The following is a 72,089-nucleotide window of genomic DNA, read 5'->3' on the forward strand; positions in this document are numbered from 1 at the left end:
GCGACCTATTTGCTTGGACGCCAGTTGACATGCCGGGGATAGACCCTCAGCTCATGTTGCATCACTTGGCTGTCAAGGCGGAGGCCAAACCGGTGGCTCAGAGGAGAAGAAAAATGTCATAAGAAAAAGTAGAGGAGGTGGCCAGGCAGACGGCCAGCCTCCTCAAAGCGAGATTTATCCGGGAACTCGACTACCCAACCTGGCTGTCGAACGTAGTTCTAGTAAGAAAGCACAATGGAAAATGGAAGATGTGCGTGGATTACTCCGATCTTAACAAAGCATGTCCCAAGGACTGCTACCCCCTACCCAACATTGATGCGCTCGTCGACGCGGCGGCGGGATATCGGTATCTGAGCTTTATGGATGCTTATTCTGGCTACAATCAGATACCGATGCACCGGCCAGACGAAGAGAAAATAGCATTCATAACACCGAGGGGAATATACTGCTACAAGGTAATGCCGTTCGGCCTGAAGAACGCCGGGGCCACATACCAAAGGTTAATGAACAAGATATTCAACGACCTCATAGGCAAAACGGTGGAAGTATACGTGGATGATATCCTTGCAAAGACTACCCGACCTGAGGACCTCTTAAGCGACCTAAGAAATATGTTCGCTTCCCTTCGATAACACGGCATGAGGCTCTGATGGGCGGATAATTTATACGCTTTTTGGCATTATTTTTAGTATGTTTTTAGTATATTTTAGTTAGTTTTTATTATATTTTTATTAGTTTTTAAATAAAAATCACATTTCTGGAGTTTACTATGAGTTTGTGTGTTTTTCTATGATTTCAGGTATTTTCTGGCTGAAATTGAGGGACCTGAGCAAAAATCTGATTCAAAGGCTGAAAAAGGACTGTAGATGCTGTTGGATTCTGACCTCCCTGAACTCAAAGTAGATTTTCTGGAGCTACAAAAGCTCAATTGGCGTGCTCTCAATTGCGTTGGAAATTAGACATCCTGGGCTTTCCAGCAATATATAATAGTTTATACTTTTCTCGAGATTTGATGGCCCAAACTAGCGTTCCATGTCAGCATAGAAATTCTGGTGTCAAAACGCCCATTCTGGCATAAAAGCTGGAGTTAAATGCCCAAATTGGCACAAAAGCTGGCGTTTAACTCCAAGAAAAGTCTCTACACGTGAAAGCTTCAATGCTCAGCCCAAGCACACACCAAGTGGGCCCGGAAGTGGATTTATGCATCATTTACTCATTTCTGTAAACCCTAGGTTACTAGTTTTCTATAAATAGGACCTTTTGCTATTGTATTTTCATACTTGGAGACTTTGAACACACTTTTCATCTTTGAACTTGTATGTTCACGCTTTGGGAGGCTGTCCATTCAGCCATGCCTAGACCTTTTGTTCTTATGTATTTTCAACGGTAGAGTTTCTACACACCATAGATTAAGGTGTGGAGCTCTGCTGTTCTTCATGAATTAATACAAAGTACTACTATTTTTGTATTCAATTCACGCCTACTTCTTCTCTAAGATATACACTCGTTCTTCAACTTGATGAATGTGATGATCCCTGACACTCATCATCATTCTCACCGATGAATGCGTGCCTAACAACCACTTCCGTTCTACATGCAATCAAGCTTGAATGTGTATCTCTTGGGTTTCTAATCTAAGATTAAAACCTTCGTGGTATAGGCTAGAATTATTGGCGGCCATTCCTAAGATCCGGAAAGTCTAAACCTTGTCTGTGGTATTCCGAGTAGGATCTGGAAAGGGATGACTGTGACGAGCTTCAAACTCGCGAGTGTTGGGCATGTGACAGACGCAAAAGGATCAATGGATCTTATTCCAACATGATCGGAAACCGACAGATGATTAGCCGTGCGGTGACAGCGCATTTGGACTATTTTCACTGAGAGGACGGGAAGTAGCCATTGACAACAGTGATGCTCAACATACAGCTTGCCATGGAAAGGAGTATGAATGATTGGATGAAGGCAATAGGAAAGCAGAAGTTCAGGAGGAACAAAGCATCTTCATACGCTTATCTGAAATTCTCAACAATGAATTACATAAGTATCTCTATCCTATTTTATGTTTTATTCATCTTTTAATTATCAATCCTCCATAACCATTTGAATCCGCCTGACTGAGATTTACAAGATGACCATAGCTTGCTTCAAACCGACAGTCTCCGTGGGATCGACCCTTACTCACGTAAGGTTTATTACTTAGACGACCCAGTGCACTTGCTGGTTAGTTGTGCGGAGTTGTGATAAAGAGTTGAGATTACAATTGTGCGTACCAAGTTGTTGGTGCCATTGATGATCACAATTTCGTACACCAGGTTTTTGGCGCCGTTGCCGGGAATTGTTCGAGTTTGGACAACTGACGGTTCATCTTGTTGCTTAGATTAGGTAATTTTATTTCATGTTTAAGCTTTTTACTTTTTATTTTTGAAAAAAATTTCAAAAATACAAAAAAATTTCTATTCTGTTCTTCAAAGTTTTTAAGAATGAATTCTAGAGTTTCATGATGATTTGTTGAAGTCTGGCTGGCTGTGAAGTCATGTCTAATCTTTTGGACCGAGGTTTCAACTTATCATCACAAGAGCTTGTTGGTTTCTATCAATTTTTCTGTTGAGAGTAATGATCTGCTAAAGCTTGGCTGGCCATTAGCCATGTCTAGTGTTTTGGACCGAAGCTTTCATTGAAGGCTTGGCTGGCTAGTAAGCCATGTCTAATTCCTGGACCGGAGTTTTAGACTAACATTGCAATGATTCCTGGAATTCTCATTAAAAATTGTGAATCTCTTTATTTTCTTTTCCATATACTTTTCGAAAAAATCACCAAAAAAATTTATAAAATCATAAAAATCAAAAATATTTTATGTTTCTTGTTTGAGTCTAGTGTCAATTTTTAAGTTTGGTGTCAATTGCATGTCTTTATTCTTCTTGCATTTTTCGAATATATGCATTATGTTCTTCATTGATCTTCAAGTTATTCTTGATGATTTTATTGTTCTGATCTTTAATTTCTCTTATTTTGTGTCTTTTGTTGTTTCTTACATGCATTTCCAAATTGTTATAGTCCTTAGTATACAAACTTCTAAGTTTGGTATCTTGCATGCATTGTCTATTTGATCTTAGTTGCATTTTTTATTGTTTCTCATCATTAAAAATTCAAAATTTTTTTTAAAAGTGTGTCTTTTCAAGTCAATAACACAGAGAATTTAAGATTCAGAACATTCAGCAGAGGAATTACTCAGAAAAAGTTGGGCGTTCAAAACGCCCAGTGAAGAAGGAAAACTGACGTTTAAACGCCAGCCAAGGTGCCTGGCTGGGCATTAAACGCCCAAAAAGGTAGCATTTTGAGCGTTAAACGCCAGAATGGATGCCATTCTGGGCGTTTAACGCCAGGAGGACACTAGAGGGAAGATTTTATTTTTAATTCAAATCTTTTCCAAATTTTCATAATTTTTCAAAATCAAATCTTTTTCAAATCATATCTTTTCAATCATATCCTTTCAAAATCAATTCCTTTTCAATTTTTTTATTTATTACTATTTTCGAAAATTCTTGCTACAATTAGTGATTTAATTCAAAATTTTCAAGTTGTTACTTGCCTATTAAGAAAGGATCAAAAGTTTTAATTCTAGAATCATATATTTTAATTTCTTGATTGGTCAAGTAATCAACTTTAATTTTAAAAACTTTCTCTTTTTAATTTGATTCTCAATCATATCTTCTTAATCATGTCTTTTCAATCACATCTTTTTCAAAATTTAGTTTCAATCATATCTTTTTGATTTCTAATTCCAAAATCTTTTTCAAAAATCACTTAATTTCTTTTCCAATCTTAATTTTCGAAAATCATTTACCAAAATTTCAAAATTTCTTTTAATTATTTCAAAATCTTTTTACTTTATTTTCGGAAATTCTTTCCCTCTTCTCACATCCTTCTATTTATGGACTAACACTCCTCCTCAAGGTACAATTCGAACTCTATCCCTCTTGATAAGTTCGAATTCTCTCTTCTCTACCTCATCCTTCTATTTTTATTTTCCTCTGACACCTCAAGGAATCTCTATATTGTGACATAGAGGATTCCATATTTTCTTCTCCTCTCTTTTCATATGAGCAGGAGCAAGGACAAGGGCATTCTTGTTGAAGCTGATCCTGAACCTGAAAGGACCTTGAAGAGAAAGCTAAGAGAAGCTAAAGTACAACTCTCTGTAGAGGACCTAACAAAGCTTTTCAAACAAGAAGAAGCCATGGCAGCCGAAAACAACAACAATGCCAACAATGCAAGGAAGGTGCTTGGTGACTTTACTGCACCTACTCCTGACTTCTATGGGAGAAGCATCTCAATCCTTGCCATTGGAGCAAACAACTTTGAGCTTAAGCTTCAATTAGTTTCTCTGATGCAACAGAATTGCAAGTTTCATGGACTTCCATTGGAAGATCCTCATCAGTTCTTAGCTGAATTCTTGCAAATCTGTGACACTGTCAAGACCAATGGGGTTGATCCCGAGGTCTACAAGCTTATGCTTTTTCCTTTTGCTGTAAGAGACAGAGCTAGAACATGGTTGGATTCACAACCTAAAGAAAGCCTGAACTCTTGGGAAAAGCTAGTCAATGCCTTCTTGGCAAAGTTCTTTCCACCTCAAAAATTGAGCAAGCTTAGAGTGGAAGTCCAAACCTTCAGACAGAAGGAAGGTGAATCCCTCTATGAAGCTTGGGAAAGATACAAGCAATTGATCAGAAGGTGTCCTTCTGACATGCTTTCAGAATGGAGCATCATAGGTATCTTCTATGATGGTCTGTCTAAACTGTCCAAGATGTCATTGGATAGCTCTGCTGGAGGATCTCTTCATCTGAAGAAGACGCCTGCAGAAGCTCAGGAACTCATTGAAATGGTTGCAAATAACCAATTCATGTACACTTCTGAAAGGAATCCTGTGAATAATGGGATGAATCAGAAGAAATGAGTTCTTGACATTGATACTCTAAATGCCATATTAGCTCAGAACAAAATATTGACTCAGCAAGTCAATATGATTTCTCAAAGTCTGTCTGACATGCAAGCAGCAACAGGCAGTACCAAAGAAGCTTCATCTGAAGAAGAAGCTTATGATCCTGAGAATCTAGCAATGGAAGAGGTGAATTACATGGGAGAACCCTATGGAAACACCTATAATCTTTCATGGAGAAATCATCCAAACCTCTCATGGAAGGATCAATAGAGGCCCCAACAAAGCTTCAACAACAGTAATGGTGGAAGAAATAGGTTTAGCAATGGCAAGCCTTTTCCATCATCTTCTCAGCAACAAACAGAGAATTCTAAGCAGAGCCACTCTGACTTAGCAACCATAGTCTCTGATCTAATCAAAACCACTCAAAGTTTCATGACTGAAACAAGGTCCTCCATTAGAAATTTGGAGGCACAAGTGGGTCAGCTGAGCAAGAAAGTTACTGAACTCCCTCCTAGTACTCTTCCAAGCAATACAGAAGAAAATCCAAAAGGAGAGTGCAAGGCCATCAACATGACCCACACAGCCGAACTTGGAGAGGAGGAAGAGGCAGTGATCTCCACTGAGGAAGACCTCAATGGATGTCCACTGGTCTCCAAGGAGTTCCCTAATGAGGAACCATGGGAATCTGAGGCTCACACTGAGACCATAGAGATTTCATTGAATTTACTTTTGCCATTCATGAGCTCTGATGAGTATTCTTCCTCTGAAGAGGATGAAGATGTTACTAAAGAACAAATTGCTAAGTACCTTGGATCAATCATGAAGTTAAATGCCAAGTTATTTGGTAATGAGACTTGGGTGGATTAACCCCCTTGCTCACCAAAGAACTGGATGACTTGACTAGACAGAAATTACCTCTAAAGAGACAAGATCCTGGAAAGTTCTCAATACCTTGTACCATACGCACCATGACCTTTGAGAAGGCTCTGTGTGACCTAGGGTCAAGCATAAACCTCATGTCTCTCTCTGTAATGAAGAAGCTAGGGATCATTGAGGTACAAGCTGCAAGAATCTCACTAGAGATGGCAGACAATTCAAGGAAACAAGCTTATGGACTTGTAGAGGATGTCTTGGTAAAGGTTGAAGACCACTACATCCCTGCTAATTTCATAGTCCTAGACACTGGGAAGTGTATGGATGAATCCATCATCCTTGGCAGACCCTTCCTAGCCACAGCAAAAGCTGTGATTGATGTTGACAGAGGAGAATTGGTCCTTCAAGTGAATGAGGACTCCCTTGTGTTTAAAGCTCAAGGATCTCCCTCTGTAACCATGGAGAAGAAGCATGAAAAGCTTCTCTCAATGCAGAGTCAAACAAAATCCCCACATTCAAACTCTAAGTTTGGTGTTGGGAGGCCACAACCAAAATCTAAGTTTGGTGTTAAGAAGCCATCATCATGCTCTGAGTATCTGTAAGGCTCCATGAGAGCCCACTGTCAAGCTACTGACATTAAAGAAGCGCTTGTTGGGAGGCAACCCAATTTTACTTATTTATGTTAAATTTCTATTTTCCATTGTTATTTCATGTTTTCTGTAGGTTGATGATCATGTAAAGTCACAAAAACAATTGAAAAATAAAAAACAAACTAAAAAACAGAATGAAAAATAGCACACCCTGGAGGAGAAGCCTACTAGCGTTTAAACGCCAGTAAGGGCAGCAGAATGGGCGTTAAATGCCCAGTCTAGCACCATTCTGGGCGTTTAACGCCAGAAATGGGCACCAGACTGGCGTTTAACACCAGAAAAGGGCAAGAAGCTGGCGTTAAATGCCAGAAATGGGCAGCAACCTGGCGTTTAACGCCAGGATTGGCAGCAAAGGGCGTTTTGCAAGCCTAATTGGTGCAGGGATGAGAAATCTTTGACACCTCAGGATTTGTGGACCCTACAGGATCTCCACCAACCTCAACTCACTCTCTCTCTTCTTCACACCTTTTCATAAAACTCTTCCCCAAATACCCTTCACCAATCACCTCAATATCTCTTCCCCAAAATCCCTCACCTATCAAATCCTAATCTCTTCTCCATAAACCCTTCACCAATCCACATCCATCCATCATAAACCCCACCTACCTCACCATTCAAATTCAAACCACTTTCCCTCCCAATCCCACCCATACATGGCCGAACCCAAACCCTCTCCCCACTCCTATATAAACCACTCTTCACCCTTTCATTTTCACACATCTTAAACACTACTTCTCTCCCTTGGACGAAACACTAACCCCCCATCCATCTCCTCTATTTCATCTTCCTCTACTCTCTTCCTTTTTCTTTTGCTCGAGGACGAGCAATCCTTCTAAGTTTGGTGTGGTAAAAGTGTTGCTTTTCATTTTTCCATAACCATTTATGGCACCTAAGGCCGGAGAAACCTCTAGAAAGAGAAAAGGGAAGGCAAAAGCTTCCGCCTCTAAGTCATGAGAGATGGAGAGATTCATCTCAAAGGTGCATCAAGACCACTTCTATGAAGTTGTGGCCAAGAAGAAAGTGATCCCCGAGGTCCCTTTCAAGCTCAAAAAGGGTGAATATCCAGAGATCCGACATGAGATTCGAAGAAGAGGTTAGGAAGTTCTCACCAACCCCATTCAACAAGTCAGGATCTTAATGGTTCAAGAGTTCTATGCCAATACATGGATCACCAAGAACCATGATCAAAGTGTGAACCCGGACCCAAAAAATTGGCTTACAATGGTTCGGGGGAAATACTTAGATTTCAGTCCGGAAAATGTAAGGTTGGCATTCAACTTGCCAATGATGCAAGGAGATGCACACCCCTACACTAGAAAGGTCAACTTTGATCAAAGGTTGGACCAAGTCCTCATAGACATTTGTGAAGAGGGCGCTCAATGGAAGAGAGATTCAAGAGGGAAGCCAGTTCAACTAAGAAGACATGACCTCAAGCCTGTGGCTAGGGGATGGTTGGAGTTCACCCAACGCTCAATCATTCCCACTAGCAACCGGTCTGAAGTTACTATAGACCGGGCTATCATGATCCACAGCATCATGATTGGAGAGGAAGTAGAAGTTCATGAGGTTATATCCCTAAAACTCTACAAGGTGGCAGACAAGTCCTCTACTTTGTCAAGGTTAGCCTTCCCTCATCTTATTTGTCACCTTTGTAATTCAGCTGGAATTGACATAGAGGAAGACATCCTCATTAATGAGGACAAGCCCATCACTAAGAAAAGGATGGAGCAAACAAGAGATCCTACTCATGGACAAGAGCATGAGGAAATCCCTCATCATGAAATCTCTGAGATGCCTCAAGGGATGCATTTTTCTCCACAAAATTATTGGAAGCAAATCAACACCTCCCTAGGAGAATTAAGCTCCAATATGGGACAACTAAGGGTGGAGCACCAAGAGCATTCCATCCTCCTTCATGAAATTAGAGAAGACCAAAGAGTTATGAGAGAGGAGCAACAAAGGCAAGAAAGAGATATTGAGGAGCTCAAGCACTCCATAAGATCTTCAAGAGGAAGAACAAGCCGCCATCACTAAGGTGGACCCGTTCTTTAATTTCCTTGTTCTTTATTTTCTGTTTTTCGAATTTTTATGCTTTATGTTTATTTATGTTTGTGTCTTATTACATGATCACTAGTGTCTAAGTGTCTATGCCTTAAAGCTATGAAAATGAATCCATCACCTTTCTTAAATGAAAAATATTTTTAATTGAAAAAGAAAAAGAAGTGCATGAATTTCAAATTTTAAAACAGTTTAATTATTTTGATGTGGTGGCAATACTTTTGTTTTTCTGAATGAATGCTTGAACAGTGCATATTTTTGAATTTGTTGTTTAAGAATGTTAAAATTGTTGGCTCTTGAAAGAATGATAGAAAAAAAGGAGAAATATTATTGACAATCTGAAAAATCATAAAAATGATTCTTGAAGCAAGAAAAAGCAGTAAAAAGCTTGCATAAAAAAATATATGCGAAAAAAAAGGGAAGAAAAGAAAAAAAGAATTAAAAGAAAAAGCAAGCAGAAAAAGCCAATAGCCTTTTAAACCAAAAGGCAATGGTAAAATAAAAAGGATCCAAGGCTTTGAGCATCAGTGGATAGGAGGGCCCACAGGAATAAAATCCTGGCCTAAGCGGCTAAACCAAGCTATCCCTAACCATGTGCTTGTGGCATGAAGGTGTCAAGTGAAAGCTTGAGACTGAGCGGTTAAAGTCGTGGTCCAAAGCAAAAAGAGTGTGCTTAAGAGCTCTGGACACCTCTAATTGGGTACTCTAGCAAAGCTAAGTCACAATCTGAAAAGGTTCACCCAATTATGTGTCTGTGGCATTTATGTATCCGGGGGTAATACTGGAAAACAAAATGCTTAGGGTCACGGCCAAGACTCATAAAGTAACTGTGTTCAAGAATCAACATAATGAACTAGAAGAATCAATTACACTATCTGAATTCTGAGTTCCTATAGATGCCAATCATTCTGAAATTCAAGGGATAAAGTGAGATGCCAAAACAGTTCAGAAGCAAAAAGCTAATAGCCCCGCTCATCTAATTAAGACTGATCTTCATAGATGTTTTTGGAATTCATTGCATATTCTATTCTTTTTATCCTATTTAATTTTCAGTTGCTTGGGGACAAGCAACAATTTAAGTTTGGTGTTGTGATAGGCGGATAATTTATACGCTTTTTGGCATTGTTTTTAGTATATTTTTAGTATATTTTAGTTAGTTTTTATTATGTTTTTATTCGTTTTTAAATAAAAATCACATTTCTGGACTTTACTATGAGTTTGTGTATTTTTCTGTGATTTCAGGTATTTTCTGGCTGAAATTGAGGGACCTGAGCAAAAATCTGATTCAGAGGCTGAAAAAGGACTGCATATGCTGTTGGATTCTGACCTCCCTGCACTCAAAGTAGATTTTATGGAGCTACAGAAGCCCAATTGGCGCGCTCTCAATTGCGTTGGAAAGTAGACATCCTGAGCTTTCCAGCAATATATAATAGTCCATACTTTTCTCGAGATTTGATGGCCCAAACCAGCGTTCCAAGTCAGCATGGAAATTCTGGCGTCAAAACGCCCATTCTGGCATAAAAGCTGGAGTTAAACGCCCAAACTGGCACAAAAGCTGGCGTTTAACTCCAAGAAAAGTCTCTACACGTGAAAGCTTCAATGCTCAGTCCAAGCACACACCAAGTGGGCCCGGAAGTGGATTTATGCATCATTTACTCATTTTTGTAAACTCTAGGTTACTAGTTTTCTATAAATAGGGCCTTTTGCTATTGTATTTTCATACTTGGAAACTTTGAACACACTTTTCATCTTTGAACTTGTATGTTCACGCTTTGGGAGGCTGGCCATTCGGCCATGCCTAGACCTTTTGTTCTTATGTATTTTCAACGGTAGAGTTTCTACACACCATAGATTAAGGTGTGGAGCTCTGCTGTTCTTCATGAATTAATGCAAAGTACTACTGTTTTTCTATTCAATTCACGCCTACTTCTTCTCTAAGATATACACTCGTTCTTCAACTTGATGAATGTGATGATCCGTGACACTCATCATCATTCTCACCGATGAACGCGTGCCTGACAACCACTTCCGTTCTATATGCAATCAAGCTTGAATGTGTATCTCTTGGGTTTCTAATCTAAGATTAAAACCTTCGTGGTATAGGCTAGAATTATTGGCGGCCATTCCTAAGATCCGAAAAGTCTAAACCTTGTATGTGGTATTCCGAGTAGGATCTGGGAAGGGATGACTGTGACGAGCTTCAAACTCGTGAGTGTTGGGCGTGTGATAGATGCAAAAGGATCAATGGATCCTATTCCAACATGATCGGGAACCGACAGATGATTAGCCATGCAGTGACAGCGCATTTGGACCATTTTCACTAAGAGGACGGGAAGTAGCTATTGACAACGGTGATGCCCAACATATAGCTTGCCATGGAAAGGAGTATGAATGATTTGATGAAGGCAATAGGAAAGCAGAAGTTCAGGAGGAACAAAGCATCTTCATACGCTTATCTAAAATTCTCACCAATGAATTACATAAGTATCTCTATCCTATTTTATGTTTTATTCATCTTTTAATTATCAATCCTCCATAACCATTTGAATCCGCCTGACTGAGATTTACAAGATGACCATAGCTTGCTTCAAACTAACAGTCTCCGTGGGATCGACCCTTACTCACGTAAGGTTTATTACTTGGACGACCTAGTGCACTTGCTGGTTAGTTGTGCGGAGTTGTGATAAAGAGTTGAGATTATAATTGTGCGTACCAAGTTGTTGCCGCCATTGATGATCACAATTTCGTGCACCAGGCTCAACCTGTTTAAGTGTGCCTTTGCCATGGAAGCAGAAAAGTTCTTGGGGTTTATGTTAACCCAGAGAGGGGTGGAGGCCAACCCTGAAAAGTGTCAAGCAATACTCCAAATGAAGAGCCCGGGCTGCGTCAAGGACGTTCAGAGGTTGTCCGGAAGGCTCACCGCACTATCCCACTTCCTCGGGGTGTCGGCTGCGAAAGCCTTGCCATTTTTCAACTTGATGAGAAAGGGGATAGCATTTGAATGGACCCCGGCATGTGAAGAAGCGTTCAAGCATTTCAAAGAGATTCTTGCAACACCACCTGTTCTCGGGAAGCCCAAGGTCGGAGAACCACTATACCTATACTTGGCCATAACGGATGAAGCGATGGTGACAGTTTTAGTGCGAAAAGAAGGGAAGATCCAACAACCAATTTACTTTGTGAGTAAAGCACTGCAAGGAGCATAATTGAGATACAGCAAATTAGAGAAGTTGGCACTTGCGCTGACCTCTTCCCGTAGATTACGACAATACTTCCAAGGTCATCAAGTGGTCGTGAGGACAGACCAGGGAATCCGCCAGGTACTCCAGAAACCCGACTTAGCAGGAAGAATTATGACTTGGGCTATCGAGCTATCCCATTATGACTTGCAGTATGAACCCAGGCATGCGATTAAGGCGCAGGCCATGGCCGATTTCTTGGTAGAAGTAACGGGGGACCCAACCGTAACAACGAGCATACGGTGGAAGCTCCACGTAGACGGGGCCTCCAACCAAACGTTCGGAGGTGCCGGGATCATCCTGGAAAGCCCAGCCAGAGTCATATATGAACAGTCGAACAAGTTCGAGTTCCCGGTGTCAAACAATCAAGCAGAGTACGTGGCCCTTCTAGGCGGCTTAATCCTGGCTAGGGAAGTCGGAGCCACAAGGCTAGAAGTGTGTAGTGACTCGCAGGTTGTTACTTCTCATGTCAATGGGACCTACCAAGCTAGAGACTCACTGTTACAGAAGTATCTGGAGAAGGTCAAAGAGTTGAGCAAATAATTCGAGGAGGTCACGATCCAACATGTTCCGAGAGAAAGGAACACACGGGCAGACCTCCTGTCCAAGCTAGCAAGCACAAAACCAGGGGCCGGCAACTCTCATTCAGGGTTTGATAAAGGAACCAGCTGTGGTCTTGCAACTGACTCAATCAGAACCTTCTTGGATGGACCCGATCATTGATTTTCTGGAGAAGGCAAGGCTCCCCAGTGACGACAAGCTGGCCAAAACGATAAGGCGGGAAGCGGCCAAGTATGCAATCATACAGGGCCAGTTGTTTAAAAAAAGAATCAGCCAACCCTTGTTGAAATGCCTGCATCCCAACCAAACGGACTATGTGCTCAGAGAGGTCCATGAGGGGTGCTGCGGTCACCACATCGGGGGCAAAGCCCTAGCAAGAAAGCTCATCAGAGCCGGTTATTACTGGCCATTGATGATGAAGGGCTCCAAAGAATTCGTAAGGAAATACGTCAAGTGCCAGGAGAACGCCAATTTTCATAGGGCGCCGGCAACCGAGCTAAGTCTATTGACGTCTTCCCGACCTTTCTCACATTGGGGAGTCGACCTCCTAGGATGCTTCCCGGTCGGTCCAGGGCAAGTCAAGTACCTTATAGTTGCTATCGACTACTATACCAAGTGGATAGAGGCTGAGCCACTGGCCAGCATATCCTCATCCAACTGTCGGAAGTTTATGTGGAGACAAGTGGTAACTCGATTTGGCATCCCTGAGGTCGTTATCTCTGATAATGGGACGCAGTTTACTGATAAGAAGTTCGTAGAGTTCCTCACCAGTTTGGGCATAAATCAAAAGTTCTCATCCGTGGAACACCCCCAGACGAATGGCCAAGTTGAGGCCGCGAATAAGGTCATCTTGCTAGGCCTCAAAAAGCAGCTAGATAAGAAAAAGGGAACATGGGCTGACAAACTCACCTCAGTCCTCTGGTCCTACCGCACAACCCAGCAATCGTCCACGGGAGAAACCCCATTCCGCCTAACATACAGGGTGGATGCTATGATACCTGTAGAGGTCGGCGAGCCGAGCCCACGGTTACTTTTGGGAGGAGTAGAGGAGGCTGTAGAAAAAGACCTAGTAGACGAGGCTAGAGAAATTGCCCATTTGTCGGAAGCAGCGTTGAAGCAAAGAATGGCCTTGCGCTACAACGCCAAAGTACTCAGGAGAGAATTCGAACAAAATGACCTGGTCCTGCGGTGCAACGACATCGGGCTACCGACTCATGGGGAAGGTAAGCTTACGTCAAACTGGGAAGGCCCGTATAGGATAAAGGAAGTAATCGGCAAAGGCGCCTACAAGTTGGAAAGACTCGACGGCAAGGAAATCCCGAGAACATGGAATGCAAGTAACCTAAAAAGATTTTATTCTTAGACCAAATGCGCCGAAAAGGCAACCTGACCAGCTTAGTAAGACCCGGGTTTCGCTTTATCATTAAATAATTTACTTCTGTTAAATACTTATCATTGCCATAGATTCGTTCAACTGCCGATTAATGTTCACTTGTGTTTAAATTTACCTTTACCCTTTTATACATCCCATGACAACGAATTTCTTATGACACGTGTTAAACGAGGCGACGATACGGTATCCCGGGACTAATCACCCCAGAAACCAACCAAATAAAACCATAACAAACGGCTATAGCAATAATAAAGCCACGACTTGGCTTTGTCAAATTACCAACGCAACGGTAAACAAACGCAAGCAACAAGCCAATACCAACAAAATGGTGATAAAATAGAACGAAAATGCACTGCCGAGTAAGCGGGGAAGAACAGTAATCGTAAGCCGACCAATCGACTACTAAAGTAGTTTAAAGTTGCAAAATCCAACAGGCACAACAACAAAGTTCATCAAACTACGCGATAGGGTCCACAAAAACAAAAAACAAAAATTACAAGATTCATATAAGAGTACAGAGATCACTTCTTCGGCATATCGACAATCTTACCATCCTTGATTGTTTTAAGGACCCCGATTGCCGACGTGTCGAAGTCAGGAGCCACGAGCTTCACTTGGGCTTTAAGGGCCTCTTCAGTCATCAGGATGGCACTCTTGCCCTGTTTCACGGTCTCTTTGTACTTCTTCTTAAATTCTTCAGCTTCGGTTTGAGCAGTCTTAGCCGACGAAGTGGCCTCGTCGCGTTCCTTCTCCAAAGCAGCCACCCGACCCTGAGCAACATTGAGCTGGCTCTCCAAAGTCAGCTCCCGCTTGGTTAGCCGGGAGATGGCTGCATCAAAAGTCTTCAATTTTTCCTCAGCGGCTGTGGCCTTCTCCTCGGCAGCTTTGAGTTTCTTATCTGCATTGGACAACTGCTCCCGAAGTGTTTCGACCTCCACCTTAAATTTATTGTTAGCTTGGACAGAAGCCTCGAGTTTCCTCTGCACTGACTGCATCCCTGATAGGGCAAACTCGGCCTTCCTTGCTATGGCAGCACCGCGAAGAAGACTGCGATACATCCACCTCGCCTGCCTGGGAAGGTCGGAGCTATGGAAAAATTCTTCCGTGCCAGGAAGCAGCTGAGAATCTATGAAGTTCTCGGCATCAAAATTCCTTTCCATGACGGTAAGAACCCCCTCAGGGCTAGAACACGACCTCTTCCTCTTTGGGCTGCTTACAACCACCACATCATCCTCAAACTGTGGGTTGGAGGTCGAGCCCTCGCCAGTACCGACCACCTCACCGTGGACGGGAGAGACATGCGCTTCATCAGCATTTTGGGCCGACACCTCGGCATCATGGGGAGGAGGCACCACCTAGTTTTCGTTATTTTCGGGTGGGGCCTCCTGCTTCCCGTCAGCCGTTTCCTCATCGCTGTTGCCAGCCAGAAAGGTGTTATATAAATTCTCAAGGCCTGTTACTTCGGCAAACATTCCCACTGCAACAAAATAGTGAAACTCGTTAGTCATGAAATTGGCGTAGCAAATCAAAGCAACAGTAGCGCAAGAAACGCAAGTTAAAGCTACTCACAAATATAATTTCTAGCGACTTCCCAGTCACCCATAAGGAGATGGGGGTTCACATGGTTTTTTCCAAAAACAGCCAACAAGACGTCGGCAATCCTTTTGTCTATAGAGGACATCCTTTTGTCGCTTCATAGATGCACTGACTGCATCCCTGACAGGGCAAACTCGGCCTTCCTTGCTATGGCAGCACCGCGAAGAAGACTGCGATACATCCACCTCGCCTGCCCGAGAAGGTCGGAGCTATGGAAAAATTCTTCCGTGCCAGGAAGCAGCTGAGAATCTATGAAGTTCTCGGCATCAAAATTCCTTTCCATGACGGTACGAACCCCCTCAGGGCTAGAACACGACCTCTTCCTCTTTGGGCTGCTTACGACCACCAAATCATCCTCAAACTGTGGGTTGGAGGTCAAGCCCTCGCCAGTACTGACCACCTCACCGTGGACGGGAGAGACATGCGCTTCATCAGCATTTTAGGCCGACACCTCAGCATCATGGGGAGGAGGCACCACCTGGTTTTCGTTATTTTCGGGTGGGGCCTCCTGCTTCCCTTCAGCCGTTTCCTCATCGCTGTTGCCAGCCAGAAAGGTGTTATATAAATTCTCAAGGCCTGTCACTTCGGCAAACATTCCCACTTCAACAAAATAGTGAAACTCATTAGTCATGAAATTGGCATAGCAAATCAAAGCAACAGTAGCGCAAGAAACGCAAGTTAAAGCTACTCACAAATATAATTTCTAGCGACTTCCCGGTCACCCATAAGGAGATGGGGGTTCACATGGTTTTTTCCAGAAATAGCCAACAAGACGTCGGCAATCCTTTTGTCCATAGAGGACATCCCTTTGTATGTTACCTTAATAAAGGCATTAGACCCCGCCTTGAAACTCCAATATGTCGGGATGAGGCGCTGCCCTTCCAACGACAACCAGAAGGGATGGCGACCTTTGGTGGGGCGCACCTTAAAGTACTTGTCCTTGAACCCGTGGTAGGAGTCCTCAAACAAGCCAAAAATCATCCGACCCTGGGCAGACCGAAAGGACATAAACCATTTTCTTGCTTTCCCTTCTTTGGAAGGATTCATAAGAGTAAAGAGGTAAAGAAACACGTCGACGGATACCGGCAGCTCTAAATATTCACACACCATCTCGAAACAGCGGATGGAAGCCCAACTGTTCGGATGCAACTGCGACGGCGCCATGGAACACCGGTTAAGGAGCGCCATTTGGAAAGAAGAGAAAGGAAGGCGAACCCCCAATTGGGTAAACATTGCCTTGTAGAACCAGATCGAGTCGACAATTCAGGGGGAGTGGAAGTTGAGTTCGTATATCCGTTCATGAGGGGCGGGGACGAAAACACCATAGTTAGATTCCTCGTTAGTCCCGCCGCACAAGTACTCGTCTTGACGAAACTCGGTCAGCTCCTCCTCACCTATTTGGTTTGGGGAATCCTTCACGTCGGAAGTCACCCAGGCATACCGGTCGTAAGCGGCGCTTGAGGAGGAAGCTCGTGTAACGTGACGTGGGGCCATACCTACAGTGGGGGTACCACCTAGGTTAGTCTATAAGGTCGGGAGTTCGGGAAAGTCCAGAAACTATATTTTGCCTATTTCAAATAATGGCGACCAAGCATGGCCGGAGCAAATCATAAGTAAAGCCTGAAAACTAGTGCACTAGAATGGTAACCCCCCTAATACACCTACCTAACACTAATGTCATCTAGCATGCAAGTTAAATCAGAGGAACGGCATGTGTACAGGGGGATAGGCAATGAAATTAAAACAAGCATGGAGCAAAAGAAAAAACAGAAAATAAGGAACGAATGCTTACCAGGATAATTGCAGCTATTTGAAAGGAAGCACAAGGACGCAGCAAATGCACAAAGACGCAGAAATTGCAGTGGGAAAATTCCAGAGGGAAGAAATGGAAGCAGAAGGAACCAGACACTGAAGAGGAAATGGAACGTGAGGCTGGGGAGGGAGTTAGGAAACTAACTCAAAAAGCACGAAAGGCTAGGGCAGAACAGTCTTTGCTTGTAGAGTTTTGAAATAACCCATTATGAGCATTAAATACTTGACGCGAAGAACGAGGCGACAAAAGGTTATTCCCGGCAACGAACAGACATGCGCGCAAGAGGCACGTCCTCTCCACAAGCGGCCGACCAAGCGACAACGCACAAGAGAGAACATAATGCGTCACCAACGGCACTCACGGCCATTGCTGGCGCGTTGGGGGCACTGTTACGGCCCAGCCCAAATGTCATGCTGGCCAACCCGACCCCTAGGCCACCCGACGCGAACGGGCGGGCACAATACGCTCCACAACCGACCCGGACACGCGTCCTTTACAGCTCACTGCTACAGCTGTATTGGAAAGCTTCGAGGAAGGTGGGTCTGCCCTCATAGGACCCACTCCTGACAGGGTATATATAGGGAGGGTCCTACCCCTCCCCCAAGGTATGTCACATACATCACCTTACTCACTTTTTGCCTGCACACCTGACTGACTAGAGCGTCAGAGTGTCTTTGCAGGTGGCAACCCTTCTCCACACAAAGAGCTCGGGAAGTCGATTGCTCCAGCTCCACCCCCACAACCCTGAACTAGGAAAAATCCCACCTTACCAACCGAGGGACCTCCCCGAACCGTTCGGTACCCGAGTTACCGCACACTAATTATTCTTCAAATGCATCAAAAGGTTGATAAATCATAATTCTTTTCAATGAATTTTTTGCAGCAAAGTAAATTCTTACTTTAAATGTTTTGACATGATATAGATGCCTCATTCTCTTTGTGCCACTCGCATTTGGACTTCATGACCTTTAGGATTGGAGTTCCATTATTTTGTTTGACTTTGATGTAACATCTTTTAGAACAACAGTAAATTCAAATTTGAATTCATTTCGAGTAAGAAAGCCAACAATGAACAAAACATCATTGTAGGCAAAAGTTAAGAACTTTTTTTGTCCTTAAGGTTTGAGGCTAAAATCAAAATCGTCTCCGACCTTTTTTGTTTTTAAAATCATCCTCAACGTTACAAAACGTTATAAAATCATCCTTTTCTACTTCAATTATATTTTTTTGACTAAATGACCCTTAATTATTAATAAAAATAATATTAAAAAAATAAAACCCCACCCCACCGCACTCCCTAGCATCTCTTCCTCCCCTCCCCCCTCCCCACACCCCCAATTTCCTTCCTTCCACTCACCTCAAATCCCATCCCACCATCATCATCAGCTTCCAAAAAAAAGTAAACCCCATTCCACCATCATCATCAGTTCTCAATAACCCTCCCTCATTAACATCCTCTCATCTCTCTCACTCACGTAGCTGCGCCGTCGTCTCCCAACCGGTGCCAAAGAGCTTTCATCCGCGGCAAGCCGCTGCCTATCAACTCGCCGGCAAACTGTCTCTGTGTGATGGTGGATCATGAAGACAGTGGCTTTGATTTCGTTAGGTTGAAGTTGGTGAGACTCTGGACTATGGAGAGTTTATCAAGAAGGCACATGCTCATGGGGATAAGGTTGTTATGGCCACAGATCTCTTGGCACCTACTGTATTGAAGCATCCTGGTGAGTTGGGGCAGATATTGTTGTTGGCTTGGCTCAGAGGTTTGGTGTTCCGATGGGCTATAGAGGGCTTGTTCATTGTGTTCTTTTTTTTTTTTAACTATTAATTGGAATGAATAATAAATAAATTAATTATTGTGATTGTTGTTGTTCACAGAAGAAAATTATTGTTGAATAAATTTAGTATTATTTTTTCTATTTTTTTTTCTATTGTTGCTGTTGGTATTGTTGGTGGATTATGAGAAAGAGACTGTGGGTTACATCTGGTGGTAAAAGAGTGACAGTAGAATGAAGATAGAGGTGTAGATGACTGAGTGCATGTGGTGGTGGGTGGGTGAGGTTCATTGATTCACTGGTGAATGAATGAGGTTGAATGGTAGTGAATAATGAAGATGATGAAGGAATGAAGATGAAATGGAGATAAAGGAAAATAATGGTGGGAATTGAAAACTAATTATGGTGGTGGAGATAGCGTTTGGAGTGGGGAGTGGGGGAGTTCGAAGAGACTCAAAGAGTAGAAAGAAGGGGATTAGGGGTGGGGGGATGGGGGGAAGAGACGAAGAGATGCTGGGGAGTGGGATAGGGTGGGGTTTTATTTTTTTTTTTAAATATTATTTTTATTAATTATTAAGGGTAATTTGGTCAAAAAAAATATAATTGAAGTAGAAAAGGACGATTTTATAACGTTTTGTAACGTTGAGGATGATTTTAATAACAAAAAAAGGTCGAAAACGATTTTGATTTTGGCCTCAGATCTTAAGGACGAAAAAAGTACTTAACCCTTGTAGGCAAAGTCTTTCTCATTCAACTCTGATCTCTGTCAGGGTCTTTATCCATTGTTCACCTCAACCTTAATCCTCTAACGATAACACTATTAATCATAACAACACCAAAAAAGAATTATAGCAATCTATACACAGACAAATTTAGTCCAAAAAATAGAATGAATTTAATTTTTTTGACACATTTTTTCTCATTCTATTACATTCAAAGCTTATTCACATTTTTTAAAAAAAAATAAAATTAGATATTGACTCATTTTTTATGACTAATAGAATCACCTAAAAAAGTTATTGGTTTAGCCATTTTATATTCAATCACTTTAAATATCTAAGTGGCATTATTTTTTGTATTCAGCATGAAAAATATACATAATTGAATTATGAGCAATGTTTTGAAAACCTATTCGAACTGACCGGTTAAATCGGTTGAATCACAAACCAATAAAAATTACAGTTTAATTATATGTTAAAATTGGAAAAAATAAAAACCGTTACTGAATCACTAAACCGGCCAATAACCGGTCAGTCGAATTGAACTGGGCCGCGGCCAGTTTTTTTGCTTTGCCCAAAAATGCTCAAAGCGCGCCGTTTAGCATTCAGTAACCCCCCCAACCCTTACCAGTTACCAACCCTAACTCACTCCAACTCTCCAACAGCGCAGCAGCACACCCTCCCTCGTCCCTCCCATCACTCTCGAGCTAGCCGTTCCTCTCAACGTCAGCGAGCTCAGTCCTTTCCTTTCGTTCAGCCGCCGGACTACTCCTGATGTCGTCACCGGTTGGAGCTACGAAGTTCACTCGGTCCCTCACTTAGCTAAAGTCTCAGACTCTCAGCAGTGAAAGCATAATCGCCAAACTCACCTCCTGCCTCCTTTGCGAAGCTCTGTTCCACCATCGCTGGCGCTATCTCTGTTTCTGCCTCCGTCGCCAGCTCTCCGTTTCCAGTGCCGTCATTCTTCCTTGCATTTGAAATTGTAATGGAGCCTTTGTTTAATTTTTATTCTGATTTTTTTTATTTTGAACTTTTTTATTCTGATTGTTAGTTTGATTCTGATTTATTTTTACTCTTCCATCATCCTCCCCATTGTTGATTCTGATTTGTTCTTTGATTGGGTTGTTCTTGATTCTTTGGTTGGATTGTTAATTCTATTTTTTTTTACTTTGAATTTTTTGTTCAATTTTTTTATTAATTCTAGTTTAGGATTGATTCCTTTTGACTCATTCAATGAATTTTTCTAATTTATTTGTTTTGTTGATAATTTATTTCTTTAATTTTGTTTTTTTCAGATTTTATTTCTCTGTTATATTTTATTAGTTGCCAAATCAAAAGGTACAATTTAGTATTATGACTGATTTGGATATTCTTAGGAAGATTCAAGATTTATTATCCCTCTCTTGGGTTGAATGAAATTTTTGATAAAGTTAAAAGAATGTATTTGAGCAATTGCAACATGCATTGTTATTATTACACACAGTAATTTGATAATTTGTTTGATCTTTGTTGCCTGTGTTGGTGTTTGTTGATGGCCTGAAGTTTTGAGCTGTTTGTTAGATATACGTTTAGATTGTGATAAATTTTTATAATTGTTATGTTTTGAGAATGTTTGGCTCAATGATTAGGTCGAGCTTAATTGCAGAAGAGGTCTTATTATTTTGTTGAATGCTGCAGTTTAATCACCAAATTAGACTCTTTTATTCTATTCTCTATATCTCTTTCTACCTACTCTATGTGTGTATCTGCACATTTTAATTTCTTGCAAGCAACTCATCGTGAATAAATATGGTTCTCATTGTTTACATGAGGGATTTTTTGAGGTATATATACTTGTTTCTTTTGTATTTCTTTCATTGAGGTAATGACCAAATTAGTACTCGAAAGATTCAAACGCTGACATTTTGGTACTTGACTATTGTTATTGACAAAATGGTACCTGAATGATTTAAAAAATTGCCAAGCGTGTCCTCGTACTTGCCGGACCACAGCTCCGGCGAGGACGATGCTGAGTTGGACACTGATTTTTGCTGACAAGATAGGGTTTATTTGAGTTAGAATTTGTAATTAAATAAGTTATTAGCCCTATCTTGTCAGCAAAAATCGGTGTCCAGCTCAACATCATCCTCATCGGAGCTGTGGTTCGGTAAGCACGAGGACACACTTGGCAATTTTTTAAATTATTCAGGTACCATTTTATTAATAACAATAGTTAGGTACCAAAATGTCAGCGTTTGAATCTTTCGGTACAGATTTGGTCATTACCTCTTCTTTCATTTATTTATTCTTTTGATTTGCTGCTTGTTTGGTCTTACATATGATGGATTATTATTGCCTTCTTACTGTAAAACACATGCATAAATGAAATTGTGTAGATCAAATAGAATGTGATTATTAGCATATTTATTTTTTGTATTCTTGTTGTTATTTAATTTTTGAGTTTGTATTTTTGATAAGATTATAATACTCTGGTTGATGATATTTTAAATAATACTTTTAATTTGAAAGATATTTTAAGGTTTATATATATAGACTATATTTATGTTTTATGGTGGTTATTTATAATTTATTTATTATTTTATTATAAAACAGTTTTTCGGTTGAACTCTAGTCAAATCAGTTGGACCAATAAACTAATAAACCAATAACTAAAGCGGTTCAATAATCGGTTCAGTTTTTAAAACCTTGATTATGAGTAATTATCCAAATCATTCTCCAAGGATTTTAAAAGTGAACATTTTTGTTTCCAAGAAAAATTAATACACAGATCAATCTCTAAGGTTTTACTCCGGTAGACAAATCAGTTCCCAGTTTATTTTTTGGCTGAGTAATTACTTAGATCAATCTCCAAGAATTTTAAAAGCGAACATTTTAGTCCTAAAAAAATTAATACACAAATCAATTCTCAATATTTCTCTCAGACATAACAGTAATTATTATTATTATTATTATTATTATTATTAATTGCATAATAATACTGTACCGTAATTTTTTTGTAATTTTTGAACAAAAATAATGATAAATTTATTTATTAAATTTTTATGTATGTATTTATAATATAAAAAGTATATATATATATATATATATATATATATATATATATATATACTCTCAATAATAATAATAATAATAATAATAATAATAATAATAATAATAATAATATTCAATAAAATTACTAAAAATTATTTTACAAGAAATTTAAGGTTAAAACCATTTGATATTTTTGTGTTTAATATAATCAAAAGATGTCATATTTTAAAAAATATGTTTGTATTAAAAGAAAATGTTTTAATTTAGATTTCAAAACATTATTATTCATCTTATTTGTTTATAACAAAAAGAGTGTATTAATATGCTAGTGTCATGGTCCACATACACAAAGCTAAGTTAATAATAATAATAGAGGTCGACATATAGTAAAAGTAAAATATTTGGGACCTGCTATGTCTGACAGAGAAAAATTGGAAATTGATCTGTGTATTAATTTTTTTTTAGTCTAAAATATATTCTTTTAAAATTTTTAAAAATTGATCTGAGTAATGATTTTACCAAAAATAAACTAGAGACTGATTTATTTAACGAAATAAAATCTTAAAAATTAATATGTGTATTAATTTTTTTTAAAAAAACTAAAATATTTATTTTTAAAATATTTGAGTACCGGATCTAGACAATTACTCTTAAATTATTCTTTGTCGTCGGCTTCTTGTTTATTTCAAGTTTTATTAAAGACTAAACTATACATTCTTGGAACCACGAATGCGAACACACCAATCACCATATAAAAATCCCCAACATGTTTTGCAAGCCAAACAAATTAAACGTAATTAACGGTCATACTTTCCATTTTGCAAGTCTCCATTCGCGTAATGAAAATGACCCATTAAGAAATTAAAACGGATGGCGTATTGGCGTGCATGTATATATGCATTTTATTTATTTATTTATTTGTTGTTTTAACTTAATCATAAAGAAAATATTAAAAAATAAAATTCAATGGTCATAATTTCCGATGAACTGTTTCTGGTTGATGACAAAAAATTATATAAACATAATTTCTCAACTTTTTTTCCCTAGCTACCAAATTGGTGCGAAGATGTCAAAATAATATAAAAGCATCATCTAGCAAATTAGTGTGAAAATGTCAAAAGTCCAAGATTAAATTTGATGTGTGAAGTTTGTGAACAGCCGAGAAGTTTCTATGAAACTATCATGAAATCTAGGAGTTAGCAATCGAACAGTTGGTGATTGTTCACACCGGAAATTACACAGCATATTAAAGACGAATGAACTCTGGAAGGTAAGACAATATATATTTCAGTAACCATATTAGCTATACACCAAAAATAAGACTATCTTTCTTTTATTAAAATATGAACTCCGTTAAAAAAGACAATAAAAAATTTAAATAACATAAACAATGAGTTACGAATTTAACTCGATATATGTAAAAAATAAAAAATACTCCATAAATTATCTAAATAAAAAACTCACTTAGTTATTTAAAAAAAATGACTATTTAAAACCTTAATTTATTAAAATATTTTACTCCAATACCCTTTTTTTTTTTCAACTGGCTGCCACTCCTCCTTTCTACTTCACCGTTACTACTTGATTTGCCACACGTCGTCACCGGCGTCGCTTACCCCTAGTAAAAATAACTATCCACTTAAGAATAAAAATAATCATCCACATATCTAATGAATTGAACATCTAACATATTTTAATTATATATAACTAAACTCAATCCAATCAAAATAAAAACTATCGCATACCTACTAAAATGACCATCCTAAACTAACCATTGAAATAGAAGAAGAAGAAGATGAATGAACAGAAGAAGCAACCATGATCAAGCTCCCTTAGCCGCGTATGTCCCTATATGTTGATCGGATTCGTCGCGGATAGTGACACTGGGATGGTGAACGCGTGGGCTGCGGGGAGGTTGCACGGCCGGCAGCGGGTGGACAGCGCGAAGGAGGCTGTCTGGGCTGGTGCGGTGCGATTGGACATTTGTGGAGAGATTGGGCGGTGTCCGCTGAAGGCTGGGCAGCAGCAGGTAACAATGTTGACGTCCGTACCATATATATCATGAGTGGCACATGAAAATGGTGCAAAAGATCCTCCTTCTCCATATGAACATTCCATATCGGCTTTCCAACAATTTCTTTGGCTCAATCAATTTCCTATTCACTAGCTTTAGTAGCGGCACCCTCCCCCTAACGGATCGCGAACAGCAGCAGTTTGAGACTTGTGAAAAGCAGTGGGAGAACGTAGTCGCAAAACAAAAATGGCTGCAGCGGCGGTAGTACTGTGGTCATGAACAGAAGCGACGGCGGGAGAACATGGTCACGATGACGGCGAGGATGTGAATTGAAAATTATGGTGAGATTAGAAATAATTGTAGATAGTGTGAATGTGTTTACATGCTTATCCTAATTTTTTAAATTTTAAAATTTAAAATTAAATAATTAATTAATGATCTAATTTTTAATTTTAATTTTATCTTCTTTTTTAATTCATTATTCACATTGTTTATAATTGTCATTATTTCTCTATATTTTCTAATAAAATATAGGATTAAGTACGATTTTGGTCCCTAAGGTAGGGATTGAAAATTTTTTTCGTCCCCAACTTTTTTTTTACTTACAAAATTGTCCCTAAAGTTTAACTTATTTTTAAAACCGTCTTTCGAATCAAAATACCCCTCTCCTTCCTCACCAAAATCCCCCACTTCTATTTTTTTTTTTTTCGTTCTTCTCCATGAACAGCAACAACAACAATAAGATCACCAGCAACAACAACAATAAATCAAAAGAAAAAACAATGAAGTACAAGAACAATGAATCCAAATCCGAATCAAGAGCACAAGAACAATAAATAAAAGTAAAAATAATGAAGCCATCTCTTCTTTTTTTTTCTTCTTCTTCAGCAACAACAATGAAATAACAGAAACATCAAAATTAAAAGAACAAAGAATCAGATGCAGAATTAAAAACAGAAGCAAAATAAAAAAACATCAAAAGTAATCTAACCTAATAGTTTGTAAATTTAAAAGGAAAAAAATTAAACATTCATTTCAGAACTTAAACAAAAAAAAAAAGAAGCAAAAGCTAGACGAAGAAGAAGTAGCCGAAGCAAAAGCCAAAAGAAACAACCGAAACATAAGCAAAATCTAAAAGAACAAGAACAAAAGAAAACTGAAACAGAAGAAGCATCAGAAGCAGAATTTAGAATCCAAAATAGTGACAATGAATATAGGTAAGGAGGAGATTGGCAAACAATAGGAAGTGAGGAGCGCAACCGAGGAATGTCAACAGCGAGAAATTTAGCCTACGGCATGGTGGCGCAGAGCATGGACAAGGATGATAGTGCTGTTTAGTGACGGTGAGTTAGAGCGGAAGTGAGATGACATTGGGACTGAGGCAGTGAGGCGTCAAAATGAGGTTGACCCGGACTGGGCAAATGAAGCGACACTTGCGAGAAAGAGGAGTGGCGAAATCTGGCGGCGAGAACCGAATGACGAGAAGCAGCAATGACGACGAGGACCGAATGACGAGTAGCAACGGCGACAACGAACCCTTCCCCTTCTCTTCCCCACCTTCCTCCCTCTTCTTCCCTGGAAAAAGCCCCGCGTGATTCACTAATTTCCTTCCCCTCCTTTCCTTTCAGTCGTTTTCTTTTTTTTTATTTTTTTAAATTAGAAGTAATTTGGTAATAAAAATTAATTTTTTGATAAAAAGGATGATTTTAAAATTAAGTAAAACTATAGGGACAATTTTATAAACAGAAAAAGGTTGAGGACAAAAAAAATTTTTAATCTCTTACTTAAAGACCAAAATCGTACTTAACCCTAAAATATACGTTCTCTTTACCTATAATGTTAAGATAACTTATTGTTTAATTCTCTTAACCAAAACACCATTTAATATATCATTTTTATTATAATACAAATTAATAATTATTATTATTTTTTAATTCAAATAATAATATAAAATATATATTTATTACTTATATCATTAAATTTATTTATTTATAATATTTTATTATTAATCATAAAATGTATAAAAAATAAATTAAATATTCTGTAATAAATTAAAATATTTTATATAATAATAATATTTAATTCGATCAAATTATTATTATTAATATATATATATTGAAAGGTGGTTTTTTTTTTCCGTCTACTATTAAAAGGTGTTTTGTTTTTGTATCACATCAAACATCAAAGAAGTGAATGCTATTTTTATTCTCTATTTTATTGGATGAATCCCATTGGTTCAATTATTAAATCTATTATATATCCCAGCAAGTTAGATTGATCTGTTTAAACCTGTAAGTGTCTCAAAAGGGCATTCATTTTCAAAGCTCGAACTTTGAGAGCATTATGTACCACGTGCAAGTACCCATCGACGGGGACAATGAAGAAACTAACTGGAGATTGAACTGTAATCAAAAGTTAACAAAATTGATGGAACACCGCCACTTCTCAGCCACCGAAGATAACCCTTCTAATTGCCATCATCCACCTGCTGGTCAACAACTACATTTGAGCGCAGAAACCTTTGTTTCTTTGGAATTGTACGAGGCTGTCAGAAACGGAAACCCAAACTCATTTGTACAAATTCTAGAGAAGGTCTCTACGGAGAAGAAGTTGCCATTACCTGCAATTCTTGACGAAGTAACTCGTGCGGGTAGTTCGTTGCTTCACGTGGCAGCGCATTTCGGGAGAGAAAGAATAGCGGAATTGATTTGTCAACACTTCCCAGAGATTCTCACAAAGCAAGACATCAAAGGCGATACCGCACTTCATGTTGCAATCAGAGCTAAGAATAATAATCTCGAGGTAATTAAGATCATTGTTGATACATATCTCATTGATGAGGAGCTGCAACAACAGCTAGTACGGATAAAGAATGAACATGGGAACACAGCGCTGCATGAGGCTGTGATTTGCAATCACTTTGATGCAGTTGAATGCATTTTCGGTGCAGATCAAATAGTTGCTCATTGTTTAAACAAGTTAGGATTATCTCCTTTGTATTTGACTGTTCTCACGGCTTCCGATAAGAAAATACTCACACTGCTATTAAAAGCTCCGTTCGAGAAGGATAAGCTACTGCCAGCATTTCGTGGCAACTCTCCTCTTCATGCTGCCATTTTGAAAAGAAATTCAGGTTCGGAAATTCATTATTTAATTAACTATCTATCAATACTTGGTATTATCATTCTTCATTTTCACATGAATTACTGTAACTATCAATTTAAATTTGGTTTGATAAAATTCTTTAAAAAAAAACTTTTTAAAGTTGATATTATTAAACTTAAAATGTCTAATATAATATAAAAGAGCACCACTCGGGACCAGCAATTTTCTAATTTTTGAGCCAGCAAACAACCAGCGTTAATATTTTTTTACACCAAACAAAAAAAAAGTCCAGATTCATATGGAGAGGGTGAGTACATGCTGGCTGAATGATGGTTAGGATTTGTTATATTTGCTGGCTCTGAGACTTTTTCTTAAAAATAATTTAAATTAATTTTTATATTTATAAATTATTATAATATTTTTAAATTTTAAAAATTATTTTTATCAAATTTATAGTTACTGAAAGTTATTTTTAATTAAATTTATTATGTCATAGATATTATAACTTTAAAAATTATATTTTAAAAATTACTTTTGATAAATTATTTTTGAAACAAAAACATTTTATCAAACTAAACGTTAGTATTTAGAATCTGAAATATTATATTTGAGTAAAAATACTTAATCTTGTTGCCTTTTCAACATATAGCCTGGAAATTAACTAATTATTTCTTGATTTTTGAATTAGAATTATCTAATTGAATCAATAAGAGGCGACTAGCTAGCTAGACCAGCAGTTTATTACAATGGTGGTGTCGACTGTGGATTAATATTACATCAACAGGCTTCTTTTAAAAATTTTTTTCAAAGGTACAAAGTCTGAACAAATTCACAATATAGATAAAAATAGTCCAACACATTACATGAACCAAAGTTAAAAGACACAACGAGAAAACCAAACTTACACGGAATACACATTTTGCTTGTTAATTATCTAATCCATGTTAATAATTATAACATAAAAAAAATTCAATAATAAAGCATAGACAAAATAAATGTGTCTTTTCTCTCCAATTTTATAATCAATGTTTTTTTTTTTGAAAAAAAATATTTTATATATCTAAATATGTTAAATTACTATCAAATGAAAATTTTCCAATTTTAACTCCTCGTTCTTTAATTTCCCTATCTTCCTTCCTCTTTACAACAATAACCTCAACATAGGATAATAAAATGAACTCAATTTGTTAGGTTGATCTGCCGTCTTACTCATAAAAAATGGTAAATGATGAGTTCTAATTTGAGCTCCCTTGAAATCTTCCACCATAGGAAAAAGTGGGAGCGGAACAACTTGAGCCCTTGTCCAAACTAGAGTTATATGTATCATGTAATAAGTAATCATGTTTTCAAAGACATTACTAACAAATGATTTTAGGGTGACAAACTATTAAGAACATTAAAGAAAATATATTTAAAAAATAAATTATCTATGATTTCAATTTATTAAATATATAAAAATTATTATTATTATTATTATTAGTTTAACAACTCTTCTTAAAATCCTATTTTTAGTTCTCTAGCTAGCTACCTCTACCTAGTTATATTTCCTTATATATTTTTGGCAAACTTAATTAATAGTCCTTGGACGACAGTAGCCTCTTAATTAGTTTTGTAATTTTGTTTTTTTTTTTTTTGGTGACTTGTAATATCTTTTTGGTGACTAGTTTTGTAATTTTGTTTGTTTCGTGATTAGGCCACTTGTTTATTAGAAAAAAAACAATTGCAAGAAAAACTATAACATTTTAGAGGGCTATATTATATTTAGTACGAGTTTATAAAAAAGAAGTTAGAAAATAATATTTTTTATTAATGTTAGTTAATATTTTAAATTAATATTTTATTTTTATATTATTAAAATTTTTAAAATTTAATTTTTAATATTTAAAATTGATCAAATTTTAATAAAAAATATTAAAGTATGTTAGTCAATTTATAAAAAGTTGCGCCAGTAATTTTTCTTAATTATAATATGTACATTCAAGTATGTACTTTATAATTATCAAATATCAATCCATATTCAATAGTTAAAGTCAATGAAATTAATTTGAAAAACAAATTCCGTATAGACATGTCTACGAATATTCTTCAATACGAAGAACGAATTCCACAGGTAAGATAATTTGCTAAGTCATTCCATTGCATTTATTTTTAAAAGAAACCATTGGAAATATTGTATTTCTTACTGTGTGGGTAAGATAATACTGCCAATACGAAAGGGTTGTGTTTCGGTACTTTACCTGAAATGAATGTGATTTGAGTTTTGTTTTAATCCAGTCCATCAAAAATCGAGAGTTCATTCGACGGATATGTAATCCGATGGGTTTTTGAGCTGCTCGAATGGTAAGCGTCCTTCACATGATACGACCCCTTCAGCAGATGTCTAGATATCTGATAGAAACTTTTAGATACTAGCAGAAACTTTTAAATAATTGAACCCAAATAGAAGGGTCTACTAAATGAAGAGAAATAAAAAGGAGGGACCTACCTTTTTCATCAGATACGTCACTATAATTTTAATTATTCGTCTCATCGTATGGATCCTTATTTTGATATCGGAGTGTCCTTGCAGGTAGCTCCACCCACCAATCAACTGACTTTACAGGCTCGATCCCTCCCTTTGCACTCTCATTCAGGTTCTGATCCTCTCCTCTAACGATTCTCCCTTATTCGGTCTAACAAATAACCGAACAATAGTGTCATCCGTGGGAATCTGACACGAGTTGATGATGGAAGCTTTCCTCCCACCTAGAGAACGAGCCAGGAGAAGGTGGGAACGATCACCAAGGGGGTCGCCTCATGAGTAGAATGAGCACGGAAACCTTTCAAAGGCGCTGACCAACCCCTTCCAACAATGGCCACTCCCACGAGCAATCCCTCGAAAGACGTCCATTTAGGGTTACATGCAACGATAATTTCCGGATCATGCAAGAACTCAGACACAAGGTTCAAAACCTTGAGAGAGAGTTGGCGGCAAGAGATCACTACAACTCTGAGGTTAGCCGAAACACCGGCTTACGCAGAGGGTCGGCCCGGCCATTCGCGCACCCGTTTCCCGTTGAGGAGATCGGGAGAAAGACGGCATCAAGGGGAGGAAGACGACAGGCGGCACTAAACTGACGGTCGTACCCAGCCCTTTTACTCCTGAGACAAGTTTAGAAACTGGAACGTAAGGAGGAGTGGAAAAGGAAACGCTAGGATCCCGTGATGATTGGCACCACTCCCTTCCACTCTTCCATCCTCAAAGTCCGCCTACCCAAGAACTTTGACAAGACGATGGACATGAGGTACAATGGTACCAAAGATCCACAAGAACACATCACGGCTTTTGAGGCCGGGATGAACTTGGAAGGTGTGGGAGACGTGGTCAGATGATGGGCATTCCCCGTGACCCTGGCTGGGCCAGCGATCTGTTGGTTCAATTCCCTCCCACAAGGTTCCATAACTACCTTCTCGGATATTTCTCTAAAGTTTCTAGCCCAATTCACTACTTGTATCGCCAAGGCAAAGCACTCGATCAATCTCTTAGGGATAACACAACGGGTTGGTGAGTCCACGAGAAAATACCTGAACCGTTTCAACGATGAGTGCTTAGAGATTGATGGTCTCACGGACTCTGTGGCCAACTTGTGCCTCACTAACGGCATAGTGAATGAGGACTTCCGGAAACACTTGACCACCAAGCCTGTTTGGACAATGCAGGAGATACAGGGTGTGGCAAGAGAGTATATAAACGATGAGGAGGTCAGTCAGATGGTAGCCACCAACAAACAGCAACTAGCCACCCCACCCACTCGTCAGGCCATCAACTCGGAGGAGCCGAAGGACGCCTCGAGAGAAATGGCGTCCAGGAGATCGTTTAAGCCATTTTCCCAGATAGGGAAGTTCACGTATTATACCCACTTGACTGCCCCGATAGTATAGGTATTCCAGCAAATCGCAGATAGGGGCATTTTGCCTAAACCAAGGCAGTTGAAGGACCGCACGGGAGGAAACAAGAACCTCTATTGTGAATACCTCAAGGAATTTGGGCATAAGATGCAGGATTGCTTCCTCAAGGATGCACTAGAACAAGCTATCCGGGAATAAAAACTGATTGAGTTTTCATTGTCCATCTGGGAACTAAAGAGGAAAGAAAGAGAATATTCCCAAGAATATCATGTCCGGGTGGTCAAGCTGAAGCAAGACCCCCAGGAGTAACCCAGACTCAACTTCTACAGTGGTAGTAAATGTAGTAGTTGACAGGGACGCCCCGTCAAAGTCGAAGTCTGCAGTAAAGAAAGATGCCAAGATACTTATCGTGGCAGCAGGGGAGAAGCTTCCCTCCAGAGAGCTCCTCGAAATATCATTTGGCTCGGGAGATCAGGGGTGCGATGACCTCTTCGAGGACCTACTCATAGTGATCACGGCGAGAATTGGGAGGGCCTTGGTCAAGCGAATTTTAGTTGACACGGGGTCAGACTGGAACATCATGATTTGAAACGTGTTCGACGCCCTAGTATTGAAGAAAAATGATCTCAAAAACCACCATCACGGAGTCGTAAGATTGGGTGACAACTATATCAAGCCCGACGGCAACGTCATTCTACCGATCTGTATGGGTTCCGAGACAAGCAGAAAATCTGCAATGGCTGAATTCGTAGTCTTGGGAGACTCCACAGTGTACAACGTCATCCTCGGGAGGAGAACCATCAATGACCTATTGGCGGTCATCTGTATGAAGTTCGTAACAATGAAGTTCGTGGCAGATAATAGGTTGGTGGAAACGATCCGAGGTGATTTGGAAATGGGCATCGCTTGTGATAACGGCAGCTTGTCCCTCCGAAAGAGATCCAAGGAGATAGCCGGCATGTTTTTGGTGGACCAAGACGCAAGGATTAATGAGAACCTGAGGCCCGAACCCCAGGGTGACCTAGAAAAATTTTAGGCCGGGAAAATAGATAACAAGTTCACATTCGTGAATAGATACCTACCCTATGAACTAAAAGGTCCTCTGATTGAAACCATTCGAGCTAACAAAGACTTTTTTGCCTGGACCCTAGCCGACATGCCGGGAATAGACCCAAAGTTCATGTCCCACCATTTGGTCGTGAAGCCCGAAGAATAGTCCATCACACAGAGAAAGATGAAGATGTCCTTGGAGAGAGGAAACGAGGTAGCCACGCAGACGGCCAACTTGTTAGAAGCCGATTTCATCAGGGAGTTAAATTATTCTACTTGGCTCTCAAAGTGGTCCTCGTGAAGAAGGCAAACGAGAAATGGAGAATGTACGTGGACTACTTGGACCTCAACAAGGCTTACCCTAAGGACTCATTCCCCTTTCCCAACATATAGAGGCCTTGGTGGACGCAGCAGTGGGATACAAGTTTTTGAATTTATTGGATGCTTACTCTGGGTACAATCAGATTTTGATGTACTGACCTGATGAGGAGAGGACAACGTTCATAATGCTAGGAGAAACATACTGTTACACGGTCATGCCGTTTTGCTTAAAAAACGCAGGGGTCACTTACCAAATGCTCATAAACAAGGTTTTCCAGGATCACATAGGCAGGTCGGTAGAAGTTTACGTCGATGACATGTTAGTCAAAATAGCAGAATCGGACTCTCTGCTGCCCGAATTGCAAGTCGCTTGCGACTCTCTCCGCAAACACAATATGAGGTTAAATCCCCTTAAATGCACATTTGCCATGGAAGCAGGGAAGTTCTTGGTGTTCATGATCACTCAAAGAGGGGTGGAATCCAACCCAGATAAATGCAGGGCCGTGCTTCGCATGGTAAACCTCAAGAGCATAAAAGATGTACAAAGGTTATCCGGAAGGTTGAATGCTTTGTCCCTTTTCCTCGAGGCATCAGCAGCCAAGGCGTTGCCTTTCTTTAACTTAATGAAAAAGGGGATGGATTTCGAGTGGAGACCATCTTGTGATGAGGCTTTCAACCATTTCAAGAGGATCTTGTCAGAACCGCCTGTACTCGGAAAGCCACGAGAAGGGGAACCCCTATACTTGTACCTTTTGGTGACAGAAGAAGCTTTGGCTGCTGCCTTAGTAAGAGAAGAAGGGAAACAACAATAGTCTATGTACTTTGTAAGTAAGGTACTCCAAGGGGCGGAGGTGAGGTACACAATGTTAGAAAAAGTAGCCTTCGCTTTGCTAGTTTCCTCCCAGAGGATAAGGAAGTATTTTTAGGGGCACCCGATTATTGTGAGAACCGAACAAGCAATAAAACAGATATTGCAGAAACCCGACTTGGCGAGGTGAATAGTGGCCTGGGCAATAGAGTTATCCCAGTATGACATCCAATATAAGCCCCGTCATGCCATCAAAGTGTAATACCCTACCACACAGAACCTTACACTTAAGTCGTAAAGCAGAGGTGGCGAGGTATTACGATATCTAAAAGTAAAATACATACATAACTATAGTTGAAAGAAATCATATCTAGGAGCCTTGAAGAATAAGCTAAACAAAAACTAAAACAGAAAAAAAAATCGTGTCACACTCGCATGGATAAGCGTAAAATGGATAGACAAGATCAAAGGAAGGATAAAAACATAATATACAGATCGGAGTTCCAAGATATAGATATCAAGCTCCAGACTTGACCTGCGAAGCTAAGGCTGGCCAGAGTATGTAATTATATATATATACAACCCAAGTCAACCTCTAGGAGGGACAAAATATAAAAATATACATATAGAGATTCCATATACATATATACATAACCTAAAACAAAATATAACAGCCCAGAAGACAGTTCTTCGCTTATAAGGAGGGTCTCCAGACGTTCAACGAGGTACCTCTCGACCTGCATCTGAAAAATAATAGAAATATGTATGGAATGAGAACCGATGGTTCTCAGCATGGTAAATGTGCCCAGATAGTTAATATAAAAGTTCCTATGAAAGCCAAAGGCATTTCTAGAACTTCGACACTCATATTAATATTAGAATTTTATTCTAAACCAATAATATCGGTAATCCAACTAAAGGATCCCAGCTTTCTTCTAACTCTGCACCTTCTATCAACCTAGTTCTAATCTAACTTTAACTTAACATTTCTCTTTCTGTTTTCTCTAACCCTCCGAATCACCGGTAGAACAGCTCCCCCCTCACACCTTCGGCAAGAGGGGTCTCTCAGAAAATATACACATACAATTCAAGCAAGGAAAGCATAGATAGAGGTGCAATTATAGCAAGTAGAACAAGTAGCAGAGAAGTAGAGTTAAGCAATTAAGCAAACCAAAATAATACACACTCAAGCAAAACATACAAATGCACATGATGTGCCTGTCCTATGGCTGATGAGTCTCAACTGTCGGTTATATAGCCTACCCGACATGTCCTGGTAGTTAACCATTGGACAGTCCCTCTATGCGCGTATCCCCAAGCTAAAAAATAATATCCATAGAGTCAAACTCCAAACTCAATAATATAATATTCTATGGAGTCAAACTCCAAGCTCAAATATAATATTCCATAGAGTCAAATTCCAAGCTCAATAATATATATATATATATATATATATATATATATATATATATATATATATATATATATATATATATATATATATATATATATATATATATGCCCATGGAAGAAAGCGGGGAGTTAAAGTGCCTGGTCACATCTTGCGACAGAGGGTCAACAATTAGTCGCAGTGTCATTATCATTCATTAAAAATTTATACTCAAAACTTAATTCATTCTTTTCTAAATAAATCAAACTTAAAACATAATCGTTTTCTTAATAACTCAAAATCTAATCATAAAATCCTTAAACCCAAATCTTTCTAAATACCCACTTCAACGAAGCCTCCAATTTTCATAAAAATTTTTGCAGTATCTCTTTTAAAACTCAGACTTTTGCCACCCCTCAAAGGTCCTAACCACCACACCAAATACCTCTCGGTCATTCAAATCATTTCCAATATCAAATCATTTCAAAATCAAACCAATTCCAACATTAAATCTTTTCCCAAAACCAACAAACTCCAATAGCAAATCATTTACAAAAATTGAACCATACATCATATACCATATACACAATCCATCAATAATTTATTTAGTTCATTCCTATCTTAAGGTCTTCTAGCCTAAGTTTTCACGTGGCATTAAACATTAACTACGAGAAACCGAAATCATACTTTGGCCGTTTCCTCCCTAAGCTCGGAACACCTCAGAAATCTCTCATTTCACAAACTCCAAGCTTCCAAATATCAATTCCTCAAACTTAATCACCCAAATTTCGTTCCAAACCACCAATTTAAACTCCAAATAAACCAGAACACAATCTAATTCACACAATATTACTATAATCATCATAGGGTTTACTAATTCAATGATTCACAAGAGTTCAACAGTTTCTTACCTCATGGATCAATTGGATAAAACTCAGTGATTATGTGCTGCTAGAGTTCACCTAAACCATCAAAATCATTCAATTTGTCAATACCCAAACTCAAAACCCATGAAATTGAAGAGAAGAATAACTGGGCAAGAAATGAAAATTTCTTATCACTTTGTTCAAATAGAATTGAAGAGAATTTTGAGATGAACACGTGGCCACTGACGGCTCGTCAATCGGAGCTCTGGGTTGAAAGTTATGGACGATTGAATTTTTTGGAGATGTTAAGGTTCTCTCCCCGATTCTCTCTTCTTCAACGTGACTCCCAGGGCTGAAATTAAAGAAAGAAAGCTCGTTCTCGGTATTTAATAGGTTGGGGTTTGGGTCCGGTTTAACCAGTTCAGCTCGTTGGTCCGATTTCGGGCCAAAATATTTAAAATTAGTGTCAAATATCGTATTTTTAATATTTCTACTCTTCTAGATTATAAACATTTAATTTCTTAATCTCTTGAATAATAATTAATTTATTGGTAATTATTTATTAATTTCACGGGATTTACACAAAGGCCAAGCCATTGTTGACTTTTTAGTTGAGGTAGTTGGCGATCCACCCGATACGTCGAGCATACGATGGAAGCTCTGTGTTGACGGAGCATCCAACCAAAAGATCAGTTGAGCAGGGATAATCCTGGAGAACTCGGATGGGTGACTTACGAACAGTCTGTTAAGTTTGAGTTTTCGGTCTCAAACAACCAAGCAGAATATGAGACCACGATTGGAGGCTTAACACTAGCGAATGAGGTCGGGGTGGCAAAAATTGAAATCAACAGCGACTTCCAGGTGGTAACAGCCCAGGTGAACGAAATGTACCAAGCTCGGGATCCGTTGCTGCATAAGTATTTGTAAAAAACTAGGCAATTGTGTGGAGATTTTGAAGTGATTGTTCAACATGTCCCCAGAGAAAGAAACGCCAGTGCTGACCTCTTGTCAAAGTTGTCTAGCACAAAGCCTGGAATGGGAAATCGATCTCTCATTCAGGACCTGGCAAAGGAGGCCATCGGTAACCCTGTGCTTGACACAAGGTCACCAGGAACCACCTTCTTGGACTAACCTAATCCAACGGTTCCTGGAAAGAGGAGAACTACCGAGGAATGCGAAACAGGCAAAGCTCGTGAGAAAGAAGTCCACCAAATATACGATGGTGCAAGGCCAACTATACAAGAGAGGACTCAATCAACCTTTGCTGAAATACTTACGGCCCGATTAGACGGAGCACGTCTTGAAAAAGGTACACGAGGGATGTTGTGGACACCATATCGGAGGGAAGTCCTTATCCCGAAAGCTCATTAGGACTAGTTATTATTGGCCCAAAATGATGATCGACGCTAGCAAGTATGTAACGAAGTGCCCTAGGTGTCAGGAGAATGCGAACTTTCATAAGGCCCCTGCAGAGGAATTGAGTTCCATGATGACCTCCCGACCTTTCTCCCAATGGGGAATCGACCTACTGGGCCCTTTTTCGACAGCCCCGGGATGGGTCAAATATTTAATTGCGACCATTGATTATTACACCAAGTGGGTGGAAGCACAGGCCCTAGCAAGTATATCATCTGCAAATTGCTGAAAATTTTTGTGGAGATAGGTGATCGCCAGGTTCAGAATCTCTGAGATTGTGATATCGGATAACGGGATGCAGTTTGCCTATAAGAAGTTCAGGGAGTTCCTATCAGGCCTTGGTAACAAGCAAAGGTTCTCATCCGTGGAACACCCCCAAAGCAACGAGCAAGTAGAGGCAGCAAACAAGGTTATCTTAGGAGGGCTAAAGAGGTGTTTGGAGCAAAGGAAATGTCTGTGGGCAGACGAATTGGCCTCGGTCCTATGGTTTTATAGGACAACGCAGCAATCTTCCACAAGAGAGACGCCTTTCCATCTCACCTACGGAGTGGATGCCATCATCCCAGTCGAGATAGGGGAACCCAACTCGAGATTACTCTTAGGAGGAGGCGATGAGACAAGCGAGAAGGACCTCCTAGACGAGACCAAGCACTGGCTCACTTCTCAGAAGCAGCTCTAAAGTAGAGGTTGGCACTACGCTACAATTGTAGGGTACACAGCAAAAGATTTGAGAGGGAGACTTGGTACTGCGGCATAACGACATGGGCCAATCGACCCTAGGGAAAGGGAAACTGTCCCCCAATTGGGAAGGACCTTACAGGGTGAAAGAGGTGCAAGGCAAAGGTGCGTATAAGTTGGAGTGACTAGAAGAAAAAGAGGTACCGAAGACTTGGAACGCCAGGAACCTCAGGAGGTTCTACTCCTAGACTCTCACGCTCAAGCGATCTTTCGATCCTGCTTTGTCTACCGATCATGCTTTGGTTTTCTTCCTTATGTCTTGTGCTCATTTTTAGTTACTTTGTTTTAATCTTGCAAATCTACTTGTACTGTTAGTATCTAAAAGAAGGGGTACTCTTTCCCCTTGCTGTCAGCTCAGAACGGCGACAAGGGGTTTTTGAAAACCACTTCTACTTTATTTTAGAAAATTATTGCCAAGCTATGACTACCGTCGAGATTGATCAACCCGGAAGCACCCACGCAACGACATACGGATATCCATCGAAATATAGCTAAACGACCAGATAAACACAAATGACGTGAGAACAAACAACTGAATATGATTAAATGCAAATAAATTAACAAGTTCATATTATAAAGCCCACAAGTCGGGAGTTCAAAAGGGCAACACATCGGCCCAACAACAAAAGAAGTTCAAAATTACAACAAAAGAAGAGTCATTACAAATTCAAAAACAGCTACTTCCTTAGTATGTCCACAATCTTGTTGTCCTGAATCATCTTAAAAGTACCAACAGCAGAAGTGTCGAAGTCGGGGGCAAGTAGCGAGACCTGGGTAGCAGTTATGGCATCTCGGGCATCCTTGATGATCTCTTTATTCTCTTTCTTCATATTAGTGGCCTCAAGATGAGCCATGTCCACCGATCTCATGGCCTTGGCCAACTCCTTCTCCAGCTCTTTCACCTTGCTCTCAGCCACTTCAGCCTAAGCTTGAGCAATGTTGAGCTATTTTGAAAGGGAGAGGTCCCGATCAACGAGGTGCTGAATCTCGTCACCAGCCTTCTTCAGCTTCTTCTCGGCTTTGCTCAGTTTGGCCTCTGTGGTTTCTCCTTCAACCTTTAACTTAGAAACCTCATGCTGGGCTATCCTATATTTTCTCTCAAGAACCTAGCCCTGGGACAAGACCGGATCCAGCTTCTTTTTTATGGCGGCAGCTCGAAAAAGGCTTCGATACATCCACCACGCTTGGGTGGCCAGATCTTCTTCACGGAAGTAGTTCTCCGTGCTCGACAGGAGTTGGAAATTGATAAAGAAGCTCGCGTCAAAGTTTTTCTCCATCACAGTGAGAACCTGACCCGGGATAGAGCTGAATTTCCTCTTTTTGGGGTTAGAAAACACAATTACTTCTTCTTCCTTAACCGGAGCCCTCGAACACTGCTCAGCCGCCACCACTTTGTCGAGGTCAGCCTCCCCAACAGCGTGGCTGGGGGCAGCTCAGACTGAGGTTGAACCTCCGGCTCGTCGCTTTTAAGATCTCGGTTTGAGGATCAGGGAAATTGGAGTTGTCGTATCCCTGTTGGGGAAGAAGTGAATCATCAGGCGAATGAGCGATGTGTTCCCAGTAGCCATCCCAACTACAAAGGGAAAAGAAAATCAAATTATGAATTCTTGATAAAGTAGATACGTGAATCAGGAAAATAGAAGAATAATAGCAAGATTGTATTTACCTACACAATCCCAACCGGCTTCCCGGTCACCCATTTGGAGAAGAGGGTTAAGGGGATTAGAACCAAATATCGCTAGCAAGACATTGGTAATTTTCCGGTTCTGCCGACCTATACCCTCGTAGGTAACCTTGATCATGTAATTAGAGCCGGCACCAGAGCTCTAGTAGGTCGGAATGCACCTTTCTCCTTCAAGTGTGAGCCAGAAGGGGTGACGACCTTGAACCGGTCTCACCTTGAAGAAAATTTTCTTGAAGTCGTAGAAAAAGTCTTCGAAGAGGCCGAAGATCCTCCATTTCTGCACGGCCTGGAAGGAGAGGTATCCCTTCTTGTTTACCCTCCCGAAAAGGATTTGTAAGGAGGAAGAAGTAGAGAAAAATCTCTACAGTGGCCGGGAGTTCCAAATACTCACAAACTATCTCGAAACAACGGATGGTGACCCAACTGTTTGGATGGAGTTGCGAAGGGGTGACTTTACATCTGTTCAAGAAGGCCATAATAATGGGGGGGGGGGGGAAGGGAAGCCAAACACCCAAGGTAGTGAACATTGGTTTGTACACCCACATCTAGTCAGGGACGCGAGGAGTGTTAAGCTTAAGTTGGCAAGCGCATTCTCGGGGGCCCAGTACTAGGAGTTCGTCATTCGCCTCCTTGGGACCACCTCCACACAATGCTCCCTGAGTCACGAAGCTCTTGTAAGTCCTCCACGGCCCTGGAGGACATGCTCATGACGTCGATAGTGCACCATGCGTAACGATTTGTAGGAGGTCGTTGTGCCATACCTACAGTGGGGGTACCACTTAAGCAGTGAGATCGGAGGTCGGTCCTAAGCCAAAAATAAGTTATCCTATACTAAACCATTCTAGCCTAAACCGTGAAAAAGGCACCTATGGCACCCCCTGAAAGTTATCTAGTAAAAGCAAAACTAGTTTGGATCCTAGAGCTAACAGCAAATAAGAAAACCAGCATGGAAATGACAAAAAGTAAAGCAAATAATGCAAATGAGAGGTCACTTACCAGTAAAAACGAGTATAGAAGATTACAAGAGGAGGATAGCGGCGATCGCAGGAGCATATTCACAATAGAGAAAGGGTAGCAACAAAATAAACGGTGGTGGCAATGAAGGGGATGATGGTAACAGTTACAAGAAAGAAAATGAAATGAAGTGGGGATAGTAACTGTAACTGAAGAGGGAGAGGCGTGAAAGGTCAAGGGTAGAATAGACCTTTACACGCGCTTTCAAATCACCCTTAAAGAGCATTTAATGCTCTGGGCACGGGAACCGAAGCGACGTCTTGAAGCAATGGTTGGAGGCAACTCACGTGCACGAGAAAAGCACTAGAAATGTAAGCCTTGCCGACGAAGTCGCGATTAGAGGAAGACTACTTTACATGAAGACACGGGCTAAGCTGATGCGCTAACTATAAGTTCTACGACTTGACGCATTAGAGACACCGTTCTGGTCCAGCCCATCAAGAAATTGGGGTCCACCCAACGGACCCCCAAGGTGCTCGAACGGCAAGCGTCCCTCGCATGACACGACCCCCTCAGCAGAGGTCTGGACAACTGGCAGAAAATTCCAAACAACTGAGCCCAAATGGAAGGGTCCACCCAATGAGGAGGAATAAAGAGGAGGGACCTACCCCTCTCCCCAGGTACGTCACTACAACCCTAATTAGCCGCCTCATCATACGGACCCTTACTTTGGCATCGGAGTGTCCTTACAAGTGGTCTCACCCACCGACCAACCGACGATTCGCAGACTCGATCCCTTCCTCTGCACTCTCATTCAGGTCCTGATCCTCCCTCATTTGGTCTAACGAGTAACCGAACAGGTTTAGACGTAAGGTCCAGATTTTTTTCGACGTAGACTCTAACTTGTTTTTCAACGAAGCAGAGCCATCTGACGTCTTTGAATAGAGATGGTGGATGATACCTGTAAGTGACTCTAATACTTAAGTTAACATATTTTCATAGACAATTTTTATATATGTGAATATAAACGTACTAGAATTAAAACTATCATAACTATTATAATAGGGATAAACACGAATCAGATCAGATCGAATATTGCCAAAATCTCGATCCGATCCGCACTAGAATCATCGGATCGGATCTAATATCTGCAGTTTTTAAGCTTGGATTCAATCCGATCCGATTCGCACATTTGCGGATTGGATCGGATATCGGATATATCCGCAAAATATTAAAATATTTTAAAAATTTATTTTTATTGAAAAATATCAATAATATTCTTTTTGTCTACTTTTTTAAATATGATTACTCTTAAAATAATATTAAACAGTTTTTTTTAAATAATAAAAATAAAATAATACAACATATATGATAATTATTAGTTGAAATAAAACATAAAAAAAATATTTATTTATTTATTTTTGCAGACCTGCGAATATGCAGATCAGTATGCGGATACCTATATGAAATCCGTAATCTAATTCTATTAATGTGCAGATCGAATCGGATCCAATCCGATAGCTTTGCAGATCGGATTCGGATAAACACTGCGAATATGCGGATCGAATCTAATCCATGAACACCCTAAACAACACTTTTTAAAATACGATAACTATCATAGCTATCTTTTTTATATTTTAATATATCTATGCTATAATAGCTATAGTAGTTATAATATTTTTTAAAAAATATTGCTAAAATTAAAGTATTATTTTTTTATTATTTAACAACGTTTTTTGAAAATATTATTAAAATATAAAAAATAACTTTAATTTATAACCACCGTAGGCACTATGCTTATAGTCTTGCTAGAACTCACTTTATATCATACATAAGGTTGGGTTTGTTTCTAAGAACAAGACAGGATAAGATATTGAGAATAGGACAGAACAAGACACTGAATGGACACAGACACAAAATTTTGTGTTCTTGTATTCTATTTAGTGATAAATTAGAATAAATTATAAAAATCTAATTTATTCTCATTTTTTTTTCATTCAAAAAATTTGAGATGAAAAATATAATAATAAAAAATATAATTATGAAAAATTAACAAGAATAATAAAAGAAAAAATGAAAAATAAGTTGTGTCCATTGTTAGTGTCTCCGTGTCCTTTCTGTTAGGATGGACACAAAATACACTAATTCAGTATCTCTGAATACATTGTCTCTGTCCATGTCTTTTCTGCCAAACACAATTTTGTGTCTATATATCCATGTTCCAGTGTCCTGTTTTTGTAAACAAACGCACCCTAAAGTACAGCGATTCCATTATTATAGCATTCATTAGATAAAAAAGGGAAAAAAAGAGAGAGAGAGAAAGACCCACAAAACATGATTTTTATCTTTTTTTCTGGGATTTAGATTCTCTAAAGTTTGAATTTTACTTTAAAGAGTAAAGTGTGATCTCTCACCATTTATTTTATAGGTGGGACCAATAATAAACATAAAAGAAAAATTATTCAAGAGTAGAAGATCACACTTTACTCTCTAAAATACAAATCTAAATTTTAGAAGATCCAAATTCTTCTTTCTGTATCTAACTATCTATATACTTTCACTCTATGAGAATATCTCCCTATATCTAAAACTCTGGATAAATGCATTTATTATTTTTATGTTAATTATTTTCGGGTATTTAATGATCAGGTTTAATTGAATACATACTGGAGAAAAGACCAGAGCTAATCCATTTAAGAGATGAAAAAGGAAGTACTCCCCTTCATTATGCAGCATCCATTGACTATCTTAAAGGTGTCCAAATATTGTTAAGGAAAAGTACATCATCAAATGCTCTAGCATGGAACAAAAAGGGTCACCTTCCAATTCATGTTGCTTGCAAAAAGGGTCATGTTGACATAGTCAAAGAATTGCTCCAGCTAGAATGGCCCACGTCAATGGACATGTTCAGCAAGAAAGGTCAAAATATTCTTCATGTTGCTGCAAAGAATGGACAAGACAACGTGGTGAGGTTCATACTTAAAGAGAAGAAACTACTATTTGAGAAACACTTGGTTAACGAGAGAGATAGAAATGGAAACACTGCATTGCATTTGGCTGCAAAGCACTTGTACCCTCAGGTTCTTCTCTCCCTCACACGAGATAAAAGAGTTGATATGCAAATCATGAACAACCAAGGTTTAACTGCTCAAGATATTGTTCTAGTTCGGAGCAAAGCTCCACTGAAACATAGAGAGGTAATATTTGTTTCTAATTTTCTCTTCTTTTTTTTTTGTTTATCTTTCAATACAAGAGTTTGACTACAAAATATGATATGCTGATGAGATTTGTGTTTGAAAGTTGAATGAAACACGAATTGCATGTGTAATGTTTACTAAAAAAAATTAACAAAATATGAGTTTTTTAATTTATCTATTTATTTTACAATTGTTAAAATAAAAAAATTAAAATTTTATATTAAAAATAGAATTTAATTTCATTAAACAATTTTATAAAATATTTTATATTATTAATATATCAAAATAAAATTCTTAAAAAATAATCATAACATGTATTATTAGAACATATATTAACAAAACAAAACAAAAAAAAAAGTTTTTTTTTTTAATTAGTATAAAGATCACGATAATTAATTATTTTTGTCCCGAGTCCATGGAAAATAATACATTTGCAAATAACGCGACTAGCTTTTCCTTGCTCGCCTCACCACGTCATTGCTCTTTTCCATGCTGACTGGATAGTTTACATGATACTTTCTCTTTTTTCTCCTTCCTATTTAGTTGGAGAATAAAATAGGCTAAAAAATATGTTTTTGGAATAAAATTAAAATAAATTAAATTTTAAAAATATCTTTTAAATTTTTAAAAATTTCCACAACAAAAAATATATTTTATCTTTAAATTTATCTATAAATCTTTAATATCACTTTATTTTTATATTCTAATCAAACATATATTCACATTTTAACAGAAGTAATTCTTAACTAAGTCGAAGAAAAAAAAATTCTGTTATCGCATTAAAAACATGATAAATAGTAGCAGTTCGACTCCTCACTCCTCACTCCTCACAGTCCATATTAATATGTTTTATATTTTTTCAATGTCTTAATTTCAATAATTGTTTGTGTTGTTGGATTGAATTTTGACAAAACTTTTACTTGCTTTTATATTATATAATTTATGCACATATTTACAGGGTATGATGAAACCAAAATTTTTTTACTCCGTTGAAAAATGTTTTAGCTCCATATGATAGTAATGCGTTGAATATGTAATGGCAAAGTTTTAGGAGGTGTGTTAGTGAGCAATCATTTTTGTGATTTGTAGCCATCAAATAATTATTAATAACATTTTTAATAGTGTAAAATTTCATTCAATAATATAAAATTACTCATTTTTCTTTTACTGATTAGATAGTGGACAAAATTTAATAAAATTACTGGCCTAGACTTTTTCACTAAATAATATCAAAAGTCAACTGTTTGCTATGCAGTATTTATCTCTGATGATTTTATATTCTGCCGGAGTACCACAAAGTGAGACGGCAAGAAGCATGTTGCGTCGCCGCAAAGAGCCACCAAAAATAGATTGGATCAAAGACAGAATCAACACACTTATGCTGGTGGCCATTCTTATAGCCACAGTCACATTCGCAGCTGGTTTTGCCTTACCAGGCAGTGTCTACAGTTCCGACGATCCAGACCCAAACCAAAGAGGCATGGCAGTTTTGGTTCATAAACCAATGTTTCAAGTGTTCTCAGTGTGCAACACGGTGGCAATGTACAGTTCTACCCTTGGCTCTTTTGTTCTCTTGTGGGCCCAACTTGGTGACTTTCATTTAGCAGGAAGTGCGTATAATTTCGCTTTGCACATGGTTGCTGTGGCTCTTGTAACTACCTCAACGGCTTTTATGGCAGCTGTGCGTTTAGTTGTGAGCAACGTGCCCTGGCTTGCCAATGTCATAACCGTAATTGGAAGCATCTTTCTGTTATTGATCGTTTTTTTCTATGTTTTGTTGATATTCCCGTTAGGAACTCGTCATCCAGTAATGAGACATGTGGCTATCATTCTTATTAGGATTCTTATTCCGTTTGCGGGAACTTACGATAAAGTGATAGCTAAGGAGCATGATTCAAACTCTATGCAAGTAGTGAACAAGGCCAAGCAACAAGAGTTGGTGTCTGATTAAATCTCTTGCCTTGAGGATCAATAAGCCATTCAGTTGTGGAATTTTTCCAAGATTATGAATTATAATAACGCTCCATTGGCTTGGTTAGTTGGCATTGATAACAGTTTTATATCATTTGCTTGGATCGTCATCTACTTGGGCTTGATGAACTTGATTAGATTTGGCTTTATTTATTGGTGCCTCTCTAGTTTACCCCTTTTTTTTTTTTTCATTTTTTTAAATAAAGTAATGTCTAATTTGGTCTCTATAATTCTAAACAGGAATCAAGTTAGTCCAACATGTTTGATATTGACAGAAAAAATAAACATCTCCATCTAAACAAAATACTTAACCAATAAATCTAACCAAGTTATTATAACTACTTTTCAAATTATGCCCCTTCTCCTTCTCCTTCTCCTTCTCCTTCTCCTTCTTGGTTTCCTTCTCCTTCTCCTTCTTTTTTTCGTTTTTTTTTTGTTATTATCGTCACCACCACTATTACCTTTTCCTCCTCCTTTTTCCTTTTTTTGTTTGATTTCTTCTTTTCATTCGTTTTTCTCCTCCTCCTTCTCCATCATCATCATTGTTATCATTATATCGTCGTCGTCATCATTATCATCGTCATCATCGTTATCGTCATCGTCATCATCATCTTCTTTATTGTTATTGTCGTTATTATTATCGTTATCGTTCAAGTTTTGCCATAAATGGCGTTGTCTAATTCAAAATTAATTTGAATAATGTGTTTTTGTTCATAATTCAGTCTTGTTTGTGTGCATGTTTTCGAACTGAGTTTGCGTGTCGTAATCATTAAGTAATTTCGGTATAAAAACTAAGAAATTTATGTGTATTTGATAAGAATTTTCGGTGTTTTTTATTTTGATAAACTCTGCGTAATTCAAAACTCAGCACAACAATAAGGGTTCAATCCTTCCTTCTTCAAGGTGAGGGAGAATATTATTTACAACCCGATCAAAAAGCACACAATTTATCTGATTATTCCTGCACATTAACTTGCTAATGAGACAGTATTAAAGTGTTAATCATTCTATAACTACTTGTGTTAGGCCATGATAAATTACTCTAGGTCTTGTAACTGCTTCTTCTTTTTCATTATCATCATCTTCTTTTTTTTTCTTATTCATCTTTTCCTTATTGTTTTACCTTCTCAAAGTTCTTCTTATTTTACTCTTTTAAGAAGAATAAAAACAATGAACCTACATTCATTCAACTAAAATAAAGAAAAAAAAATACAGCATTAAAGATGATATTTTTGTGCTTTTGTAGCAAAATATCGGTGTAAAACTAAGAAATATATTTGTATTATAAAAAAATCAAATAAAGAAGGAGAAAAAATATATATTGCTATAAAATTACTAAGAAGAGGATAAACCTACATTCATTCAACTAAAAGAAAGAAAGAAATAAAAAAAAAGAAGAAAAAAATACAACATTAGAAAAGACATTTTTGTGCTCTTGTAGCAAAGTGTCGCCGTAAAAACTAAGAAATATATGTGTATTTGTTAATAAATTTCAGTGTATTTTTATTCTGATAAGTTCAGCATAATTCAAAAATCTTCTTCTTCTTTTACCTTCTCAAGTTTCTTCTTGTTTTACTTTCTTAACAATAATAAAAACAAAAAATCAAACAAACAAGAAGAAGAAACACATAATACTACAAAATTACTAGGAAGAGCATGAACCTACATTCATTCAACTAAAAGAAAGAAAGAAATAAGGGAAGAAAGGAAGAAGAAGAAGAAGAAGAAGAAGAAAGAAAGAAAGAAAGAAAGACATTTTTGTACCTTTGTAGCAAATTTTTGGTGTAAAAATTAAAAAGTTTATGTGTATTTATTAAGAAATTTCGGTATATTTTTATTCTGATAAGTTCATCATAATTCAAAACTCTTCATCTTCCTCCTCCTCATATTCTGCTGCTTCTTCTTCATCTTCTTCTTCTTATTTCATTTTCTCATAATTCTTCTTGTTTCACTTTCTCAAGAGGAATAAAATAAAATAAAAAGAAGAAAAATTAATGCTGCAAAATTACTAGAAAGAAAAGGAGAAAAAGAAAAAATATAACAACAACAATAATAATAAAAGAATGACGATGGAGAGAAAACATGTGAAGAAGAAGGAACGTGACGAAGAAGAGAAGAAGAAGAAGGAAGATATGTTTGCATTAGTGAAGCGCGCGTATTTACACGCGGCGTGTAATGAAAGTTATTTTTGTTGAATTTGAGCCAACTTAGTTGGACTTGATTGCCAAAAAGACTTGGATATGTAGCAGGACTGATGACCAAATAGGTCGCCAAAATTTCAATTTGTGAATACCATCCGTCCCTAACCCAAACTATTGTTAACATAGTGCGTATAGTGCCTAACGTGGCATTCCACCGGTAAAGTGATACATGCCATGCTGGTATTTCAAACAGTTAATTGACCAGCCAAAATAAGACGAACGATTATCGTTGTGGTTGAAACGCATATTTTTTATATGTATCCTTTTATAATAATTTCAAACGTCTCTGGTAAGATCGTGTGGTTAGGTTCTCACCCCCTTATAGACTTTTCTTTTTAGGACGGACAAGAAAAATAGGTGAAGTTTTTGCTGATTTCTTAGCTATACTGTTTTGTTTGGATATATTAATCATAGTTTTTTCCTCGCCTATGTCATTACATTTTTGTAAGAGGGATAAGATTTGTATGATTTGTATGTATATAATATTTATAAATTACTCATGTAAGAAGTTTTGTATATATGTATATGCATGTTTGTATAAAGTAAAAGAACTTTTGGTTTTTAAAAGAAAACAGCGATACGGTTTTGAGTTAAAGGCTCCTAATTTATTATTAAATATATAGAAGTCGTCGTAATATCCTTGCGTTCAGAGCGGAAGCCAAAAGCGTGACATTCTAGTAGCAAAGATGTTATATTTATAGTGTAAATCAAATATGAACAACCTTATTTCGTACTGTAAACGAAATAAGACTTAGACGCGCTTATATAAGAAACTTGTTCACAACGCCCCTTTGGTCCTTTTCCTGCTCCATTTCCATTGTTTCTTCCTTTCTCGAACGTTTCTCTTGATATTTGTGTGATACTCAGACTTTATATCGCACGCAGATGCACGGAACGAAGACATCAACCGCCTGAACACGACTTGGCACCTTGTAGGAGCGATCAACTTCGAAATTAGTTTTGATTCTTTTTCCCTTTTAAGAGATTGAGCATGTAATTATAGTTAGGGTACTTTTATAGATTCAGTGTTATTATACATGTAGATTAGATTGTCATGTTATTAGAATTTGTTAGGTTGTATAGAATGTAGAAATTAGTAAATATTAATTAATTAATTTAATTGAGATTCTTAATTAATTTAATTGTAATTATTAGTTTTAATTTGTTTATTAAACGTTTATTCTATTTTTGTATGTATTTGAATCGAATATTATATTATCAATTTTAAGTTTTAATATGTTGCATTGATGTTTGATAAATTAATTACTAATTGGATTTTTATAGTTAATTATTCTAAAATGTGAAATAATTGGTTATCATTAATTTTTATCTTTTTATGTCGAAATAAAATTTTTTATAATTAAAATAGATTTGTTATTAAAATATATTTATCTTTTAATAGAGGCCATGTTTACTACTTTCTAGTCGAGTGAGCCACACTCTTCTTGTACCCCTGGACGCCATTGTACCATACTTGAGGGAGGCTGGCTTCAGTGTCACGGTGCAGCTCAAAGACTTTATCTTTGACAACTCATTGATTACTACATTTGTGGAGCAGTAGCGTACGGAGATCCACACTTTTCACCTGCCTTGGAGTGAGTGCTTGAGTGTGGGTTATGCACGCACGGAGAGTCTATGGGTGGGTGCTTGTGTGACTTTCAGATGTGGTACCTAGGGATGTCAATGGAGTGGGGTAGGGCGGGATGGGGGGGAGGGGGAGATGCCTCCCTACTCCCCGTCTCCGCCAAAAGCATTGATCCCTATCCCTGTCCCGATCCCACCACGAGGGTAATTATCCTCATCCTCATTTTTCGCGTTCTTCGTGTGTTTTCGCGGGGCCCCATTTCCCATCTCCCTATATTAAATATTTATATAAAAATTATAGTAAACAAAATAAAAAACAAACTACAAAACATTATTATAAATACACAAACAGAGATTATACACATAATAGAAAAGATTATACAAAAAACACATAACAGAGATTATACAAATTAAGATTTTAAACTGCAATAAATCAGTAAAATAAACAAAAAACACAGAGAGGGATAAATTATAAACTGCATATAAACCCTAACAAAGCACATAATATAGTATATTCAATATTCAGAATTCAGAAAATACATAACTAATTATACAGAAGAGGAGTATCAAACCTTAACTATTTCATAATTATAAACCCTATATATATAATTATTTCAGATTAATAGAAGGAGAGAGAATCAAACTTGAAGTCAAGTGGATGGGGAGGAGGAAGAGGACTGGAAGAGGGGCAACCGGTGGCTGCTGCAGCGTTAGCAGCGATGCTCTCCAATAGAAGACAAGCAGCGAAGAGAGGGCGGAGCAGTGGGATGCAACAATAAAGAGGGGAGAATGGACGCGGCGACAGTGACGAGAATGGATGCAATCACGCAGACTTAGGAGTGGAGAGGGGAAGGACGCCACGTGATGCGTGAGCATCTTTCTTATCTTTTTTTAGTGAATTTGCATTTGAATTTGTTAAGTTTAATCATGATTTAAGTATTTTAAGTCACTATGAATATTACTTTGAGTCTGTGTAATTTGGTTTATTTCAGGTAGCATTTGGATGGATTTGACAGAGTTCGTGTAGAAGAAAAGGAAGAAAGTGGACGATGTTGTTAATCCTGACCTCCTCGCACTCCAATGAGCATAACTTGAGCTACAGAGGTCCAATTGATATGGTTTTAGTGGCATTGGAAAGCTAACTTTCAGAGCTTTCCAACGATATAATAGTTTATAATTTTCTTCTGGAATCACGGCGCCAAATACCACCAAGGTTGCCCCAAACTTGGCAATCTCCAAGTTTGGCGCCATGATCATTACAAGACTCAAATCACACGGCCTTGGTGGCACCAAACTTGGGATTCTCCAAGTTTGGTGCCATGATTATTACAAACACCCAATTCATGCTGTCTTGGTGGCACCAAACTTGGAGTTTTCCAAGTTTTGCGCCAAGATGAAGAATTATGATTATTGGACACGGGTAGGGGTGGCAATGGGTTGGGTAGAGTAGGGTTTGGATCCAACCCTAACCCTATCCGCGAGTTGAGATTTTTATATAAACTCAATCCTATCCTATCCGCGGATTGAGAATATCCCAACCCTAACCCTATCCGCTCTTAACCTGCGGGTACCCGACTCTACCCGTGAGTTACAAAAAGATATAATATTATTATATAACTTGATGATAATTTAAAATAGAACTGACTTTTATGTAAAAAAAAAAGTATTAAATTATCGATTAATGATTTTCTTTTAGTGGCTAAGGATCTTTTGCATTTAGTGAAAGGTCTTTGATTCAACATTCACTTAAAACATATTTTTATATAAGTATATAACATATACATATATAGAGTGCAGGTTGGTCGGGTAGGGTTGAGGCTCAACCCGCACCCTACCCGACCCGCACCTTACCCGACCCGCACGAGAACCCTACCCTACTCTACCTGCTGTGGATCGGGTTGGCAACCCTACTCGACCGGGTGGGATCGGATTGGGTACTCGCGGGTAGGGTACATATTGCTATCCCTAGACACGGGTGGAGTGGCGCCAAACTTGGCCCAGCCCAAGTTTGGCGCCAGCTTTGGAAAAGTCAGTGGTCCCCACATCTCTGCAACCAGCAACGAAGATCTTCAATGTATTTTTATTAAACTTTATTTTATTTTACAATAGAAAAAGATATTATTTAGTTTTAAAAAATATATTTTACATTAATTAGGATTAGATATAAAAGGGAAAAGATTCAGCCCTTCGATCTCTCTTCTCTCTTACCCACCTCATTCTACAGTTCACACTTTTTGAGAATTCTAGTTTTCTCTCTGAGCCATGAGCAACTAAACCTCCACTGTTAAGGTTAGGAGCTCTGTTTATTCTATGGATTAATACTATTACTCTTCTATTTTAATTCATGTATTGATTTCAATTTTAAAAATTTGTTTTCGTTCTTCATCTTAAGGTTTTGGGTAGATCGGAAGAATAACCCTTATTCTAATTGTGTTCTTGTTAAATCTTGGAAAAGTAAATTACTTGAACAACAACTTGAAAATAATTTCTCCTAAATCACTAATTATCTGGACTTAACGGGATACGTGACATATAATCCTCTTATATTTGGGTAATTAGGGTTTTTGTGGTACATAAACTAGAATTGGACTTAAACCTCTAATTAGACTTAAGTGACCAAGGAATTGGCGGTTAACTAGATTAGAGGAGACTAAATTACTAAGGAATTAGGGGGTTTAGTCAAATATAGTTTGCGATGAATTGAATCTTGCATGATTAAAATAGTTGGTAAGAAATAGAAATCCGGAAGATAAACAACTCTGCAACCTTAACTGTTTTCTCATATATATATTTTACAACCCGTTTACTGCTGCTTTCTAATTCTCTGAATTTACTATTTAATGCTATTGAACTTTCAAACACTATTTTTTGCTTGTCTGACTAAGTTGATCACTCAATCATTGTTGCTTGATCCATCAATCCTCGTGGGATCAACCCTCACTCACTTGAGGTAACCAGTGGCTGCTGCAGTGTCAGCAACGATGCTCTCCAGTAGAAGACGAGCAGCGAAGAGAGGGCATAGCAGTGGGATACGACGGCAGAGAGGGGAGAATGGACGTGGCGATAGTGACGAGAATGGACGCAATCACGCAGACGTAGGAGTGGAGAGGGGAAGGACGCCGCGCCTAAAGAGAGAGAACGACGCGGTGAAACTATGAGGGTGACGACACGGTAACAGTAAGCACTGAGTAGGAGGAGTGACTGGTGGCGACTGGCAAGGGGGTATGGTGCTATGGCTGTGACTGTGGACACAACTATGGGAGATTGGGAGTTTTGAACTTTTCTGGAGAGTTAGGGCTTAGGGACGGCGCTAAGAGTAGTAGAGAGAAGGGAAGAGATTCAATAAGGTAGTGTTAGGTTTTCAATAGGTGAAATTACTAAAAAGCTCCTATATTTGAAATAAATTAAGGGTATTTAATTAAACTCAAGAATTCGGAGAATTATCGGGGACGAGGCGATGATCCCTGCTCGGGTCCCTATGCCTATCTCGGAGGAATTTTAGTCCACATCCCCATCCCATAGAAAATATTTTTCATCTCCGGGTTCCCATTTGGGACAGTCCCTGCAGAGATCCCCGCGCTTCGAAAAATTTTGACACAATGGTACCAGCACTCGACCTGGAAGTGGGTAGAGAAGCTCCTAAGTGTCAGGCCTCCTCATGCTCAGCAGCAGCGTGCGCAGAGAAAGAAATCATTTTCCATCAATATGACATGGCTACATGATCAGGTCCGACATACGCCAGCTACTGCCGATGTAGCCACCTTTCGACAGTACACAAGGTGTTATATTATGTTGCTGATCTGGAGTTACCTAATGACCGACAAGTCAAATAATTAGGTGCATATGACATAGTTGTCAGAATCAAACCGGTGATCAAACCAGTCAAGTTACTAGTTCATTGATTTATTGGTTCAACTGATAACTTACTGATTGAACCGATAAAATTAGTCACACGTAAATAAAAATATAAAATAGTAAAAAATTTAAAATTAAAATACATATCTTTACTAACATTTTAATATGTAAAATATTTAAAATATTTAATATTTATTTTAATAATTGTATAAATTTTAAAGAATTATAAATTAAAAAAGTAAGTATAAAATTAAAATTAAATATAAAAAAATTTAGTTATATACATATATATATATATATATTTTGATTAATAAAGTTAAAAGAAAGTCCTTCAAGCTTAGGGGCATCAAGTCACAGGCCGATACCCAATTTCCTATATTTTGGTCATAAAATGTTGCCTTAGTCGCACATCGTTTCTACCGTGATGTGCATAGGCCTTTATAAGGTTTATTCAGAGAGAGAAATAACGCCCACATGCGCATCACGCGTGCCTTAGATTCAGTTTGATTGATGTATATGATAAGATATAGATATAAAAATATAGATCTTAAAGACACGAATATAAAATATTTGTGTTTATATATTGTATTTGACAAAAATAAAAAATAAGGTACACATATTTAAAAAAAACTGAACTGTATGTCATTACTATTGAATTTTTATTTTTTTTAATATTTTTTATTTTTTTTAATATTATCTTAAATTATCATTAAAATATTAAATATATAATTTTCTTGAAAAAAAAATAAAAAATTAAAGTCCAGACATGTGTCATTGGGTTCATGTCTCATTGAGACATGGACATCAACCAAACACTATCTTAGTGCTGCCCTCAACAACACAGGTGTACCATGTACATGCACCAACTTTTGAAGCGGTTCGATCTGTTTGATTTTGACCGAATTTAATCGATTCTTGCTGGTTTTCTTCTTAGAATGGTCCTAATCTCGAACCGGACTGGAATATGTTTTAGTTCACTGATTATTCGGCCAAACTAACTAATCTGATTCGATTTTAACAACCATGGCAAAACAGATGCGTCCATCAACGGAGACAAACGGCTTGCAATGCGAACGCCTCGACACAAGGAGAAAAAGACCAGAACACCTTATCAAATTGGCTGACATCACGACGGATTGCAATGCTTGAACGCCTCGACACATGGAATAAAAGACCAGAACATCTTATTAAATCAGTTCACCATCCATGAATGCCTCGACACATAGAGGAAAAGACCAGAACACCTTATCAAATCACTTCGCCATCCAGATGATACCACAAAAACTTGTCTCGCAACAAATTTTTTACCGGCAAGTGCACCGGATTATCGTAAAGTAAAAACTCACAGCAGAGTGAGGTCGAATCCCACAGGAATTGGTTGGTTGATCAACTTTAATTGGAGAATGGTGCTAGTTGAACTGAATCAGATTGAATTAAGGGTTACAGAATTTAAATTGGCAGAAAGCTCAAAGTGCAAGAAATGTAAATAGCTAAATGTAAATAACAGAAATTAAATGGCAGAAGAGAAATTGCAGGGAATTAAAGTGCAGAATCTTAAATTGCAAGAAATTAAATGGGAAAGGGGATTGTTAAGCATAAATGTAACAGCAGAATTAAGAATGGATAAGATCAGAATTGGGAAGCTCATTGAGGTCAGGAGATGTGATAATCCTCCAGATCAAGTTCATTTTCATCTCTTCCTCAATCAATGCATTCATTGATCTCCTTGGCAATCTTAGGTGATTAGATCCCAATTCCTTGGCAATCTAATCTCTCTAAGCATGAACAATTGCCCAATTTCTTGATTTAAGTGCTCATGGGAAGAGATGAAGTTTGGTCACCGATTATACCACACACATTCATAGATCAAGGTATTGGTAGGATTACATGTCACTATATCCATCCAAACCCCAATCTAATCCAATGTGAGAAAGCATTTCTAGCATGATCTCCTCATTCCTTTTCCAAGGTTCAGAGAAAATCCAATTTTGAATAGCTTCTTTTCCAAGACAACTATCCAATTGGATGAAGAACGAAAGCTTTCTAGCAAAATCAAGAGAAAAGAAAGAAGAAGAAGAATGAAGATTAATATTGATCCATTGAATTACACAGAGCTCTCTAATCCAATGAAAAAGGATTTAGTTCATCATAGCTCACTTCAAATTACAAAGAAAGAAAAAGTGCAGAAAAGAAAAGCAGAGGAAAGTACAGAGAAGATGATTGTGAAATTTTCCCAATTGGGTTTCTGATTGTCTAACCCCCCCTAACTAACTTGAACTCTAAGCTATTTATACACTTTCTTCAATTGATCTTCAAGTCATCTGGATTGGGCTTTTGGCCTTTGTTGAAGTTGATTAGATTGGCTCCCAATGCTGTTGAGGAGAGAGAGGTGTCAATTGTGCAGCTTTGGTATCAACGTGGGGGTCAACGTTTTTGGGCAAACGTTGAATCAAATGTTCTTAGGCAAAAATTGATTTTGGGCGTTTTGAGCAATGTTTGAATCAACATTGGGGTACCAATGTTCGCTCATCCACGCGTACGCGTGGCCTACGCGTACGCGTGGGTGGTACAATTTACCACTTCATGCATTTGCGCTGCCTATGCGTGTGCATTTTTGGAAACAGAATGCACATCCACGCGTATGCGCTAGTGATGCGTGCGCGTGGATGCCTGTTCCCCAATTCCAATTTTTAAACACTTTTTGCAAATGTTGGCCTCAGCGTTGGACTGGCAACGTTCCCTCCAACGCTGGCCTATCCACGCGTACACGTCATCTACGCGTGCGCGTCGATGCGCTTTTTCAATTTCAAGATTTGAACTTCATATCGTGCACGTTGGCATCAGCATTGGACTGGCAACGTTCCCTCCAACGTTGGCCTATTGATGAGAGAACTTTTGCATGGTCTAGAAATTTGCGGATAAATCCTCGTTGCAAGTATAGTTTCTAAACCTTCAAAAGTCCTTTCATACAAACGTTTTGGGTGTCACAAGTAACAAACCCCTTTAAAAATTGTTAACCGAGTATTCAAACCTCGGGTCGTCTTCTCAAGGAACTGCAAGGAAGTATGTTCTTATTATTGGCTATAAAGGTTGTAATCGGGGTTTAGAAGGTGAGAAGCAAGTGATTTAAATGACAAGTAAAGTAGATGGCAATTAAAATAAATAAATACTGTAAAACAAACTTCTGGCAAGGTAAGAGAAATTGAAAGTCCAACTTAATTATCTCTCTCAACAATAATGAAAGTTGAATCTAAATTCCACTAAGTTAACCTTTACTAAAGCAAAGGAAAGTCAAGGGACTAATTAGTTTGACCTTCGAATCCTAGTTAATTCCTAAGAAAAAGTTGGGATTACTGAAGTTCAGTTCAATTAGCAAGATAGCGATTATCAGTTATGTTGAGTTTGATAACGTTGAGTTACTGATTTCTTAACCAAGACCAAAAGGGGAAAAAGTAAAATTGCTGGAATAAAAATGTCCTTAGATGGAAGGCAATGGTAACACAAATTAAAGAGAAAGCAATCAATAACTGAAATACCTCAAATAATCATTAATTCAAATCATAACATGGAAAGGGTTCATAAACCAAATTGGCAACATTCATAGATACGAATAAAAGCATTAGAGTAAAAGTAGCATGGAAACATAAATTAAAGTAAATACTAAACCTGGATCGAGAGTCACTCTTAAAAACTAAGAGAAGTCCTAAATCCTAATCCTAAGAGAGAGAGGAGAGAACCTCTCTCAAACTAAATCTAAATCATGGAAAGTAAAAAAAAAATGCGAGCTCTCTTTGAATGGATGCATTCCCCCACTTTATAGCCTCTAGTCTGTGTGTTCTGCACCTGGATCTGGGCCAAAAGGGCTTCAGAAATCGCTGGGGGCGTATTCTGTAAATTCTGATACGTGGCCTCTGTCACGCGTCCGCGTGGGTCACGCGGTCACGTCATCTGGAGCTTTTCTTTGCCATGCGGTCGCGTCAGTCACGCGTCCGCATCGTATGCGTTCTACTTAAGGCGCACGGTCGCATCAGTCATGCGGCCGCATCGCTACTTCTTCGCTTCTGGCATGCGATCGCGTGGATACCAGTTTCTGCAAAACTCCGTTTCGCACTTTCCTTCCATTTTTGTACGTTTCCTTTTCCATCCTTTAAGTCATTCTGACTTAGAAAATCTGAAACTACTCAACACACTAATCACAGCATCGAATGGAAGTAAAGGTAATTAAAATAATTAATTTTAAAGCTTAGGAAACATGTTTTTCACATACATCACATAATAAGGAAGGGAAAGTAAAACCATGCAGTTAATATGAATAAGTGGGTGAAGGATTGAATAAATCACTCAAACTAAGCATAAAATAACTCATGAAATATGGGTTTATCAACCTCCCCACACTTAAACAATAGCATGTCCTCATGCTAAATCCAAGGTAAAGAATAAGGTAAGGTTAAAGTGGTGGAATATTATGCAATGCAACCTATTCTAAATGCATCTACCTAGATGAGTCATACAATTCCAATTTATCCACTCATATATAAAGCTTACATGTAGTCAAATTAATTCACATTCTCAAGGAGTCATATATATATATATATATATATATATATATATATATATATATATATATATATATATATATATATATATATATAGCCAACCCTTAAATAATAAAGCATTTTAGCAAATGAGATGGGAAATAAAAATATCGTACAAACTTGCAAAACAATTAGTAAATTAAGCACAGATATATGTTGATGAGTTATTGAACCCTCACTGGAATTTGTGTTTACCCTCTAGTCACTCAGTGTTTATTGGGTTTATTCACTCTAATTTTCTTTTTATTCTTACTTTCTATAACTTTGTTCTTCATCTAACCAATCAACAATTATAGAGTACAGTCATACCAAAAGTCATGAGGTCTTTAATTAAGGTTGTAATGGGGCCAAGGTAAAGGTAGGGATATATGTATAAGGCTAAGTGAGCTAATAAGTGAATCCTTAATTAGACTAAGATCTCACCTAACATACATATTTAGTAGAACAAAACTTCTTTACCAATTTTCCCATGTTATCCCACTTGTTGTTACATGCTCATGTTTCAATTTTATTTTTATCCCATGTGCATTGCTTTTATTTTGCATTGAGGAATTCTTTTGTATCCCCTTTTATTAAATGTTGAATTTTTTTTTAATGCACATGGTAATTGAATCACTTTGATTTCTCATGAGCATGCTTCCCAAATTTTCTGAGTTATTTTATTTCTTTCAACTTTTCTACCTTTTGTTTCTATCATCCATGTTCCCAATAGGTTTCTCACATTTTAATCTATTCATAATTTTCTATCTTAAGCTAACCAAGGATTCAACTTGGGATTTTATTTTGTTTTTCTGCTTAAGGCTAGTAGTGTAGCTAAATAGAATAAAAGGAATTTTAAAGGCTCAAGGGGGCTAACAAGGGTGATGTAAAAGGTAGGTTATTTTTGGGGTAAGTGAGCTAAAATCAAATGATGGCCTCAATCATTCATTTGGTATGTATCTATATTCTATATTTGGACATATAGATTAAAGCAAAGTAAATAACATCAGAATAAAAAGAAGCGAAACACACAGAAATGAAATTATGGTTTGAATGCAACCATACAATTAAGCTCAAGACTCACAGGCTGTGTGTTCTCTAACTCAAGCATCATATATCATTCATATATGTTATGCAGGTTTAGTTAAAAATTCCCATTATTCTCATAAAAAAAATTATTTAGGGTGGCCTTTAAAGTTTTAATGTTCCTCCTTGATGAAATGTTGTCAACTTAACTATATGATGTAATGCTATATATACAAGGTTTATGGATTTAAATCTGTTATGTTCAATTTCCTAGCTTACTTCCTTTTTATATTTTTCAAATTCAACTATGCTATCTTATGCTAAAAAGGGTAAACTATACTAATTAATCCACTAATAAGTCAGAATTACAAACTAAACTAAATAACTAAAAATATGAACTAAAAATGCAAAATGCAGAAATAGAGTAAAAATACATAAAAGTAGCAATGTATAAGTACTCAAAAAATAACAGTAAAAAGAAAAATACAGAAAAATATCCAAAATAAAAGGAAAAAGAGATGTAGTGGTTCACCAAAATAAAACGCCAGAGATGGCGACCTCCCCACACTTAAAATGAAGCATCGTCCCTGATGCTCAGTCAAGCCGGGTGTGAAGGGGTGTCATCACTGGTAGGGATGGTAGCTGGAGGCTCTGTGGTGGTGGTGGGCTGAGGGTCTGGCTGCTGTAGAGGCGGTGCTGACTGGATCGGGATCTCCGGGTCTGCAGCCTCGATCTGATGCGTAACCTCCTGATGTGGTGCAGCCTGCGCTGTGCCTGCCTGCGGATGGGTCTCCTCCTGGGGCTCATCCTCCTCCTCCTCTGATGGCTCTGACGGTGTGTCGGGCTCGGATGGGATGTCACCACCCTGTCGGATCATCAGCTTCAGATGCGAATAGTGTCGCTGGCTGCGGCGCTCCAATCTCTCATACCGGCGCCGGTTACGGCGCTCCATCTGATCAAGCTGTCGGAATAGGCGGTGCACGAGGCGGTATACGGGCTCAGAGGCAGGTGGAGGTGCAGTGGTGGCAGCAGGGGCAGCAGGGGCAGCCGTGGATGAAGAGGGTCCAGTAGACGGTGGGGCTATCTCATCAGTATCAGTGAAGGGTGGTGGTCTGTAGCCCAAAGCTAGGAAGTTCCTGCTGTGAGGAATGATCTTCCTGCAGTCCGCCGCTGGTGGTCTCTCATCGGCATCCTCCCATGGCACGTCAGCTCGACGGCATAGCTGTGTAACCAGATACGGAAAAGGGAGGGTGCCTCGGACGTAGACCCTGGCCATATAATGCCGGATAAAGCGTGGCAGATAAAGGTCCTTACCCTCCATTACACACCATAGGAGGGTGATCATAGCAGCCGGGATCTCCGTCTCATGAGTACTCGGCATCACATAGTTGCTCAAGATCTGGTGCCATAACCGAGCCTCATCATTTAAGTACGCCCTCTTGATCCCTCTAGGCATAGTGGTGTCCTGACCCATCTCCCAAGGAACAGTCGGGTTGAGAGCTATCCGTGCCTTCACAGCATCCCAATCAAACTGCATCAGGCGCATGTCCTCCTCAGCCTTTTGATAACCATCAGGCTGATCGGACTTGGCTGGGAGCCGGAGAATGTTCTCTATGGCCTCTTCAGTGACCAGAATCTGCTTTCCTCTCAGGTTCACTGCATTGAGGGTGGTGATGTAGTAGTTGCAGTAGAATTCCCTGACCCAAGATGCATTGACCTCTGTCAGTGCTCTCTCCAGAAAGAACCAGCCTCTTTGCTTGATTTGCTCAGTGGTGTACTGCTGGAGTGCTTCTGAAATCCTCAGAGTTCTCTCCAGGTATAGATTCCTGGAGTTTGCAAATGTCGGATACTTCATCTCACAGTACCGGTTTGCAAATTTTATTGAATCATTTGCAGGGAGCAGCTGGTCAGCTTTTTCCTGCTGTGTAAAGTTCTTCTCCCGCCATGAGGAATCATGCATTAGGTCAATGATGGACTGGGAGGAATCTCCTCTCTTGCGCTTGCCAGTAGCCTTGCCTTTTCCTTTCCTCTGTGAGGCAGACATCCTGAAAAATGGGAAACCAGGATATAGATAAAAATAGGGAAGCAAATAGGCAATTAAACAAAGAAAACTCAAAGCGGCAAAGGAGAATGGAAAGTAGGTAAATGAGTTAAGTAATGGTGTATTAAGGATTGTATAGTAGTTTAAAAGTTGAAAGGAAGAATTTACAATCCAAAATGTATCAGAATTCAAGTTAAATAGAAAAATTGTCAGTATGCCATGGTTAGAAAGTTAGAGGAAAGTGAAAAATCAGAAAAGAGATTTTAAAAGGTTAGTATGGTTAGAATTTGAAAAAGAAGTTAGTAAATTAAAATTAGTGAGTCAGTCAAATGCGGGTTAAAGTAAGTGGCATAAAGAAAATAGTCCATGTAACAAGGATTCACAATTATGACTAGAAATAACTCATAACCGAACAAGAAAAATAGGGTGATGTTGATTCAATTAGATATAAAGAAAGCAAGAACTGGAATCAGAATATCACAAATACAGTTTATAAACCAGGAATTCAAAGAGGATAAGAAAGTCTGCCATAGCATTCATGAAACGGTTTGGTTAAAGCAGAGGACAACAGAGTTCAGATTGCCAAACAAAAACATGAATGAAAATAATTTACAAAAAAAAAAAATGGGCAGCATTCCGGCTAAAATTGGATTGTCCCGGAAAATAAACAGCAAACAAGGCAGTTCATATGAATTACAAAGTCAAGCTGCAGATACATATATATAATATAAACATGAAAATTCAATGTAAAGAGCAGCAATATACAAGAAATACAGCATATGAACAAGATTACAGCAACAGCAAATTTGCAAATATGATAAAACAGAAGCAAGAACAGTGCAAATAAACAGACCTAGAGCCACTAACCACAGCCTAATCTACCTAACATCCTAAAATCCACTACAACATGCATATCTAACTATCCTAACATGAACAAAAACGGAAAAATAAGAATAACTACGAACGGATAAAAGGGATTGCGTGTTGCGGAACCTGGAAGGCTGAATAAGGAGAGTAGGCAGGAAGGTGGTTGGGTGGTGGTGATGGTGGCGTCTGGTGGTTGGCGCGGTGGTTGGCGGTGACGTCCGGCGCGGCGGCTAGCGGCGGTGGGCACAGCGGTTACTGCGGTTAGGGGGTAGGGGCTTTGGGAAGGGTAATGGGTGAAATAGGGGAGGGGATTGGATAGGGGAGAGGGGGTGGCGCAGCTGGGATGGCCGGCGGTGGTGGGTGGTGGTTCGCGGAGGGCAGTGGCAGAAAGGGGGGGAGGAGAGGAAGAAAGAAGAAAGAAGAAGGGGAGGGAGGAAGGGGGGTAGGTGGCGGCGGCGTCTGGGTTGCGGCGGCATCTGGGTGGTGGCACGGTGGTGGCTGGGTGAAGAAGAAGAGAGGGAGAAGAGAGTTGGGGGGCTACGCAACTGCTAGGGTTCGCGTGACTGGGGGGGTTATATTTTCAAATCCACGCGGCCGCGTGGGGCACGCGGTCGCGTGGTTGAGGTGGAAATGGGAGTGACGCGATCGCGTGGGTCGCGCGATCGCATGAGAGGGGTGGGATGGGGGATGACGCGGTCGCGTGGGTCGCGCGATCGCGTCGCTGGAATTTGTGCTAAACGCACGACTCCAGCACCGTTTCAGCGCAACTCTCTGTCTTCTTCTGGGGTGATGTGCAATCCATGCGACGCGATCGCGTCGCTCACGTGGGATTGGTATTGTGCAAGTGACGCGATCGCATGGGGCATGCGATCGCGTGGGCCAATTTGTGCAAAACGCACAAGGGCCGCAGGATTCCAGCCTAACTTTCTGGACGTTGGATGTTTACGCCGATCTCCAGGTCACGCGGCCGCGTGGATGACGCAGTCGCGTGGATAGTGTTTTCGCCATATGACGCGATCGCATGGGGCATGCGGTCGCGTCGTGCAACCCCTTTTTTTTATATATATGTAAGATAAATGCAGAATGCAGTGATTAATATGAATGCTATGCATGATTCCAGGTTCAATAAAGTAAAATAAAAATGAAAGCAATTAACAGGGATTAAATTGAAAAAGAAGCGACCATACCATGGTGGGTTGTCTCCCACCTAGCACTTTTAGTTAAAGTCCTTAAGTTGGACATTGGAGGAGCTTCCTGCTATGGCGGCTTATGTTTAAATTCGTCCAAAAATCTCCACCAGTGCTTGGAATACCAATAGCCTCCGGGGTCCCATACTAGGCATGTAAAGCTTCTGAGTAGCTTTAGACAGATTGTTAGGCTCCCGGGGTGACAAATGTCAGAATAAACTCCAGGATCCCAAACCTTGCTTTTAAATCCACCTCCGTCTTGATCTATATGTTTCCATCCGGGCGGTTTAAAAAGTAGAATCTCACCATGGTGACCAAACGTTCTCTGTGATCCATGCAATTGAGCATGATACCAATCCGTGTACTTCGAGGTGAAGCGTGGAACCTTATTGAACCTTGTGCACCAACTCTGAGTACGAGCCATTTCCCTCTTACTCTTAAAGCCGCAAAGAGCTCTAAGCTGGCCATCTGTTTCAAGTAAACCAAATTCAAGTGAATAAGTAAAGTTATAGGTTAAGGATTGTACCCACTTGAAGCTTATATTAGGTGGTAATGGCCGTGGGATAGGTGTTTCCGGTGGTTCTATAAGTTCTACACCCTTGTGCTCTTCCGTGAATTTCTCCACTTCCTTGCAAGGTTCTACAATTGTATCTGTGTCCTGGTCAAAGTCTTCTATGTCTTCTTCATCACTTGAGTCATAGATTGGAGGTTGAGAGAAATCTACCGCATCGTCTTCATATTCACTTGAGGAAGATTCTTCGACCTCAGAGAATTCACTTGCGGATGCCAGTTCATTACTAAGAGAATTTGACTTGTGACTATCATCATCAAGGGAATTTGTGTCCTGGGTTATTCCGTCTGATTCTTCATAAACAACTTGCCTTGGGGGTTGTGTACTATCCTCCTTAGCATCAACTGTGACGTCCTTGACGGAGTTCTCCTCAGTTCTGGATTCCCATGGAGGTTCAGCATCTCCTAGATCTTCAACCAACTCTTCTTCTTGAACAATGACAGCTTCTTCTACTTGTTCTAGTACGAATTCATTCTCTGTCTTGTCCACTGGAGTTTCTGGTATCTCCTTCCTGCTACGCTCTTCGTTAGACTGTTCACATGGGGCTGTGGCTGATCCTTGTGTATTTGAGCGCTTAGAAACCCATTGAATTACTACTTGCTCCAGTTGTCGAATGGTTGTTTGAAATTTATTTACTGTTTCCTTTAGGTGAACCTCTGCTTCTCGGGTTGCCGGACTTGGGCATGATACATAGGAAAGTGGTGGTGATTGGGAGTGATTGGATTGGTACTGGGGTAAGGAAGGATCATATGGTGGCGAATGGTGAAGAGAAGCTTGTGAGTGTGGTGGTTCGAGGTTATGTTGAAAGGATGGTTTATATGCACGGGGTGGGGCTTGTTGGTAGTTACAAGGTTGTCTACCATATCTTTCAGCTGGGTATGCACGATAGAATTGTCTTTGTCCATGATATCTCGGAGGGTGTTGCTGCCTAAAGGGTTGATTAGATCCTCTTGGCTCCATCCATCCTTGATTGGTTTGACCTTGATGCATATTCCTGCTGTAACTTCTATTCCCTTCAGCAAAGTTAGAACCAAATTCAAAGCGAGAGGGGTGAGAATTCATGGTAGCAAATAAAGATAAAAAGGAAAAACAAAAAAATAAATAAACAAGCAAAAGAAAAATATTTACAATAACCAATAATAAGGCACACGTTTAGCAGTTCCCCGGCAACGGCGCCATTTTGATGAGAGAACTTTTGCGTGGTCTAGAAATTTGTGGATAAATTCTCGTTGCAAGTATAGTTTCGAAACCTTCAAAAGTCCTTTCATACAAACGTTTTGGGTGTCACAAGTAACAAACTCCTTTAAAAATTGTTAACCGAGTATTCAAACCTCGGGTCGTCTTCTCAAGGAACTGCAAGGAAGTATGTTCTTATTATTGGCTATAAAGGTTGTAATCGGGGTTTAGAAGGTGAGAAGCAAGTGATTTAAATGACAAGTAAAGTAGATGGCAATTAAAATAAATAAATACTCTAAAATAAACTTCTGGCAAGGTAAGAGAAATTGGAAGTCCAACTTAATTATCTCTCTCAACAATAATGAAAGTTGAATCTAAATTCTACTTAGTTAACCTTTACTAAAGCAAAGGAAAGTCAAGGGACTAATTAGTTTGACCTTCGAATCCTAGTTAATTCCTAAGAAAAAGTTGGGATTACTGAAGTTCAGTTTAATTAGCAAGATAGCGATTATCAGTTATGTTGAGTTTGATAACGTTGAGTTACTGATTTCTTAACCAAGACCAAAAGGGGAAAAAGTAAAATTGCTGGAATAAAAATGTCCTTATATGGAAGGCAATGGTAACACAAATTAAAGAGAAAGCAATCAATAACTGGAATACCTCAAATAATCATTAATTAAAATCATAACATGGAAAGGGTTCATAAACCAAATTGGCAACATTCATAGATACGAATAAAAGCATTAGAGTAAAAGTAGCATGGAAACATAAATTAAAGTAAATACTAAACCTGGATCGAGAGTCACTCTTAAAAACTAAGAGAAGTCCTAAATCCTAATCCTAAGAGAGAGAGGAGAGAACCTCTCTCAAACTAAATCTAAATCATGGAAATTAAAAAAAATGCGAGCTCTCTTTGAATGGACGCATTCCCCCACTTTATAGCCTCTAGTCTGTGTGTTCTGCACCTGGATCTGGGCCAAAAGGGCTTCAGAAATCGCTGGGGGCGTATTCTGTAAATTCTGATACGTGGCCTCTATCACGCGTCCGCGTGGGTCACGCGGTCGCGTCATCTGGAGCTTTTCCTTGCCACGCGGTCGCGTCAGTCATGTGTCCGCGTTGTATGCGTTCTACTTAAGGCGCGCGGTCGCGTCAGTCATGCGGCCGCGTTGCTGCTTCTTCGCTTCTGGCACGCGATCGCGTCGTCCATGCGATCGCGTGATACCAGTTTCTGCAAAATTCCGTTTCGCACTTTCCTTCCATTTTTGTATGTTTCCTTTTCCATCCTTTAAGTCATTCTGCCTTAGAAAATCTGAAACTACTCAACACACTAATCACGGCATCGAATGGAAGTAAATGTAATTAAAATAATTAATTTTAAAGTTTAGGAAACATGTTTTTCACATACATCACATAATAAGGAAGGGAAAGTAAAACCATGCAGTTAATATGAATAAGTGGGTGAAGGATTGAATAAATCACTCAAACTAAGCACAAAATAACTCATGAAATGTGGGTTTATCACCTATCCACGCGTGCGCGTAGCTTACGCATACGCGTCGCCACAAATTTTCCCATTTTCCAGAAAGTACATTATATCAAAAACATTGGAGGTAACGTTGGCTTACCAACTTTCCCTTCAAAGTTGGCACCAGAATTATGCAAAACTTTGCTTTTGCCTTTGCCTCCAACGTTTGAGGCAACGTTGGTGGTCCAACTTTGGCCACCAACATTGCTTCTCCTGCTTCTTTTCATAGCCATTATTCAACTTCCTTCCATGCTTTTCTTCACCTATCATCAAGCAATACAAGCATCAAAGCTTTGCTAAGTTCACAAGAGATTGCATCATTCTTATCACACAAGTAATTATGGCATAAATCTCATAAAAAAGCATCAAATTAACTATGTTTGAATGAATCAAAGTATGCATGAACTTATAATCCAAATGCTTACTTATTGCCTAAGAAAGTGCATAAAACTAATAAAAACAGAAGAAAAAGGCTAGTGAAACTAGCCTAAGATGCCTTGGCATCACAACACCAAACTTAAATCTTGCTTGTCCCCAAGCAAGTAGTGAATCATGAGAAAATTGAATGAAGACAGAAGGTAATACATGTCCTTATTAGAGAGTAATTGAATTTGATCAATAGGGTTTCATGCAGGAAGTGTTGCAGCTCATCCTTTTATTAGTTTCAAGTGTGGAATGTCTCTCTAAGTACTAACCAAGATGCTACTGTGAAACCTTATTATTCACTCATCCTTGATATTCTATTTCTTTGTTTTTATTTTTCTGAGAACTTATTCTTTAATTATAGTAGCTCAGTGTTCTGTTTTTGAGGCAACTCTTTAAAGTAGGCTTTCGGTCAACACTCACGAACCAGTTGGTTTAAGGTGCTAAGTGTTGAAGCACTCCTAAGGACTTAATCACCCAAGTCTCTCCTCAGCACATATTCACTACAGACACATGGTTTGCTATTCATTCTTAAGGCCTTGGTGTCCAGCACCTCTTTGGGTTGCTAAATGCTTTGTGACAAGGTTGCTCTTGATTGTGAATTTTCAGCTGACAATCCCAGATTAGTTAACCCAAGTTGTCAAATGATGAGGCACTCCTAAGAACTTACTCATTCAAGCATATCCTTGTACAAAAACACCACAGACACGTGCCTTAAGGCTCAAACTATTGGTGCCTAGCTTGTTATTCTTTGTTTCTTTCATTTTTCTTGCCAACTTTTGGCTTTTCTTTCTTCTAAGGATGTTTATTCATTAAGGGTTTCACATACAGCAGCCAAGATCACACTACAAAGAGACATTCTATCCATCATACTTTATTAGTGAGCTAGATACAATCCCATATATATACCTCCACTTAATCTTATTTTGTTTCCTATTAATTGGGACAAATTCACTTCTCTGTTTCAACAACATCATTTATTTAATTTTAAAAACAAGGAGACAAGACATTCATTTTAGCACGGTGAAGTTAAACCAGGCACTTAAACTAAAACACTTAACTGAAAATTAAAGGCAGCAACTAACATAATCCTAACATAGGTAGATTACTCAGCAAGGGTACATTTAGACTTCCAATTTAAAACATTTCAAAGCAAGAGCAGTTAAGTGAAAATACAACCTTTTGGCCTCTTCTTAGTTGTTCATCATCTTTCCTAGCCTTGGTATTCTTTTTGTCTCCCTAGATGATGGTGCATAGTCTCTCCAAAGGCTTGATTGTCTTTCTGCAAAATTTAATTGAAGTTGCTTGTTCCCCAAGCACTTGAGAAATGGTTAGTCTGTATGTATATGGTACACAAAATTGTGATCATCAACAATGGCGCCAAAGGACTTGGAGCTCTTAAACGTGAATCACACTTTGTCACAATTCCGCACAACTAACCAGCAAGTGCACTGGGTCGTCCAAGTAATACCTTACGTGAGTAAGGGTCGATCCCACGGAGACTGTCGGCTTGAAGCAAGCTATGGTCACCTTGTAAATCTCAGTCAGGCTAATTCAAATGGTGATGGAGAATTAATAATTAAAAGATAAATAGAATGTAAAATAAAGATAGAGATACTTATGCAATTCTTTGGTTGGAATTTCAGATAAGCGTATGAAGATGCTTTGTTCCTCCTGAACCTCTGCTTTCCTATTGCCTTCTTCCAATCATTCATACTCCTTTCCATGGAAAGCTTTATGTTGGGCATCACCGTTGTCAATGGCTACTTTCCGTCCTCTCAGTGAAAATGTTCCAAATGCGCTGTCACTGCACGGCTAATCATCTGTCGGTTCTCGATCATGTTGGAATAGGATCCATTGATCCTTTTGCGTCTGTCACACGCCCAACAATCGCGAGTTTGAAGCTCGTCACAGCCATCCCTTCCCAGATCCTACTCAGAATACCACAGACAAGGTTTAGACGTTCTGAATCTCAGGAATGGCCGCCAATAATTCTAGCCTATACCACGAAGGTTCCAATCTTAGATTAGAAACCCAAGAGATACGCATTCAAGCCATTGCTAGTAGAACAGAGGTGGTTGTCAGGCACATGTTCATAGGTGAGAATGATGATGAGTGTCAGGGATCATCACATTCATCAAGTTGAAGAACGAATGAATATCTTGGAGAAGAAATAGACTTGAGTTGAATAGAAAAAAAATAGTACTTTGTATTAATTCATGAAGAACAGCAGAGCTCCACACCTTAATCTATGGTGTGTAGAAACTCCACCGTTGAAAATACAAAAGTGATAATGGTGTAAGCATGGCCGAATGGCCAGCCTCCAAGGTCTAGGGACTAAACGTCCAAATATCCAAAGATCCAAAGATGAAAATACAATAGTATAAGGTCCTATTTATAGAGAACTAATAGCCTAGGGTTTACAGAAATCAGTAATTAATGCAGAAATCTTCTTCCGGGCCCACTTGGTGTGTGCTTGGGCTGAGCATTGAAAATTCCATGTGTAGAGACTTTTCTTGGAGTTAAACGCCAACTTTTGTGCCAGTTTGGGCGTTTAACTCCAGCTTTTGTGCCAGTTTTGGAGTTAAACGCCAGAATTCTTGAGCTGACTTAGAACGCCTGTTTGGGCCATCAAATCTTGGGCAAAGTATGGACTATTATATATTGCTGGAAAGCCCAGGATGTCTACTTTCTAACACAATTGAGAGCGCGCCAATTGGGCTTCTGTAGCTCCAGAAAATTCACTTTGAGTGCAGGGAGGTCAGAATCCAACAGCATCTGCAGTCCCTTTTCAGTCTCTGAATCAGATTTTTGCTCAAGTCCCTCAATTTCAGCCAGAAAATACCTGAAATCATAGAAAAACACACAAACTCATAGTAAAGTCCAGAAGAGTGATTTTTATTTAAAAACTAATAAAAATATAATAAAAACAAACTAAAATATACTAAAAACATACTAAAAATAATGCCAAAAAGTGTATAAATTATCCGCTCATCAGTATGCTTGTGAATTTATGGACCTAAGTTGGTGTGTGAACACCAAACTTAGTTCTTTTCCTATTTCTATATGCGGCAAAGTGACTACATACATGAAACATCAAGTGCTTTTATTAAGAAAATAAACTGTGAACTAAAAAAAATCCAACATTTGTTAAGTAAATTCTCTGATTGTTTGGACTCTTAACCAGTTATGTTGAGGGGTGCAATATGCTCTTAGTGAAATTTATGGTGGAACACCAAACTTAGAATTACACATTAACTCTTGAGTTCTCTTGGTGTGCAACACCAAACTTAGTTCCTTGCAATACAGAGAAATCTACTTAACTCTTTTATTGAACTGCTAGGGAAAGAAATTTACCTCCGGTTGGGTTGCCTCCCAACAAGCGCTCTTTTATTGTCATTAGCTTGACGGTTGACTTCTCTCAGTTGAGCTTGTACTTCATCTTGGGACCTTCCCCCATATCACCCAAGTAATGTTTGAGCCTTTGTCCATTCACAGTGAAGGTCCGTTGTGAGCTTTCTTCCATGATTTCTATGTGTCCATAAAGTGAACTTTGGTGACAAGAAAAGGTCCTGACCACCTTGATCTTAGCTTCCCAAGGAAGAGTTTTAGTCTGGAGTTGTAAAGTAGCACCCTCTGTCCTTCTTCAAAGCTTCTTGGTGCCAAGTTGAGATCATGCTTTCTCTTTGCCCTTTCCTTATAAATTTTGGCTTTTTCATCAGCTTGGGATATAAATTCCTCCAACTCTTGCAGTTGCAAGATTCTCCTTTCACCAGCAGCATTACTATCAAAATTTAGTAACTTGAGAGCCCAAAAAACTTTGTGTTCAAGCTCCAATGGTAGATGATAAGCCTTCCCGTACACCAATTGATATGGAGACATCCCAATTGGTGTCTTGAAGGCTGTCCTATATGCCCAAAGAGCATCATCCAACTTCTTTGACCAGTCTTTTCTTGAGGCTCCCACAGTCTTTTTCAAGATCCTTTTTAGCTCTCTGTTGGATACCTCTGTCTGCCCACTTGTTTGGAGGTGATAGGGTGTGACAACCTTGTGCTTCACTCCATATCTCAGGAGGAGGGTCTCTAGTGGTCTGTTGCAGAAATGGCTTCCTTCATCACTGATAAGTGCTCTGAGAACTCCAAATCGGCTGAAGATATTCTTTCTGAGGAAGTTCATGACCACTTTATTGTCATTTGTTAGGGTCACAATGGCCTCCACCCACTTGGACACATAGTCCACTGCCACCAAAATGTAATTGTTTGAGTAGGAGGTTGGGAATGGTCCCATGAAATCAATCCCCCATACGTCAAACAACTCAAGTTCTAAGATGAATTGCTGTGGCATCTCATTTTTCTTGGGCAAGTTTCTAGCCCACTGGCATTCATTACAGTTCTTCACTAGCTCTCTTGCATCTTTAAAGATAGTGGGCCAAAAGAACCCGCACTACAATACTTTTGCTGTAGTTCTCTCTCCTCCAAAATGCCCTCCATCGCAAGAGCCATGACATTTCCATAAAACTTTCCTTCCTTCTTCCTCTGAAATGCATCTTCTAAGTAATCCATCTGAGCACTTTTTGAATAGGTATGGCTCATCTCAGATAAAATACTTGGCATCATTGATGAGTTTCCTCTTTTGATGTTTGTTGATCATTGAGGGCACTTTCCCAGTGGCTTTAAAGTTAGCAATGTCTGCGAACCAGGGTGCCTTGTGAACCAGCATCAATTGCTCATCAGGGAAGGATTCATTTACAGTTGTGTTGCCTTCTTCAAAGGGGATCCTTGACAAGTGATGTGCTACTTTGTTTTCTACTCCTTTCTTGTCTTTAATCTCAATGTTGAACTCCTGCAGCAACAAAATCCATCTTATCAGTCTTGGTTTTGATTCTTGCTTGGCAAGTAGATATTTTAGTGCTGCATGATCAGTAAAAACAATCACTTTAGAACCAATGAGATATGATCTAAACTTATCAAATGCAAACACTATTGCTAGCAATTCCTTTTTAGTGGTGGTGTAA

At 38.8% G+C, this 72,089-nt stretch overlaps 3 protein-coding genes and 1 non-coding gene across 5 annotated transcripts in view; 3 read left to right on the forward strand and 1 right to left on the reverse strand.

Annotated features, from left to right (window-relative positions):
- Positions 1–122, forward strand: part of LOC112732976 (uncharacterized) — a 1,854-nt gene extending 1,732 nt beyond the window's left edge. The window contains exon 1 of the mRNA XM_025781817.1: positions 1–122. This exon is cut by the window's left edge and continues 1,732 nt beyond it. Within this exon, the coding sequence (XP_025637602.1) occupies positions 1–122 (122 nt within the window).
- Positions 123–4,642: 4,520 nt separating this feature from the next.
- Positions 4,643–4,750, reverse strand: LOC112739212 (small nucleolar RNA R71). Its single transcript, XR_003170150.1, has one exon. It is a non-coding gene; the product is annotated as a small nucleolar RNA R71 (small nucleolar RNA).
- Positions 4,751–11,873: 7,123 nt separating this feature from the next.
- Positions 11,874–12,302, forward strand: LOC140177487 (uncharacterized). Its single transcript, XM_072210600.1, has one exon. It carries the CDS (start codon positions 11,874–11,876, stop codon positions 12,300–12,302), a length of 429 nt encoding a protein of 142 aa, XP_072066701.1.
- Positions 12,303–26,874: 14,572 nt separating this feature from the next.
- LOC112737652 (protein ACCELERATED CELL DEATH 6) lies at positions 26,875–46,212 on the forward strand. Of its 2 annotated transcripts, XM_072211438.1 has the most exons (4): positions 26,875–27,790; positions 43,527–44,074; positions 45,330–45,767; positions 45,868–46,212. In XM_072211438.1, the coding sequence occupies exons 1-4, from the start codon at positions 27,001–27,003 to the stop codon at positions 45,883–45,885; spliced, it is 1,794 nt and encodes a 597-aa protein (XP_072067539.1). In that variant the 5' UTR covers positions 26,875–27,000; the 3' UTR covers positions 45,886–46,212. The 2 variants fall into 2 exon arrangements, with proteins under 2 accessions (XP_072067539.1, XP_072067538.1); XM_072211437.1 differs by having other exon boundaries at positions 45,330–46,212.
- Positions 46,213–72,089: the final 25,877 nt, after the last annotated feature.

The sequence above is a fragment of the Arachis hypogaea genome, chromosome 13 (assembly GCF_003086295.3).
Source record: "Arachis hypogaea cultivar Tifrunner chromosome 13, arahy.Tifrunner.gnm2.J5K5, whole genome shotgun sequence".
NCBI classification, from domain to species: domain Eukaryota; kingdom Viridiplantae; phylum Streptophyta; class Magnoliopsida; order Fabales; family Fabaceae; genus Arachis; species Arachis hypogaea.

Coding starts and splice junctions, on each gene's coding strand:
- LOC140177487 (XM_072210600.1), top strand. CDS start 11,874: ATGACTTGGGCTATCGAGCTATCCCATTATGACTTGCAGTATGAACCC.
- LOC112737652 (XM_072211437.1), top strand. CDS start 27,001: ATGTACCACGTGCAAGTACCCATCGACGGGGACAATGAAGAAACTAAC. Junction 27,791..43,526: donor CATTTTGAAAAGAAATTCAG/GTTCGGAAATTC, acceptor TTTAATGATCAG/GTTTAATTGAATACATACTG. Junction 44,075..45,329: donor CTCCACTGAAACATAGAGAG/GTAATATTTGTT, acceptor TTTGCTATGCAG/TATTTATCTCTGATGATTTT.